The sequence below is a fragment of the Pipra filicauda genome, unplaced genomic scaffold (genome assembly GCF_003945595.2).
Source record: "Pipra filicauda isolate LSUMZ 115617 unplaced genomic scaffold, ASM394559v2 scaffold220_size1292976_pilon, whole genome shotgun sequence".
NCBI lineage: Eukaryota > Metazoa > Chordata > Aves > Passeriformes > Pipridae > Pipra > Pipra filicauda.
The window spans coordinates 452516-524604 of record NW_024104333.1 but is presented as its reverse complement, the minus strand read 5'-3'; the positions used below and the strand labels follow the sequence as shown (position 1 = coordinate 524604).

At 42.7% G+C, this 72089-nt stretch overlaps 2 long non-coding RNA genes across 2 annotated transcripts; one reads left to right on the top strand and one right to left on the bottom strand.

The window, feature by feature from the left end:
• Positions 1-7462: 7462 nt before the first annotated feature.
• LOC120323262 lies at positions 7463-12335 on the bottom strand. The gene is made up of 3 exons (XR_005563569.1): positions 12253-12335; positions 10692-10861; positions 7463-7533 (listed from the first exon to the last, which is right to left on the bottom strand). It is a non-coding gene; the product is annotated as an uncharacterized LOC120323262 (long non-coding RNA).
• A 21960-nt stretch (positions 12336-34295) lies between these two features.
• On the top strand, positions 34296-60018 carry LOC120323263. Its single transcript, XR_005563570.1, has 3 exons — positions 34296-34363; positions 59758-59842; positions 59928-60018. It is a non-coding gene; the product is annotated as an uncharacterized LOC120323263 (long non-coding RNA).
• The last annotated feature ends 12071 nt before the right edge of the window (positions 60019-72089 follow it).

The window sequence follows — 72089 nt, the reverse complement described above, 5'->3', positions numbered from 1 at the left end:
CATTGCCTTTCTCTTCTCTAAATGTGCAGGCTCTCTTGGTTTTAATATATGTGCTGCAGCTCTGAAATTCTTTTTTTTTGTCTTTGCATTTATATATTTATATATTTGACAAAAATTCTGGGGTCTGTCTTAGCTTGTGTGCCCATGCTAGAGTGGCTAGGGGTTTGTGATTATCAGAGGAACTTTTATTTCTCTTCTGGATTCCTTTTCATATTTCCTTCATCTCCGACTTTCTGAAACGATGCAATATGGACACTCATTCATCACTGAGTCATACAGAGCCCAACTGTGCATTTTGCTGCCTTTTAAAATGTCTCTCTTCCTTCATTAAGATTATATACCCTCTTCTTCAGAGGTTTGCATCCATCTGGGGTCTGATCCAAAGCCCCCAAAAGCCTGTGGAATCATCCTAGTTGCTTTCAATAGGTTTTAGATAAGGCTTCAGTCATTTTGTCCCAAGGCAACAAATTTCTCTTTCATTTAAGGCTGGTGGAGCTCTTCAAATTCATGTGACTGAGCTTAAATTTCTATCCAGTCCCCAGTGCATCAGCTAGATCAATTACCCATGGTTGCAATGTTTTTAAATGATCACATTTTGTATAGTAGCAGCTTCTCTCTCTGATTTTCAGAGCCTGAGCCAAATCCTCCCCAGTTGCTTCTCCTCCCATGCAAAAGCAGTGCACGCCAACAAACACCAACGAGCCCACTGTGTGTATGGTACTGCAGCTTTTTGAGTGCCTCCTCTGCAGCTTATTGGGACTGGGCAACTGTTCAAACACTTCCTGATGCTCAATTTTCTGTTCAGATTTTGTGACAATTCAAAGAATTTGGGGGAAATAAACGCTCCTCTTTCAGCTGTAACTTGTGTCAGGGTTCAGTGGGCACTAAGGAAGAGCAACATGGTGCTGTCATGAAAAGGAAGACTGCTCTTATGCATATGGTTATACTCAGGATCCTGGAAACATCTGAGTGATACTAGGCATGCTTGGAATTTTAATACACATACCATTAGCACAGTCCATCCCATGGTAATATAATGCCCTGTCAGCTCTAAAACCTAGGCCTGAAACTAAACACCTCCAGGGTTAAATGAAGCATCCAGCCTGGGATTGATCCAAGTCTGGCTACAGGCCATAAAGATACAACATCTTTGGATAAGAAACAGGGCAAAAAGCTGAAAGTTGCAAGCTAGCCTTTCTAGCTGCTGTGAACAAGAGAAGATGAAACACAGGAAAAAAGAATTAACTATGAGGCATCCATCAAAGTCCTTCTTGAGGTGAATAATTACACTCTCTGTTAATTACACATAGTACTATAGCTTGGCTTTCATGATATATGTCAGGTTTTATTGCTCTTGTTGTCAGTTTCTGGATGTCATAACTCTACTCCCCAGCAGCCTGTCATCAGAAAGTGCTATGGTAAATGAATTCCATAAAAAAGCATTTGCTAATGTTTGTTTCCCCAGGAACAGCAGTGCAACAGGGTAGCTGCAGACGCTACACCAAGCTCTCCCAGCAGGATGGTGCTCAGAGCTGGTTTATTTCAGCGCCTTCTATAGAAGGCCTGAGATTAAACCTGAGTAATTCTTGCTGCAGCAGGCAGGGAGGTGTTTCTTTGTACAGGTGTTACTGTCTTTATCGTGCTGCCTCTAATCTCAGTCTCAAACCTGACAGTCTGCCATTGCTACCCAGTAGGTTATCCCTGGCTCTCCTAATCCCACTGAGTACCCTGTGATGAAAAGATTTTAGAGGTTTTCTCATTCTGGTGTGGGATCTCATGACCTTCCCTTTCCCTGTGTGTCGGCAAGGCTAATTCTCAGTACTCTGCTTATTCTTCTTTCAGAAACATTTCTTGGGTGAATCTTGTTTACGATTATAGAATCACAGAAATAAGCAATGAAAAAAATGTATGTGCTTGTAAAAGTCCTGTCAGCCTGAACTCATCCAATCAGGGAGAATTACCAGTATTATTTGACTTTGCTTTGTCATAGCAAGTGATTTACTAGCCAGCTTTTGAAGAGCATATGAATTCTTGGAAAAGTTATGGTTGGACATTGTGTTTCAACTTATTCAAATAGAAATGTGTGAGGATGCTGTCATTTTGTCCCTTTGTTTGCCAAAATAAATACATTTCATTTCACATTTCAAATTTTGAATTTGCTCCAGTCATGGGGAAAACTTTATGTTTAGTCCATGGGCTGAAATATGTTCTCATCAATTTTGTTTCCATAAAGAACAAATTAATCAAAAATGTCTATGTGCCAAAATTTCATGGAGAAACATTGCCAAATTTTTGCTGCAAATAATTTGTCCAGCTCTGGTGATGAGGATGAATAAGAAAGAGAAAAAGTTCTCGCAGTAATTTCTCTCTCTGGTTCTTCCATGTTCTTAGTCATGGTTAATATCTGCAGGCCTGAAAATATTTACTGTATTGATACGTTTAATACCCCTGTGAAATAACAGGGCTATTCCTTTCCCATGGGAGGCTCAGAAAGGAAGAGGCTAAAGATGGGCCAAACCACCCAAACGAAATACCCAGTTTAAGATGGGATGCAGTGTTGTCTGGAGCTGTGATCTTTCTCCGTAGGCTATAAAGAGAGCTTATGATAGAACTCCATCTTGAAAGTAGAATGTTAGACTAGATGAATCCTGTTCTGTGCAGTGGATATCCATTGGGGGGTGTCTGTGGCTCTGCAGGAAACTTCTGACAGAGGAAAGAAATGAAACTGCTTCAGGGATCCCAAGCAAATCATGGGACCTTCTCTTTTCTATGACATTTCAGCCATCCTCCCCTCTCACAGATTTCAAAATAGTTAAGTGCTGAGGCAAGCCAGCTCGCAGTCCAGGTAGAACAGCACTCACATGGCAAGCAAAGAAAAAAATAAGCACTGAGCACAGAAGAAATACACTGGTACAGAGGATTAAAGCCAAAAAACATCTTGATTTTCTGAGTCAAGTCTGGGACAATACTGGTCTAGTTGGCCACGCCTTGAGCAGGGAGTTGGACTACAGATGTCAAGAGATCCCTTCCCACCTGCACAATTCTGACTCCCTGTTTGTTCTCTGGTCTGGTCTCCAGGTGCTGAAGCACAGTTGTTGCTGCACCATGTGCTGTAGCTCTTTCCCACCAACCACACACTGTAGGTACTGAAGAACACTATGGCCTGTTCTTGGTGGCTATGAAACCTTGAAGCTATGTGTGTCCATCCTGATCAAATGCCCCTAACACACTGGTATATAGACACCCTGGAAACACTGGAGCACCAATGAGAAATGGCAGGGAATAGTGGCATCTTGGGTACTCAGGAAGGCTTGCAAGTATGTGTGAGCAGCCCTCAGAGGTGCTGCTGATAGGAAGGAGCTGGGCTTACCATCTCAGATGCTCCCCTTTCTACAGGCCACAAGCCAGAAGCCTCAGCCAAGGCCCTCAGAGTTCATGGTGCAGGAGAACATAGGGAGAGTGCCTTTCTCTCCTACCTAGCTTTCCTTGCCTCTCAGTGGTGCTGAGGGTAGGAACAGGGTGTAGCCATGCATCCAGGTTGGATATCACTCATAGCTCTTGTCATATTTTCAGACCACTTGACAGTGGTTTGGTTTCCTTTGGAAACCAGAATCTCTTCAAATTTGGCAATGATAGTTGCCTAAAATTCCTTTTAACCAAGCTAAAATCGCATGTCATTCCTAAAGCAGTGAATGGGATGCTCTCTCATTTGTTCTGTGGTCCAGTGTCCCATCTGGCTAGGAGAGGCTCTGCTGTCCAGTAAATCATAGTCTTTCCTTTTATGGAAACCATAGCTGGACCTCTGTCCTTCTTTTTGCTACATTTCTGAAGTTTGTAGGGGTGAAGTAGCTGAGAAATCACTGTTTCCGTGTCAGGACTAATTGAAACTCTCTCTTCTTGAATGTCTCAGATGACAGTGGGTCCAGCTATGCTCTGCCTTCTCATTTAACTGCAACAAAGTTATATAAAGCCAGATCCACAAAGGCAGGTATGCCCTGAAGATCCCATGAATGCTTTGGGAATCCTGGCCCTTTGTTTCAGTTACCCATCCCTAAAAATGTAGTCCATGTCCCTGTCTTGGAACTTAGAGCTGTTCTCTTGGTAGCTTCCAGGATGAACTGTAGTCACAGGGACAGTCCCTGCTACCCACAAGGTAGTTTTTCTGCCAGTACGTAATATTGTAAGGTATTTTTACCATTCAGCCTTTCAAGTAAACTGCCTTAGCAGAATCTGCTGTCCTAGCTGTCAGGAAGTTGGAAAGGCTTGCTATAGAAAATCAGTGGCATTTGGAGATGACTGAAAAAAAAAAAAACTCCAAATGTGAGTGATATTAATGAAGCCCTTACATAGATATTTGTGTATTTATTGTTAGCTCTCTCTGTGAAAACTTGGTGTGTGGAGGAGTGATTTAATTCAATTACTTCAAGATTGTGCTTAAAAGTATTCCCTTAAGATCTCAGCATGTCTCTTAACCCACCAACATATTCGAAGACAGTCTGCACAATGGAAATCTGAGATATCACATTCAATATAAGTCCCACACAGTCTCTCTTGTTTTACTTAAATCAGCTTATGCCTTCTCTCTAGGAATATGTTGCCCAGATGCTTGGGACTTTATAAGAGCAAGTGTTAACAGGCTTTATATATACAGTCACAATAAAAGTTTTATTTTTCTCTGATAAATACTATTTGAATACTAATTATGCCAGTATAACCCTTGCTATGACACAATCTCTCAGTGAAGTTCGGAAGGCAAAGTTTTGGTGATTTCATCTTGCAGAGTAGTGACAGTGAACACACATTTCAAGAAACACACCTGAAAGGTTTGTTCCTTTTTTGATTACATCTTTTAAACATTATTTTTTAGGGGGAAGCAAGGTTGATGCCAGCATTCAAAGTGCTTTTACCCGAATGTTTTCAAAGAGTCTTAAAATTAGAACTGAAAGGGTTCTAAAAACATCACAAGCCAATCTCTCTACCTTGATGCATAGTCACCTGTACATCTGTTATTTCTGCCATAGATTTGTTTGAAAACTGTCCAGTACTGAAAAGCCTATGCTCCTCCCAAGCAGATTTTCTAGTACTTTACCATGCTTACCAACAGGGCTTTCATTCTGCTTGCTAGTTAGCATGGATCTTTCTTTCTGAAATTTAAGACAGTTTCTCCTTGCTCTGTCTGCAGTAGACATGAACAACAAATGATTCTTCCCTTTTGTAAGAAATCTTTTATATACATAAAAATTCTTATCATGCTTCACCCAGTCTTCCCTTCTGCTAACTTTTGATTTACCCCAAAAGAGATGTTTTCTAGGGTTGTAACTGTTCTTGTTTGTTCTCCTCTAGACTTTCTTTTATTGGGTCCACATCTTTCTTAAAGTGTCATGCCCAACAGTGTCGTGCCCAACACAGTATTCCATCTGAAGCCACTTGGTAGAGTGGAAAGATGATATCATGAGTCCAGATATTTTCTTATGTGTCCATATTTGTCATTTTTTCAATGTTATAATACTGCTCATATAAGTCCAGCTGGCAAATCACTACATTCTGCCCACTGCAATTAGTTTCTATTTGAAGAATTTCTGACTATTTAGTCGTTCCCTTATCTTCTTCCCATGTGGTTGTTTCTTCTTGTTAAAGGCTTTAATTGATCTTTGTTGAATTAATTTAATTTTTAAGAGAGTTTCTCCACATTGTAAAGATCTGTTCAAATGCTTGTGTTAGCTTTCAATTTTTAGAATTCAGGTATCATCTACATGATTTATAAGCCAGATCTCTACTCCACACCATTGTTCACTTAGAGGATAATGTTCAGCATATTTGTCCTTGGAGACACCCCTGCAGCATCCTACTCAGTGCAGCTTCCCTGGTTGACAGAAACCACTGAGAGCTGCCCTCTGAGTAAGGCTGTGCCACTGGTTTTATACCTACCCTTGATGTACTAGTCTATGTTTTCTGAGATTGCTGAAGAGAATATCACAGGCACCAGTGTCACAAATCCTACTAAAAGTCAAGATATATGGTATCTATTGCTTGTCACCTTTGCCCAAGGCCCATTACCTGTCACACAAAGAAATTAAATTGGCTTGACACAATTTCCTTCTGATAATTCAAGAGGGTCTGTTACTCATCTCTTCGTACTTATCCTTTTAGCTTCTTACATATAGTTCGATTATTTGTTTCAATATTTTTTTTTGGAATGGAAGTTAAACTGAGTGGTCTGTAATTCCCTAGCATAATCTTTTAAAGCTAGGCACCATATTTCCCCTTTCCAGACTTCTTAAGTCTTTTCTGTTCTCTATGATTCATGTTCTCCATGAACTGGACTTGCTTCAGCCGGTTCTCTTAAGTATTCAAAGAAAGAAGTTTGTCAGGACCAGCCAGCTTGAATACACATTCCTCTGGGATTTTTTCTTGACTTTCATAGCCTGGGCTCTCATGCCATTAGCATTAATAACATAGTGTTAAATGCTTGCACTTGATCTACCTAATGAACTGGCCTCCAGAAATTATTCAGTGTTTAGACTATCATCTGTCCCTTTGCGATTAACCCTTTCTTTTTGTTCTTCTCACTGATGGTGAATGAAGAGAATGCTTACAACTTTTCAGTTGAATCCCTGCAACCTTTTACACTTCCTCCCTGCAGCAACTGGGCCTAGGGTCCATGCTCCCTTCATATGAGCTCGAGAAAGTGCTCATGATTTAGTCAGGTCCTGCTCCCTTCCATCCTGCCTTCCTGCAAATGGACACTTTGCCTTGGGTCTCCGAGTGTTGTTTCTTTCAGAAATTGCCAGCTTTCCTTGTGTCCTTTAGAATCACTTCCATCAGAGCCTCCCTACTTGTTTCCTGTGTGTATTCCTGTCTGCCTCATTAAAGCTTCTTACTTTTATGTTCTTGTTTTACTTCTTACTCTTTGTATGGGTTTTGAGCTGTATTGTTGCTTGTTCACTGTCACCAAAGTTGCCCTCTGCTTTCATAGTCCCAGTTCACCCTGGTTCCAGTTATTAAGCAAACTTGTATCACCAAAGAGATTCTTTCTTTGGATCTGCAGCTCCAGAGCTTTTGCTGCTGTAATGGCGTTTCTCATTTTTTCCTTCTCCTCCTCATCTGTCCCTGAGTTTATGTATGTACAACAGCAAAGCTGGTAAGCACTAGTTGAGCTGCAGAGGCAGAGGATCAGAGTTGCTGCATAACCACCCTTCTCCCACTGGGTCACTGGTTAGCAGTTTTGTTTACTTGGGCTTTTGAATTCCTTTGGGCTTGCCTCACATTGGATGAACTTCATGGATGCTTTGCTTTTTTTTTTTCCTCATTTAATGCTGGTTGAAGTTGAACAACCCACTTCTTGCATCTCTGCTTTGATTTACCTGTCAGAACCAGTAACAACCTGACTGTCTGTGTCAGACCTCGTCACTCCTGGAGTTGATGCAAGTTCGTATTAAGATCTGTTCCATAACAGAATTGGCTTCTAGAGTGTCTTCAATTTTGCATTTTTCTTTTAATTTCTTTTTTGAATATCCAGTTCCATTGCCACAACTGTACAAAAAGAGTAAATTATAAATGCACGAAATATAACAAGTGCCTATTTTTGCTTCCATGTTGTTTTATATGGAAACTTTTTTTACATTTCAGTCTTAAAGTTACTTGTGTTACAATGCAAATTTTAACATTTGCTTACTTCTGTAAAACGAATTTGTCATTTTTAGTTTTCTACTTGTAGTTTTCTGCCTGTGGTGAATAATTTGTGCAAGGGCTCTGCTGAATGGATTCTTTGAACTGAAGTTATTCTGAATTGAATGTAGCTCTTCTGTAGTTAAAGTTTCAACTGGAGTTTACCTTATTTTGAACAGATGTTTGCCTTATGAGATAGATAAACAAAGGAATAAAACCCTCCCCAAAAGACAGACCATGTGAAGCCTTGACTAAGAGGTTTTTACCTAGCATGAAATGAACAAGATTCACTGGGTTGCTGTCTATAGGTACCTGAAGGTGAAGTTTTTCAGATGGCAAAGTGTCCTTTCATTCACTTTGCCACTTTATTGCACAAGAACAACAACAAAAAAAAACAACCAAAAACAAAACAGAGATTAAAACTACTTTAGTAGACTCATCTTGTTGAAATCTAATGCACAAGAGCACTGAAAATTAGTTGATTGAACTCTAATTTTAAAAGTCACTGACATTATAAAAAATGTCAGAGGGCATGTCATCAGAAACAGGCTTAAAATAGGATGTCAGATGACTGCTGAAGACCTAATTCTTTTTCTGATTCTGTTCTTAATTTGTTTAGCAGTTTGCAAATGCTGAAACTACAAAGCAATTGTCAAAAAAGGATTTTTAGTAGAAATCTTACCCCCCCCCCCCCCCGCACACTCAGATGACCTGCATATAAATGGTAATGAAACAAGCAAACAAAAACCCTCTCCAGGAGGAGCTGAACTGAGCCCCAAGTGACGTAATGAACTCCCCCACCAGTTCTCTCTTTTCTCTCTTCCCTTTAAATTGCATCATTCCTTGTTCAGGGCAGTGCTTTTAGTAGGAACAATGTACTGGAGTTGAATTTCTTGTCTGATGCTGATAAGAATTAAGTCTGTTAAAAAGTTGATATAGGCAAACCAAGGAGACCCATTGTTTCATTTTCTGTTTCAGAAACATGCCCTTAGTTTGTAGGTGATGGTGTACTTTAATTAAAACAAGGCAAATGGAAATGCTCTGTGCTGATTTGGAGAAGCAGTCATAAATTTGGCAGGTGTTCAGAAGCTGTTACGAATGCATTGATGTAATAAGGAAAGCTCATTAAATCTTGGTGTGTCTACTTCAAATGGGGATAACCTGAGATTGGGAGAGGGGGAGGGCAGATGGACAGCCACACACACAGCTGATGAATATATTCTTCAGAGGAGGAAGAATAAATATATCACGAAGTAATACAAAGTCATGCTGCACATCCTAAAAGGCTCCAACTGCAGATCATGCAGATCATCCTAAAAGGCTCTAACTGCCCGTCCCACCCATGGAGAATTGAGCTTCCCAAGGAGTAGATCATCAGCAATTATGGTTTGTGTTCTGGTGTTTTAAGGAACATGGAGATTTGTGACTATTCATCTTAAAATCCAAGCTGCAAAGTGCAGAGCTATAGGAGCTTGTTAGGAGCACCTCAAGTCTCTGTGCACTTGGACAGAGGTGGGGCATTTTAAGTCCACGCAATAGCCCTCTTCCTTACTCCTGAGCCAGAGACTTTAGAGAGAATGAAGAACCAGAACAAGCCTGGTCATAGGGAGGAGCACAAATGCATATTTTAATAATGGAGGTATCAGTTTCTGTTGTGAAACCAGGTAGGGGGACAAAATTTAGCTCCTCAAAAGAAAAAAACAGTTGTGTTTTGCCTTTATGAGCTATGTGGCTACCTAGCAGACTCATCCCAAGAATATCTCCAAGTGATGAGGAAAAAGAATCAGAGTACAATTGAAAGTGCTTTTTAGTATTCTTATAGATTTTTCAGTTTCTTATGTCAGCCAAAGTAAAGAATGATTGATAGGGGAAACCTCTGTAGGGCCTATGAATTTTCCTTAGGATGCATTTCTGGAAGGGTGAGTATCAATTTCCAGCCTTTGCTTGCAGTTCTGGAGGTCTGGGGCAAGGATGGGCTTGAGCTTTGTCAGAGTTCAGGGCTGGAGCCAGTGCTGGAGTCTGAGCTGCTCTTGGGCACTTGGATCAGCTGTGCTCCGCTGTGGCACAGGGGTGACACAGAGTGGGAGGCAGAGAAAAGCTGAAGTGTGCCGCAGGGACTTGGAAAGACAGAGTACAGCAAGCCTGTTCAGATCAAGAGAAGCTGAATTGCACATGTGCCCAGCACGTGAGACACAAATAAATATAGCAGCCTGGTGAGTGCCCAGCTGGGGCGAGCTTTATTTTGCTTTTTAAAGGAATGCTGTCAATTCCTGTTTGGCTGATGAATTTTTGCTTTGTTTAAAAAGGAAAAAAAAAAAAAACAAAAAAAGGAAAGGTGGTGGTTGGTTTGTTGTTTTGTTTTTTTTTCCCCCATACAAACCAAGAGCAAGTAATTCGCAGTAAGTAGTTCGTTTTTTGGTAAAAGTTCCAGGGCAAAGGGTTTTCTTAAAACAAAAACTGCTTCCCTGTCACCTGATACTTAAATTCACTGGAGAGGAAAAGGAAAATGGCTGCACTGATTTTCATTGTCCAGCCTGAGAGGAGCACAAAAGGCTATTAGGGATAGGGTAGAAGACAGACATATTTGAGAATACTTCTCTTGACAATAATCTGAGGAGTTGTTTGCATTATGAATAAGGGAATATGTTCCTTTAAAAAACATTGTTGCTTTTTAAGTGGCTAGTTCTGCTGTAAACAAATCTTGGAAAGCGCCTGTGGAATTAGATGTATTTCAATTAAAGAACTCAAAGGAAATAGGTTTTTACCTACAGCGGAGTATGGAAATGAGGATGGGAGCATAAAGCATTTTACAAAGCAAAATGTAAGTTCCTTTGAGCAAACAGGGAAGTAACAGCTGTGAAATGTTGCTAGCAGAAATTAAATGTTGTGGCCAAAAGGTTTGTTTTCCTTTTTGCCTGTTTGCTTAGGAATAATTGTTCCGGTACAAACAATCAATCAATCTGCAAGTGTAAAGAAAGGGTCAGAGTGTCCATTTCATCAAAACAGACCAGTACATTACTTACATGCTAGATTAAATTGTCTGGATGAAGGAATGATGTAAAAATGTCATGTCTTCCGTGGATTCCTTTTCCTGTAGACAGTGACTTTTTGAATGTCTGATTGTGGTTGTTAGCAGTGCATCTTTCAGAAATGGGCAGTCACTGCCCACCAAGCAGGCCGAATTAAGGGTGTTCTGGAAGAGGCACCAGGGTGTTTAGTAAGTCAGCTCTTATTTTGTCGGAGCTCATACAACAAGATATATTGGCTTCCCTTTTCCCTTATGTATTTATTGGCTGTTAGATGCCTAGAAGGGAGGTTTAAGTGCAGTGTCCAGAGGTTTCTGTACACATATGTAAGTTGTATGAAGTTTGTGAATCCTTACTGGCATCAGAAGAACTACGTGTGACTCAAACTACACGTGTGCATAACTATTTACAGATGCAAGTCATGGTAATCTTTAAATTCAAGTTAATGAAGCTTGTGCAAGGTTTAATTTCTTTATGTGGGGCCCATAATTCTGCTGGTACTCTACAAGCTAATGCATGAGCAGCTTAAGAGCCCTGTTTGGCCCTGTCACCTTTCCACTCTGGGTACCTTTGACTGCGCTGCTCCCTTGCCCTGCTCTGCACTCTTGCAGCTTGGGCACCTGGACTAGTTCCCTATTTCTTATAAGAATTTTCCCTGCCAATGGTAATGAATTGCCAAGAACCAAAGTGTCTTCAAGGCTTACAGAACGCCTGTCAGGGACAGACGGGAGATATGCAGCTCTTTGCTACATGATGTTCTTTGCTACAGCAAATGCACTTGATTTCTGTCTTTTTAATGATTTTTAAAAAAGATTTGTTAATTGGCCACCTGCAGAAATTTGAAAACAGAAATTGGTATGAAAAAATGGGAGATTTAAAACTTGCAGAAATGGATACTTTTTAAACTTTTGTGGAGACACTTTCATAGGAACAAACTAAATGGCTGAATTGTATTTTATATTGAATCCAGTGCAAACAGGAGGTTTATGTAAATAGCAAAAATACTAGGTTCCACATATAATTGGGGCCAAAACGTTAACCTCTAGAAATAAAAAACAGAGCCAAAGTAATGGAAAGCCTAATCTGCTTTAGTACAGCATAGGAAGAATTTTGTGTTTTCTGTATGCAACAATTTGCTACTTCCAGAGCAAGTGGAAAGTGTGAAAATGTTTTGATGATTTTCCATGTCTTCAATGGAAAACAGTCTTCTGTGTTTTAGGAGTTTTTTGTTTTGTCTAAAATCAGAAAAACTCCTTGATGGTGTGATTTCAGCTTTTGGAATGTTTTCCAGATAGCCTTGGCTAGCAGAATACCAAATACATAAATGCCGAGTTTATTACAGTTAACTACATTGGTTGTTTATGACTTTGTGACTTGCACCTTATTTTCTGCAACTGTTGCCTATGCATATATTTTCAAAGAGATTTGAATGTTGAGTAATTTAGGGAGATGAAAAAAACCCTGTTTTTTGGTGGGGGCTTGTTTAGCTTTGTTTTCTCAAGTGAAAGAAGCTAAGGAAACATTTAGTCTGGCAAAGGTTCAGTCTCGCATTGCCTACCTCTTTGAATTACAGGTCCAAATTCTTCAAATTGCAGTGAGGAGGAGGGAAGGGGGGAAAACATTCTTTTTAGCTTCAGTACGAAACCCTGCAATTATGAGCTGAAGTTAGAGGAATGCATATGAAGAGTTATTTAAGTTAGAACTGAGAGTGGAAACTGATTACAACCTTGGCTATGAAGAGACTCACAGCCTTTCCATAATAAAACTCCAAATCTTGAAATTTTTGCCCCTCCACATCTGCCACTTTAATCACCTTCGACCAATGCATGAAGATTGATGTGAGAAATGGTGATCAGAGATTTCCATCCTCAATTGCTTCAGAGATGTCAACTTCTGAATATTTCACCTTTGCATTCTTGCCTCAATACTCTTGCTTGAGGGCAAAGACAAAGGGGGAAGACAGCTTTTTTGCTTGTAACAGTAGGGAGTATTTAAAGGCAAAAACCTGGAGCCCTTCTGGACCTTCACCCTGTTAATGCTGTGGACGTGGCTTCTTGGTTCAGCTCGAAGGGAAGGGTTCTCTCCTGAGTGCTCCCAGTCACACCTGTGAGTCACCTCTACACTAGGACCCCTGTCCTTTGCATCTCAGGCTGGTGTTTCAGCACCGTTGCTGCTCTGTCTATGAGATCATCTGGCCACATTGTTTACAGAAGGTTTTGCCAGCCTGCAAATACAGTGACATGGGAGGGTCAAAGTAGTCCCCCAGCCCTGGTCTCTGAACAGCTGGGAGGTGGTGATGGAAGGAGGTGCTCAGAGCAGACACAAGCAGGAACAGTCTTTACTGTCACATTGCAGGGCAAAGGAAGCAGGTTTGGTCAGATTTGATTCTTGGCAGTTTTCAGGCAGTGACTGTCCTGGTGCAGCTGAGGAGCTGTACATAGTGAATGTAATGGGTATACAGTGTCTCTTACTGCAGGTTCTTTGTGTCCAGCAGCAGAAGTGCAGGAGGGATGGGAGGGGTGGGCCAGTTGGCCCTCATTTGCTCAGCAGGGGACCCATCTCACAAGGACTTCAGCCAAATGCTGCCCTGCAAACAAAGTGTTAGGTGACTCCATGTAATGTTTTGCTTTCTTTGACATCCACATGTGGATGTTGATTTTCTCCCTTTGCTTTCTCTCTTGATGTCTATAATAGAAGAAACTACTTTATGGACTAAGCCCAGGCTGGACAATGGTTCCCCACTTAGTCTTATCAGGTGTAAACCCAAGGGAAAGAGCTTTCCTGATGAAACCCTCCTTTCTGCTGTGTGAGCATCAGTGCTGGAGGAGTGGGATCCTGTCAGTCAGTTTGGGGAAATGATGCTATTTTGTTACAGGACTTTTAAACTAATTGTACTTATCTTAGTTTCTGTGGCCTCACAATCACATGTATTGGCACAACTGAACAGATGCAAATAGCATTGAGACAGGAGGACAAGGTGATGGGAGGCTCTTACACTGACTTCATTGCACAAGAAAATGCATCTGGCAACCCAATCTTGGTCCTCTCAGTTTTTCTGACTTTGGGAGCCTGGTAACTCAGAGTTGGCCACTACTTCCTCATTTTATCAGTCATGAGCAACAGAGAAGAGATTAAGGCAATAACAACAGCTGTCAGAATATAGCCCTTTTAGTGGTATATTGGAAAGGAAGTTTGGCTTGTGTTAGTCTCAACTGAGAATTCATCAGCGAATGCTGGGAAAGATGAAGAAATGAGTGTGCAGCAGTGTCTGTTCCCTAGTTTGCTGTAAACCATATGTCTATTGGTAGCATACACAAATACTGAGTAGGTGAATAGGTGACTCATATTCAGTTGGCCAGATATTATGATTACCAGCACTACTCAGTAATGCAAGCTCTGCCAAATAACTTTCAGGCACTTAGCACCTGTGGATGCTGTCCCTGTCATCATGCCAGAGCTGACTGCCATCTGAATAACAGCAGCTCCTGCCCATTGGTGTTGTCTGTGTGTCTTGCTGAGCCAAGCTTAATGCACACAGGAACTGTTTTACCTACAAATGAAGTAGAGCCACTCTGCTTGGTATTGCTGTGTGTTCCTGTACCACACAACAGTGCAGGCAATAAGAAAGAGACTATTTCTCATTGAACTGCAGGTAACACAAATGCAATTAGCTGTACTGGTATTTGGCCAGCGAAAATACAGGAACATTCTTGGAAGCTGGAGAGTTAATGATGTTAAATCTTCATGAGCGGCCAAAGTGTGTCCTCTCCTACCACTTTCTTTTTGCCTGCCTTAATGTATAACTTTCTACATTTGAATTGTAGGTAATTAAGCTGGACTCCTCCATGCGGAAATGTCACACTTACCACCTATAGGCTTCCTATCTCCAGCTTTAAAAGGAATTATTCTTCCTGCAGCTCCTGCTGCTCCTGTGTTCCACTCTTATTAACCTTGTGGCCACAAAGAACAGTGTCTCCTGTGTTTTCATTAGATCTGCCTTCTAAAGAAATGCAACCAGAAACCAAAGGAAAATATTCCAAGTAAAGATTTTAATTCTTTCACTTGTGGAGTGAGGTGACAATTGAGAAAGGATCCCTCTACCTCTTGTGGTCTCCTCTGACCTGGTCCTTCTCTTGAATCTGTCACAGCCATGTTTTCCTGATTTGTCTCTCAGCAAGGAAGCAATTGTAGATATACACTCCTGCCATCATTCAGTCTCACATTTCATAGCAACCCTGATTTGATACAGTCATAGAACTAAAGAGTATTTTCACCTAGCTAGGGACTTGGAAGGCTTTGCATAATAGCAGTGCACTTCTTAGTGGCTAAATCTTAACTACAGCTTCAGGGAACCCTGTGTGGTGGCACTGGACAGCACGGACAATGCTCGTCCATGAATTCAGGTCCCAGAGCTGAGCCAGAGAAACTATTGCATCCATTTGAACAAGAGAATCCATCAAAACACAGTGTAATACATTATACATTCAGATCCCTTCACGCATTGCAGCACTTTGCTGGCGCTTCTGCATTGCTCAGTGCCCATTCTGCAAGATGTGCAGATGTGCTGTGGTGAAACTACGGAACCATTGGATCCACAGTGGATGCCAGGAGGACACTGATTAAGCATTGTGAAATGGTCAGATATTCCACCTTTCTGGATACAGCACGGAAACTCCTGGCCTGACTCTTTTGATTTTGACAAAAAATTAAATACCATTAGAGAGAGTTAAAAAAGGGCATATGTAAACTGAAGTTGTTTTTGGAGCCACTAGAAGTTGTTCTCCTTGAAGAGTTTACACAAGCAAGATTGTCAGATCACTTAAATAAGCTGTAGCCATTTATGCTTGAATTGAGTATTTAAATCATTACCAAATCAGAAAGAGATGGTTTGGTAGCTGCTTTTCTCAGATTTAGAAATTATATTTCAGGATGCCAGGTGATAAGAAACAGTGCCCAAAGTATTCAGTAAGGGCCTGTTTGCTCTCATCTCGAGGAGTTACGTGTCTGGAGGCACAGGAACATCCTTTCCCTTGGCAGGGCACAGGGCACAAATCAACAGATTCTTGGGGGCTGTACATTCTCACCTGCTGGCCCAGACTATGCAACCATGCACTGCTGAGAACTTCAAAGGACACCGCCTCGCTCACAAGGGAGATTAAATTATAACTGGGTAGCTAAAATTTTGGTATGGAGCTTGTTTCCACAATTTTTTCCCCCACAGTTTGGGTGGAGGGTGATCTATGGGCTAGGATGGCTGCAAGAACTTGTCCTCTCCTCTCCCTGGTGCTGCTGCCTGCTCTGTGGCAGTGAGCAGCTGCCCAGCATTCCCTACCCACTTGGGGCCTGCTCTTTCCACCATGCTTGCACAGGGCAAATGCTGCACCGGGTATGCAAAGCAGAGGCACAAGGAGCGCTGTTTGGTTTCCTGCCTTCTGATGTTAAAAGCTTCTTCCCTAGAAAATGTTTTCTCTTCCCTCGGGGGCCTTCTCTCATCAACCGAGAACAGGACTTACAAAGGCACACGACTGATTTTTAGATCTTAATAATAAACAGTTAGCAAGGCTTTGGTATGTACTGTGCTCAGCAGCCCTGGGATGTGTAGAGATACTGTGTTTCATCACCAATTCCACAAGATAATGAAGTCCCAATTCCCCCTTGTAGCTGTGAGGATGTACAATCTTTCTGGTTTACTTAGATTGTCCAAGAGGATGAAGGGAGCCAGCAGTAGTGCACAGCTGCAGTCAGCATCTCAACCCAGAAAGCCTCTCCCCCATGCTGAGAGAAGCACTGCCTCTCATCTGCTTCTACATTTTTCTGTGCAGTAGAGGTGTTTCAGGCATTGTGGGTGTGGATATGGGATATGGTGGAGCCTAAAAGTATGAGATGAGGACAGGAAGATGACATCCACGCTGCTGCAGTGCTGCATCACTTATTGTGGTTTCTCTGTTGGTATAGGCAAACACCCAGCCCCAGATTGCCTACATCTTGCACTGAGATCCCTGAATATGGGGAGCTGTTATAGTTGCTTCCTCTCCTTATGAATTGCAGGATGAACCTGCTCCAGAGAGAATAAGTTATTCTGAAGTGGGATTTTCCCTTGTAGGCATGCTCTAGTCATGAGTAGGGAATACCACATCTTGCACACCCAGCTTACATGTTCTCATCCAGTTCCACAGCCAGCTGTGACCATTCCATGTCAGTGACAGGCTGTGGTTAAGCTGTTCATTCCAGGAAGCCCAGTATGTGTGTGGGGTAAGCAGTGCTTGTCCTCTGACCTTCAGAGACCTGAGGAGGAAGGAACTCAGTGGAAGGTTTGAGGTGGGCTGGTGGCTTGACAAGAAAGAATTTTAGCAGTAATAATTTATGTACAAAAGAGGACACTGAGGGAGTGGTTGTGATGATCTGAGAAGGGAATTTGGTGATCAAGGTTCAGGTAGAGAGAGTGCCTGTTATTTTAGAGAGAGAGAAAACAAGGATGAAGCTATTTTTAAGAACAACATGTCCAGGCAAGTGGATGACAGTCGTACCTCACAGCAGAAATTCTCATGCTGAAGTGCAAATGCTGCTGAGCTTGTGCTGCCAGCCTAATGAGCAGAGGAACATGATGAGCCAACTACAGTAAAATAGGGATTTAAATAGCATGGTTCCCAAGGGATTTAAATAGGAGAGAGGAACCGTACAGGAGTGGATGACAGAGAGAGTGCCTTTTGTGGGGTTAAGTCCCTCATTCACCTTTCCACATAGAGGGCGTTAGAGCCAATAACAAGCGGAAAAGGAGGTAGACAGTGGTGTCTGTTTGGTGTTTTCTGGTGGGAAAGCTGAACCAAAGCCCCGTATTAGCCCTGTTTGAGAGCTGCCTAATCAAACTTGGTGAGGAAAGTGTTGGTCCTGTTTCTTTTGTCTGAGAAGCACGTCTGGAGTTGCCATTGCTTCTGTTTATGTCATTCTGCCAGGGGCAGGCTGTCTGGGGTGGACATTCAATTTCTACTCACACTAGAAGGAAAAGCAGATCTTCGAAGCCTTACACTTTGTTTCCTTGCAGACTTTTCCCCTCATTCTCTGTCCTTTGCTTTGGATCACAAAAGATAGTGAGACAGAAAGAAAAAAAAGGAAAAAAACAAAAAGCCCATCACATCTGTTTAAACTTAATGTCCCCACTTCCCTAGTTTGAACTTTGTGAAGACTCTCCAGAAAACATAGCTGTGTCAGCCAGGGCAAGCCCTCCAAAGTGAGCTCAGCTCCAGAAGCTCTGAGGTAGGGGAATTATGTTATGGTCCTGCCTCCCAGAGGGATGTGCTGGTAAGTGCCATGGTAATTGTGTTTGTTATTTACAGCGTCTGGATTCATTACATTAGATACAGGTAACAGGCAACTGCAACTTGTCATTTAAGATGCTCCATGAGTCTTCCTCCCTTTCCCTGGCCCTGCTATCGGCACACATGGCTTCAGGAGCCCTCTGCAGTAGCATTGTGTGAGACTCTGGCTCTTGGGTTTCAGAGGGCCCGTTCTGAAATGCAACATAGGCAGTCAAGATCTCCAGAACTTGGAGAGTTCACAGGCAGACAATGGGAAAGAGCTGTTTGTGAGTCCACGTTTATCAAAAACCTGACCCAAAGGGAGAGAGTTAGGTTGAATGAGTAGCTTAGCCATGAGAGGTTGTTTCTCCACCGACTGTAGACTGGCAGGCCAAACTTTGGCTCCTTTGAGATTACAGTGAATAGCCAAGCACTTTCATGTTTAAGGACTTTGATGACTCTGCTGAGTCCCCTGCTGCTGTCAGATGGGACCCCAAGGCTTGTCAACATGACTGATCGCCATGTTACATCTCTCTGCATATGAGTCAGATGCCTTGTGATCATTTGGGTGAGCTTCACTGCACAGCCCTGCCTGAGGTGATGGTGTGGCCGAGAAGGCAGAACAAGAAGCTGTGTCACTAGCTTGGGAGCTGTGAAGCTGTCAAATGACTCAACACTCACCCGTCTTGGTGGCAAGAGCAGCACGACAGTGCCTGTGGGACATCAGGGTTCAGGCAGTTGTCACCACAGAAAAGTAGGGCTGGTCTTGGACCTTTTCCCTTGATGACAGCTAACCCAGGGGGACCAGGTGGTCTGGCAATGACACAGGTCCAAGTATGGCTCCTGCAACCATGTGGTATCATGCTGTGGTTCCTTTGAGATAGTACTGTGATCACTGATGATGGCTTTTGTGGTCAATAAAGGAGTAAGTCTTCCCTCACCAGTGAAAAGAATGTCCTCCATCTTGTCCTGGTGAGGCTTTCTGCTCTCCTGCTCTGTCTGCCAGATCTCTTGGTTTGGCCCTGCACATGGGATTTGCACTGATTTTAACTGGGTTGACTTAGGAACAGAGTTAGTTCAACTGCTGGAACAGGTTGGTGGAGTCTCTTGGTTTCGGTTGGGGAAACCCATGTCAGTGTTACCCGTGCACATCAAACTAGTACTAGAACCTCTTTAATCCAAAGCATAAGCAGATGAGCAAGGAGTCAAATCAAATTTAGCAGACCGTTTCAGAAAATTATTTTCTTAAACTGGTACAGTTCCTGTGTGTGCATTGAACCAGAGATGAAGTGATTGTTAAAACCACTATAGTTAAACTCATATAAATTTGAGTGCGGCAGGTTTTTACGAATGCATTTGTGTGGATCAATTAGAGTGTTAACTCAACAAAAGCATTTTGCAGAGCACAAAAAAATAAGTTAATATGCTAGATGTTGGTTATGGGCCAGTATTTAACAGGTTCACCTGTTTGTAAAGGCATAGCCAGGCATTTGGTGTGGGACACTGCCATTTGTTCCATCTCAGGGACACTCAGGTCTGCATCTAACCAGCCTTTCAACATCGGCAGGTCGTCTTGCTGAGGCATTAGCCCTCTCCCATCTGTAGTTGAAAGTGATTCAAATGGGATTTTTTTCCCAAGTTGACTCTGTTTGAGTGACTGATGGGGCACTGGGATGGTTCTTCTTTCTAGAGGAGTCCAAGACTTTCAAAGGCCAGTCTCACACCTGACAGCTTTCTCAAACTCAAAATAATAAGGACGGTTTCCGTACCAACTTGAAAATACCAACCTTTTCCTAAAGGAGACTCCAGCGGGAGTGCAAACGAGACTGTAGCTCATCTTTAATAATGCTACTTTTAAAAATAAATCATGTTTTATGGATCTAAACTTAGCCTCTCTAGATAAGCGAGTCCTGGGGCCGCTGGTGATTAATATGCAGCACTGGAGCGTGGCCCAGCGGGGCCCTGATTAATAGCGATGACATCATGACTTTTAAACATTCTGTTAATGCCGGCCCTGGTGACAAATGGGGACGCGCGGCATCGCTTCCCGTGGCATTTGCATCTCCGGAGCAAGGGCTGGGAGCAGCGCCCTCTCACCTCCCCTGGGCCAGTCGGGGGGGCCTGGTGCTGCCTGCCCTACTGACCTGCACCTGCCCCCGGGGCTGGGAACTATGGGCCTGGGAGTTGTGTCCCGGGATGTGGCACTGTCACAGTCACCCCATCCTTGTTCAGAGGCTTATGTGAGTCCCTGGAGGGAGAGGCAGGTATGCTGGGGCTTTTTACACACACTATCAACCCGCAGCTTTTTCTGCCACCCTACCCTTCAGGGAGCTTGCTCATATGCTCCTGCTCCCTGCTACAGTCCTCCCTGAGTTTTAGGAGGCTGGTGTCCTGCAACCCTGACATAGCATGGGCCCTTAGCAGGTGTGAAACATGTTTCTCAACTGTTTAAGATTTTGCTAAGAATTTTTGCCTCGTTTCCAAATAAATTCTCTTCCACCATCCCATCAGCACCAGTGAGAAAGATATTGTTTGAAACACTCTCTTTTTGCATTCAAATGATAACCCCATGAATCCAGATCTCATTTGGTATCCAAAAGTAATCCCAGAAGGGTTTTAGACAGTTTGAGTTTCTACAATACAATTTCACCTTTGCAGTGATCTCTATGCCACACTAACGTGTAGCGTGGGGACCAAATATGTGAGAAGTTCTGAACCAGGAAAAATCTGATGAGACTCACTGGTTGTGCTGGGATGGGGGCTTTGTGAGGCACTGCCCTGTAGTCTCAAAGTTGTTAAAAGATTCACAAAAAGCTGATGGTTGGAGACTGTTTTATTAAAGTTATATTTGGTCTACTGCCATCTCTTTGAACCTTCCTATATCAAATGACCGTGCTGCATTTTTAAGAGCTTTTCTTGTTGAGTATATAGGTTGCTTTGGACTTGATCAGTGTGTAGAGAGGGTTTTTTTATTCCTAAGCGCCTCCCTCTGAAACGCAAGATATCTAACTGTAATGCAGTGCCATACAGAGCGCATGTTTTATGATCTTAAAGGTCTGAGAATATAAAAAGTGTTGTAAATATATAACCTCTGAGCTAGTCAGCATCAGCCAGGAAAGTATCCCCCCTCCCCTTCAGCCTGATTAGGGGAATGCAGACACGCTCCCTGTCAGAGAAATCTTTGCTTGGTGGCATCATCTGTTCTGCAGTGTTTTCACCCTTGCAGCAAATCCTCTCACCCGTTCTCCAGTCAGTCTTGTTCTTTGCACTTTCAAAGCCTTTGTCACCCCACCTTTAATGCGTGCTCCTTGTGCAGTGATGAAGCACATCTTGGAGTGAAGGATGGGATCAGGGGCATCTATTTTTGTGTCTCAGCCACGGACTTGTGTGTACTTGGTTTCTCTGTGCTTGCTCCTCAGCGTCAGGAACAAATTGGTATTTGTCATAAGCTCTTTTGATCCTTGAAGAAAATGAAGGGCCATTTAACATTTTTAGAGTAATAATAATAATAGAGGAAAAGGGATATCTTCTGGCATCTGAGAACAGCAGGTTATTTGTTTAAGAGCATGCTTTAGAACAACAGCAAAGAGGACCTTTAATCTCAGAATTTCAAGGCACCTTGTAAACTATGAACATTGATTCTCCTTCTTGTTATTCCTTGTGGGCATTTTACCTTTATAAAATAGAGCAACATTCCTATCCTGATGATCTTGCAGCAAGAACAAACGAATATTAGAGAGAACTAAGGCCAAATGCAAGCAGGATTCGGGTGGCAAACACAACCAGGGAGTGTGCTGGGAATGGGTGGTTTATGTTCAGGATATCTCACCCATGGGGACATCATTCTGGGTAAGTCAGCCTCATGGACACCTGTGAAAAGAAATTTATCCTGCCCTGGGGAAGCTGACTAGTGGGGCATGTAAATGAGGTTGGTCACTCTATAAATTCTCTTTGAGAAATTTCTCTTTTAACCTGACAAGGAGGCAAGTGGGTGAGTGTTGTTGAATCATGGAGGGGTCAAGCAGCAGCCAGGGGAGTTTTACATTGGTACCATTAGCTAAAGATTTCCTGCTGGAAGAGGGTTCCAAGTTTGCCTCCATAAGTGTGTGCCTGTTGTGTCATCTCTACACTGGTAATGTTAAATGTGCTTTTCTTTTTGATTTTTTTTCTTCCAGTTTCTATAAAGTAAGCTCTGAAAACCAATCTGAGCTGTACTGAAATTTTGGGTTCTTTTGTTTCTCTGCATTTTGATTGGATTATGTCCCTGACATTATTGCCAAGAAGTTAAATAATACATCTAGAGATGGAGAAAACTGAATAATGCAGCTCTGCAGCTTATAGCTTTTCTAGTGCTGTGCCAGAGAGCTTTTTGAGTTGAGAATTGTGACTGGCAGGCAAATTTAGACAAAAATGTTTTGGAAATGATCTTTTTTTCTTTTCTCTATTTTTAACTGATAAGGACCAAAATGTACTGCTGAGAGCTGTAACATTCATGGCAAAATAGCCACAGAGATTCAGAAAAAATAAGCACAGATAAGTAGGAAACTTGTATTCTTAACGAGCGCCTGCAGTTGCAGACCATGGGTTATTCAGAAAGCACGGGCTGTGCCACTCCATAGGAAATGAGCTGGACACACCTGACTCAGCTGGAGCCTTGTGCAAGATCAGATGATAAAGGAAACTCAGACTGAGCTTCAGATTGATGGAGGACTCCCTCAGCACCTATGGAAAAGGTGGAAGGACTTCCATTACCATGGATGAATTTTGACAGCCGGACCAAATCAAATTTGGCAACTCCAGTTCCAACCCCTTGCCTTCAGTTTGCAAGTCCTGCAACCTTTTTCCAGTCTGCTTCTCTCTGCAGCACCATGTTTGCAGTGAACACTGGAGTCTGGGCTTAGACTATCTCTGTTTGTACTTGTCCTCTCTCTGTCCCTGAGTGGTGTGTAGAGTCAAGGGCAATTGAGTTTGGTTCTTGGATGCTTCCTGGGTCTGTGTGACAGCAGGGATATCTTCCTAAACCTTTTTATCATCCATGGGTCCCCTCTTTACTGCTTGCTGTGCTATCCCCAAGCTCGTTTAGGAAGCTACCTGCCAAACTTCAGTCAGAGAAACCGGGCGAACTCATCCTTGCTCTTTTGCCTATGGGAAGAGAAAGAGCTAATAAGGCCCCACCAAAGCAGAGTAAACAGAAGCCATTATTTTATGTCCAGGCCTTGCTGGGTAATAATGATCTGCCTTTAACCACCCACTCGTGCTACTGCTTATCCCCTTGTTTGTTCATGACCTTCACTCATTGTATCCTGTTGATTTGAGCTTGTATACTCCTGACACAGAGGAGCCAAATCTTCATTCATTCGTGGTAAATGCCTTTCACACTCAGGGCACTTGAAATTAAATAATCAGCCATGAAACAAAAGGCCCCAAATGGGCACACAGGCACATTGTCTCTTTTATTTGCAGATAAGTTCTATCTAAAAGCCAGCAATGTGTGGTGCTCCTTGCTGCTTTTTTAGTTTAAAACAGATGTTATATACAGTATTAGAAACCATATCCTTGCAGTCAGTGATGCAATGAGGGCAGGAAGTGAGAAGTGAGGAGCTGAGATATCTCCTGCTTTCCATTAGGTGAGGCTTTGGAGAAGGGAGAAGTGTGGAGTGAGGGCTTTGCCTTCAAGAAGGCTTTTGTGCCTTTTGAGGTTGGGTGTGGGTTGTATGTGGAAGGGAGGTATTGAGGGGAAGAGATGAAGGTTTTAGTTCTCTGTGTTGGGTCTACTCAGCATGGGTCAGTGGAGGTGTGAGGTGTGCTAGACTGTGGAGGGCAGCATGTCTGTGCTGGAGGTGAGAGAAGAGTCTATGGATTATGTGATGATGTTTGGTGTTCAAAGAAGTCAACATTGTCCTCTCAGGTGTATGAGAAACTGCAAGAGATCCAGGCATATACTTGCACCCAGGATATTTGTACCCGCTCTTTTCTTCCATCGAGTTTTTGGGAGAAAGCCCTGGAAAAATGCATTTGCTATTCCTGCTGAAGAAAAACCATCTGAGAAAAGTCCCATGGAGCATCCTGACCATGGGTGAGACATCTTTGAGAGGGCAACATGTAGCAGCACAGTGAATTCCTGCCATTTTATTTCTCTTATTGGGAGCAGATAAATGCATTTTATTTAGAATTTTGAAAAGATGGGAAGTACTCTGGGTTTGCGTGCATGCACCTGAATCTCCCCTAGGATCACTGTAAGCGACTGTTAGGCATGTGCAGCTGGAAGATAACATGCTCATCTCCTCTGCTGAGGGCAGGCGGTGGCAGCCGGGCTGGCAAGCCCAGGTTATCTGTTACCAGCACACCGCTTGCTGCGTCTCTCCTCTCTTCCCACCTGGTTCCAGCCAATTCCATGTGAAACGCACTACATAAACACTTGCAGCTGTAATTTAGTCCATCAACCCCTCTGAGCCTGCAGGATCTGGCCATGGAGCAGAGGGAATCCCACGCAATGGCAGATGGCGGAACAAATTATCCAAGTCTGCCAGATAGAGTGAGGTTTGGCAGTGTCCAGCAGTCCCAAAAAAGGTCCAGTTTTCTATGGAGCAACTTTCGGGTTTCTGTTTACTTGACAGAAATGGCAGCCAGGGGTTGTTCTTCCCTTCCTTTATTTGCCACTCCTGAGAGACTTGTAGAAGCCCTTCAGGAGGTCTGTGAGTGGGTCCCAGGATGCTCAGTGTGTCAGTGGTACACTTCAACAGAAAGATCAGCTGTGCTTATTTGGCAGAGGAATCTCAGAAACCCATGTTAGTGAGTAGCAAGGGAGGGGAGGTATTTATCTGCAGGGGGGCAGTTGGTATTACTTCTGGGTTCACTGTAGATTATTATTTAGATATCAAAGGACTTGGTGAACAACATTCACTTCCCCATGTTGCATACTATTCAGGTTGTCACTGTGTGGAGTAACACCTTTCCAAGTGGAGAAGTGGTTGGTCTTATTCAGATATGGTCTTAGCACAGTCATCTCCCACCACAGAAAAGATTATACTTGCAACATACAAGGAAACAGCAATAAATAGAAAGGCAGGTTGGAGTTTCACTCCCCCAAAGAAGACCAGAGGCTTTTTATGTGGATAGGGAGGAGGAAATCCACTCCTAGCTCTGTTGATAGAGTCAAATAATGTTTTTTCTTGAAATTAGCAAGTAAAAAAATGGGAGTTGTCCATGGAATCCCCTCAGGCAGCCTTTTAAATCTGAACTATAGGCTCCAAAAATGTCAATTTATTCTTTTTATCAGCATTTTAGCTGTGTTTTCTTTGGGGTTTTTAGAAGAAAGGAAAAAAAAAGGAAGTGAGTAAGAGAGGGAAAGGAAGAAAAAAAGAAGGAAGGAAAAGAAAGGAGGGAGAAGGAAGGGAGAAAGAAAGACAAAGAAAGAGGAAGAAAGTAATAAGAAAGGAAAGATCAAACTACACTAGAAGAATATTAAGGTTTGATAAGGCACAGATAAGTCATGGAGCTGAGGAAACTTACCTCACTCATTCTGTATGCTGCATAAGTTATGAAGAAAAGTGAGTGCCACAATGTATCTTGTTATTTAAGGAATAAGATGAAGGCTGTGCCATATAGTTCTAGCATTTCCTTGCATTAGCATACTGTGCAGCCATCACATGTTCAGTGTATTTGTTTAGTAGGTTTTTTTTTCTTTTTAAATGAATTTTGCAGGTTGGGTCCTTTCTTAGTAAAGATGTTCTGTATTCCATAACTTTTTGTGAAAACTGCTGCATAATGCCAAATTTCAGCATAGCAGAGCCCTGAGATGATGAATGAATTACAGAATGGTTGGGTTTGGAAAGGACTTCTTGAGACTATTATGTCTGACACTATTGTTCAAGCAGCGTCAGCTGGAGCAGGCTGCTCAGGACCATATCCAGTTGGCTTTTGAGTATCTCCACAGATGGAGACTCTACAACCTGTCTGGACAACCTGTTCCTGTGTTTGACCACTCTCATAGTATAAAAGTGTCTTTCTATGTTCAGGTGGAATTTCTGGCACTTTAGTTAATGTTTTTAAATTAAGGAGGTACCGCTGACGGGCCCCACCTTTCCGATTCTTTCTGAGAGGAGTGGAAGAAATAGCAGTATCTTCGAAATGAAAGGTGGGAAGACAACCCAGAAGGATTCCTTTACACACTTATTTTAGCTTAGAAAAGTGATGGGAGAGACCATCTGGAGAAAGCAGGAACTAATTTGACAGGGTAGAACATGCCTTCATCTGAAAAGTTTGATCCACAGTTAGCTTTTAAGTGCCTTGAGGCTTGTGTTCTAATCAGAGCTTTGCATTTCATTTGTAATGAAGGCAAACAGGTGCCAGCTGTAAAATTTATTCCTGGATCTGGACTCAAGATTTTTATCCTCCTCAACTTTTCAGAAGTTTTGATTCAGATTTTATTTTTGCTTTTCCTCTTTCCCTCTCTGGCTAAGTGGAAATGTCTGAGCCTTAATTTGAGGTCTCTGAGAAGTCTGGAAAGGAGAGGGATCTGCACTGACACGCATCACCAGGGTGGATGCAGCTCAGGAGGAACCAAACAGCTTCGGTGCACCACAGAGAAGGATCTGGGCTTCTTGAGACCTTGTTCAAACTGAACCTTTAAGCAGGATGATTGCCCATCAATAAAGAAGAGACCATAGAGAACCACCACCTGGTTCTTAACAGTGTGATGGGATATTCATGACACTATAATAGGATTTTGGTGAAATGTGATATTTTATTCTTGTTACTGGAATACAGCAGGGGCCCTTTAAATCAGACAAATTGATTTTAGAATAGGGTTTGTTAGAACCTTTCAGTCCCCCAATCGATGTAAATGGGCAAATATCATTCTCTTTAAATCCAGTTCCCTGAGTCACAGCTGTGCCGGACACACACTGGAGAAGCAAGGAGAACACCCCTGTGCACCATTAAAGCAGAGAAAACCAGACAAATTCTTCATGCAAGGGAAGACCTGTAAGGGAAGGCTGAGAGAGACAGGTGTGAATGGGCCAAATTACATTCTCACCTCTGGTATAATGCCACTGAAGTCTGGAGAAGAGAAGGCAGGAGGGAGCTGTGAGGCCTGCTTGCTGATATGTGTTGCAAAGAAGAGGGACCAGTTATTCTCACTAGCCAACAGGGGAAGTGCAGAGAATATTTAGGTCAAGTGTTATGATAAAGTTTCTGGTGGGGGAGTTATTAATCAGCTAAAGCAAGGCATACATTGGAAAACCAGCCCTGCACTTCTAGGCTGGGAAACATATGAGTGTTATGTGTCTGGAAGAACAGGGAACTGAGGATGTTGGAGTGTAAGGCTTAAATCTTGTCCCTGCCTCTCATACTGAGTCATAGCAGTCCTGTGGAGGGTTACAGTTTGCGGTTCCTGCAGGCAAATCTAAGCTATCCATAGTCTAAACTGGTCTGCAACCAAATAAGAGACATATATGTGTAAAGATTTGAGCAATATACATTGGTAGCTACTTGGCCATTGGCTCACAAAACTGCTAGGTCAGTACACCTGCCCAAAATTTGGGATTCTCTCCACTGAAGGATTACTTGTGTTGTCTGCATTGCTGGGGAGAAGGCATTCATTTCTCTGTTCACTGAAAACTAGATGGAAATTTGTAGAAATGCCAAAAAATAATTCCTTGAGAAATTTCTAAGTGATTGAAAACCAGTTTTTCACCTTTGGAAAATCTAAGATTTCAAAATTTTTGTTACCTGACCCAAGAAAAGATGGTGGTGAAAGTTACAATGTTGGAAGCATCCATAAAGAGTCTAAAAATGTTTTGCCTCAAACCAACCAAAGTATTTAGCTTCCTATTTGTGTTATAATCATATAATTGAAAAACAACTTTTTTTCAGCCTTATCCCTATGAGATGCTGTCATGAAACTTTTTCCTTGACGATTTCAACACAACTGATATTTTCCTACAAAATATGCCATTTCTGCTCAACTTGAATTTTCTCCCAGAAAGTGTTCCTTTCAAAAATCTTGGGCCAACACTAATTACCGTGATGCAGCTGCTGCTGCAGTAGATCCTGTCAAATATAGCCAGTGAGTATACTAGTTTGTAGCTTGTACTTTGTGACACCAAAGAACGTAGCAAAAACACCCCTTAGCTGTGACTGAGATGGACTGGGAATGTTGCAGTTGTAACTTGTGTAGCCTTGTCTCTTACTCTCACAGTGGGACCATCTATACCTGTATCTATAACTGGGATGTGAGGAGAGTGAGCACCACGATGCACAGGCACACTTACCAGCCTGTCTCCAGCACTATGTCAGAGAGGGATGCTAAAGTTTCTTTTGAGGGCCCTGTGGGTACCTATTTCAGTGTTTCAAATGTCTTCTCAGAGTTAGCTTTATGACTGTTGAGGTTGGTTGTGGGTTCAGTCATACATACAAAGCATTGGAAGGGTAGGCCACTATGGAAAAAAATACCAGCTCTTACTCCAATCAAGAGCTCAGACCGGGGAGCCCAAGGGCTGATTTCAAGCCAGGCCGATGATACAGCTTAGACACACGAATGTGCACACTCCAAGATCTTCTTTTGTTGGGTGTGTGTGAAGATAAGTAAATAGTGTAAATGTTTTTTTTCCTTCGTCTCAACCCTTAGATTGTTGTGTTCCCGAATTTGTTTTATCAGTGCACAAACAGTGTTTCTTGCTGCTTCATAAAACACATCACAACAAAATGAGCTTTCACCTTGTCTCCCCCTCCATCACACGTACAAGCACATACATGTCACACAGCTGCATTCCCTCTGAGCCAACATGGGTGTCATTTAATAGGTACACTTACATGGGGCCTGATTTTTCTGGAGGAATTGCAGTCACCAGGCTTTAAAATCAAAGGCTGGCCTTAATGCCAGCCATGCAACTGCAGGGTGTATGGGTCACTGCCTGGGAGCCTGATGAAAAAGTTCGGAGAGGGATTTGTTTGGATGCAGTTGGGCAGGAAGATTACATCTTTTGAGGAGATTTGACTCTGGCATTAAGGTTGCTCACAAAGCCACTTACCAGGTGGCATCATGCCCTCACCAGTTAGTGCTGGGGCATGGTGGTGTGCTTTGTGTTGACAGTATTGTGTCCCCAGAGCTACCTGGGACACTCAATGAAGTGGAAAGTGGAAGGAAATGCAAGAGTAAGGGAGTCTCAGCTACATAACGAGGCAGTTTCCACTCCTGCATGTTTCTGCTTTCCCTGGATGCATGGGCAGTGAAAGGAGGATCTAACAGGGATTGCAGATATGGAAAAGGCGTAAGAGATCCATCCAGTCCCTCTCCAGGCAGGTACAGTGCTTTTATTTGAGTATCACACTGTTAGGATTTCCTGAGGTGACATTAAGTGGATTCATGACCATAGCTAAGCCTGACACCCCAGCAAGCCCCAGCGTGTTGTGGTGCCATTATTTGGTCTAATGAGAGGAATAAATACACCTGGAAGCAGGGAATCCTCTCCCATCCTGGAGATTTGGCTGGATGGATGTGAAGCCTTATCAGCCCAGATCCATGCAGGAGATAGAGGGTGATTTTCAGTCCCTTCAGCGGATGGTAAGTGATACTTGAGCCCTGTCGCCTCCCAGTCGCCACCATCCTTCATTACCCTTCCATCTCCTCCCACTGCCCCCTCCTTGTATTGCCACCCACTCTCATAATAGCTCCTGCACCAGCACACCACTGCTGCAATAACAAATACCGCCTCGTTTCAGCATGATGAATGAAGAGTTTTAATGAAACTGGCCTAAGCAATTCCTGGCAAGCTGCCTGGTTTTTGTTTGTTTTAAGCAAGAGCGATCCATCACCCTTCCGACTTCTCTCCATCGCAGCATCCCCAATCAATGTGCTGCACCAGCCTCCCTCCTGTATCCCTCAGTAGCCCACCCCTGGCTTCCTGCAGTTACCTCATCTCACGTGACCCCAGTCCCCTTCCAGGTTTGCTCTCTATGAGGGAAATTTCATTTGGGGTCTCGTTTTGTTGGGTGTCAGCAGCTATGGCTGTGGACTAACAGGGTGCTCAGGGCTATACCAAAGTGGATCTCACCTCTGCCTGTTCATCTCCAGCTGTCAGTGCTCACGCACACACACATGCACATATTGCTCACTAGCAGTACAGTTGAATGCCTGGTAGGTATTAATTACCCTCGCAGCCTTCTCTTTCATTAGGGTCTCCTGTCTCTCCTGAGACAGACTGTAAATCAAAGTGTGACTCACAGCTTTCAGGATACAAAAATATAAACAAGCAAGCCCCGAAGAAGGGAAGAAATAAAACAGGGCTCCACCCAACCTCTTGGGGGAAAAATAAAAAAGGCAATCTCAAAAGCAAGAAGCACTTTAATCAAATGAGTGAGTGCCAGCCCCCAGCTCCATGCTCTGGAGCCATTTGGGAAGGGGGGTTAGAGAGTTCCCTGTATGAATTACTCTGTCTTCTCATGCAGTTTTTCATTATTACCAGGCAGGGAGAAGGAAAAACATTGGTCTTTTTCATCTTTGAAGGAATTAAGCTGGCAGGTGTACGTGCAAGTCGTGGAATGAGGCAGGACAGAGGAAGGGAGCAAGCCAACTCAAATACAGAGCACAGTGTAACATCAGGCATGGGACTCCTGGAAGAAAGAGCAAGAGAGAAATACTAATGTAGCTTGCTTTTCTAACCTTTCTCCAGCTGTCCTTAGTACTTATATTTTTCAGAGCATCCTTATGACCTGTGCTGAATAAATGGCATTTTCAAGCACTTCTCTGAATTTTTGACTAATTTTCCTGCTGAAGTTTATTTCTGTCTGAGAAGTAACTGGGGAATGGAATTTGGTTTCTTTAAGCAAAATATGGGGTGCATAAGAGGCAAACAGGAGAATCCATGAGAGTTAGAAGAATACCTTGGAAAAAAAATTATTTTCAAAGGAAAAGCTTGTAAAACTTCTGCATAAAGCATGTGATGGCATTTTCATCTATAAAAGCCATTTGGCATGGCCAGAATCTTGTGGCTTTCATAAGCACAATGAACAAAAGAATTTGGAGCAAAGTTCTTAGTGTTAAGTCAGGTGTTTTGGGAATGGGGAGGTGATGTGCTGTCCTTGCCGTTTACTACTCCCGATTTTTTTGTTGAAAATGTCTCAGAGCAGAATCAAGACCTTGCTTGCAAATGCCATGAAGGGATTTATATTTCTTCCCAGCCTTTGATGCTGAATTGCTTTACAACCTTTCCCAGTAGAGAGCTTTTAGAATGCAGGTTTCTCTGTGCAAGGTTATATCCATGTTTGCAGTTTGATACAAAATGGAGTAGGAAAGGATACTGTTGGAAAGAAGCTCTGGAGGAGAAGGTCTCTCCTTTAAAATTGTCTTGAAGGCTCTAATGTTTTAGAACAGCAGATCAAACATTTATTTGTGCAAAAAAAATTCCTAGACAGTCTGACTGCAAAGCAGATTGTTGCATAGGGCTATCCATTCCAAATCTGTGCAATTTTTCCCTTCTTGCTGCTTACAGTTTCTCAAGCTTCAGCTTGTTACAAAGGAAGAAAACTTCTCTTCTTGCCTACCTGTTATCTTATCCCATGATGGTAGAGCCTGCTGAGGGGGTTGAGGTAACCTTGCAAGCCCAATAGGGACATATAAATTTTCTTCTTTTTCCCTTTCAGTTAGGAAAATTTGGCTTCACCTCGTTAAACACATTCAAAATCCCACAAGGTTTATACAAGCTTGTTCTTTTAACCCCAGGGGTTTTGCATACAAAGAAATTGTATTCTATACAGCTTGCTAACTGAAGTGTCCCCATTTTCTTGAAGGAGCCTGACAGCAGATGTACCCTTTGTAGGGGACCTGCAAAGTCTCTTTGGCATTTGTGGGTATTTCTTTTCACCTCTGCTCACTTGCTGTGAAAATAACAGCTGACCTTGAAGAACACTGTGTGGTCCTACATCCCACCACTGTTAGGCTTTTGAAATCAGGGTAACCCTCAAGTCTATGCACCTTTTTTACTACCTCTTCTTCCTGAAACTTGGTCAATTTTTATTGAAAACAGAGTTTAAAGTAAATGTACTAAGATATCTCATTACCAGGAGTACAAGCAGGGATTCAGTTAGTCAACTGCTGTATTGCACAGGGAGATAGAAAAAGCATATGGAGCCTGGGCTATCTAATCTAATCTCACTATGTCTATATAATCTGGGTAAATCGCTAATCTGTCACAAAGAGATAATAATAATTAAGGCTGCAACCAGGTTCCATTAGCAAAATTGATGTGCCTTGATCCCTATTGGGTTTACTTTGAAAGCAAGAGTGAATTTTTTTCCATATAGCTCGAAGAAAATTAGTCAAAATGGCTTTTTTTTTTTTTTTTTTTGAGTTACAAGACATTAACAAATTAACCCAGATTTGTAATTCTGGCTCCTATCTATCATTTGTTTTCTCATCTTCTAGCTAAACATAGTTTTATCAATGTCCTGTATTCCAGATTCACGTACGGTGAAAGGCTCTTGAGAATTCACTGCTGGATGTATTAGTGGAAAATAGGTTGTAAATCAGCAGAGTCATTAACTCTTGCTTTATGTAAGAGCAGAGATTGCTCTGTACTCTGGAAAGAGGTTTCTGCCACCTATTAGCCCCTCCTAATCCAAGGAGAATATAAACAGTCGTTTTTCAGGATGCCTAGGAAGGAGGTTTTCAACTGACACTTGGAGTGTGGTGGTTTTATTTTTTTTGCTTGCACAGCTTGTGTTATGGTTTGAGATAGTCCCAAAATCTAATTCCCTAGCTCCATCCCCCCTCCCACATCTCAACCTAATGTGAGAGAGGTTTTTCCAGACAAAACACACCAGACTCAAAGTGGGGAAAAGGGAATATATTACAATGACTGTACAAATAAATACCATATCACATTATACACACGATCACAAACTATCTCTACCATGACATATGTATTTACAATGGATCAGATCTCTTCTCCCCTCCAAATAAAAGTCCAGGAGGGAAAGAAGGACAGATCCCTTCTAGTCTCTGAACAGCAGCATCTTCTAAGGCAGCAGGTTTCTTCTCATCTCATGCAGCAGCTGATAGCTGGCTTTCTGCCAGCACTCCACGAGGGAGGTATCCAAGCCCCTCTCTCGGCCCCATCGCCTCACAACCGAGGGGTCTTCCGTGGGCTTCGTAACCCCAGACAAGGTCGTTTCACCACGTCATATCACGAAGACACAGGGGGGTCTCCGTGACGGTCTGGTATCTCTTGCAGGGCCTCTGTGCCCTGTCTCTCAGGCTGCCACCGTGGCAGCAGTGCGAGGGGGGGGGAAGCCAAGGTCAACTCCCCCTGCATTCCTCTCGGAGCTCTCTAGCTCCTTTCTACAGTGCATGTCGTACTTCAAGGCTCTTTCAAGTAAGAGTCCATCATCTTCCTCCTTCCAGGAGGTCTCAAAGGAGTTTTGGGGATCTGGTATCAGTCTTACCCCCAAGAACTCTGTAGCTCTCAGCTGCTGGCTCTCCTTTCCTCGACTCTCCTTCCAGGAGTCTCCTCTGCAGTGCTGCATGTTGCTTCTGCTGCTCCTCCAGTTCAGGTTCTTATCTCTGGCTCTCTGCCACTGTTTCTCTGGTCAGCGTCAGCTGCTGCTCTGTGCCCATGGAGAAAACATCTCCCGGCATAACTACAGGCACCTAGCCCAGCTTTATGCTGTTCCAGGTCCCTGCAGCCCCCAGCCAGGGGCTGGGAGGGGGCCAGAGGCCCCAAGGGGCTCAGAGCCCCTTCCTCGTGGCTCTACAACATGGCCACCTCTCCTACAACAACCACCACCAAAACTACAACCCTTCTTTTCCGGTCTGGTTGTGATATGTTCACATTTCTGCAGGAGCGCCCATTGGGCAGAACTTCAAAACTTCCAGGGGTTTCCACCCCTTGGGGTCTACCACTTCTCTTAGCCTCTGGGGAAAACAAGGTTCAAACCACTACAGCTTGCTACAAAAGAAAAATCTTCAGGACTTGTTGATTCCCTCCTGTCTTTGCTGTTGGTTTTGGGACATTAACTACGAACTGATCTAGTTGGAGGAAGAAGGTGCTTTAAACCAACCGAGGTTTTTGGTGTAGTGCTTCTAAGGAGTCCTCTGAGCATCCTCTATCAGGAGAACCAGGGATGTTTAAATTATGGCAGCCTGATGACTGGCTTGTTATGAACTATCCTGCAGCACAACATTGGTATGGCATTGAAATATTCTGGCAACTCTCTGTTTTGCACTTACCTGCCCTTTTCCCTATCCAGACAACATCCTTCTGGCAGGACAAGGAAGAGAGAATGTATAGTGCCAGAGTGAGCATCTCTGCCTGTGATCTGCCCTGGGACAAGTTCTCTTTGTGGCTCTCCTGCAGCTAGAGAGCAGATTGCCAGGTCAGAGCTGAATCTCACTGATTGCAATAGATTTGATGGGACCAGCTGCATCAAGGCTGGTCTCTTTAAATCATGTAGTATATTTAATTCAGTAAGATCTACAGAAAAAAAAATTAAGCAACTAACCCAAAGATCCTTATGCACATGCAAAAGATGTTTTAAAAGCCCACAGTGCCCCATAGGAAGGGCAGATTTTGTTTAGGTGTGGGAGTTTTTTCGTTCTCTGCAAAACAGTGGTTAGTAAGCTCTGCTGTATAATGAAGAATTACTTGAAAGATGTTGTACTACCCGCCAGGTTAAATGGCAGAGCACTACCTGCTGTTGGCTCTGGGTGAGTGTAATGGTAAAACCTCAGCAGATGAGGGTTTGGCTTGAACAAGCACACGCTTTTAGGTACAGAGCTCTGGTCTGCTGAGTAAGACATGCAGAAATTCCCTGTTGTCTGGAGGAATAGATGATACAGTATTTTGTGGATGTCCATTTACTCAAGAGAGTTTATAACCTGGAGGGAGTTTGAATATTTGCATTGGGACCACAGGTAGAAATGCTTGGCAGACTGAATCTCTCCCCGCCACAGTATTTGGCCAGTGTTTCAGGGGTGTTAAGAAAAAGGTTTTGTTCAGCTGTCAGCTAGGTTCAGAGGTCTGCACCCAAGGGTCTGGTGTCTCCTGCTTGGCCTAGTCTGCAGTGTTGGTAAGACAGGATGCAAAGGCTGTATGCAAGACAGACAACGGTTTGTGAAGAGAGAGATGGTGAATTCATGTTTGTGAAGCATTAGGCAGGTGCTTAAGCTGGTGATGTGCAGTACAGGCAAAATTCAGGCAGTGAGCTGGTGCTCTTCTTCTGTGCCTCTTGGCTTCTGCCATCTTCATTGACTTATTCAAATAAGCAGCTTGCCTAAGCTGCTCTTCTGAACTCAGAAAATATTCAGTACCCAAAGGGGATGGGGGCTGCACTGTAAGAATTTCTCTTGTTTTTCTAACTCGAGTGTCACGATGTTTATGGAAGCAAGAAGTTGGATGATGTGTGGTTAGGAGCCATATGAATCCCCTTCAAACCAGTGGATCTCTGTTTTGATTGGTATATGGACCAGGTCTCCCCACACCAGGTCTGCCAATATCCCCTCCTGCTCCCCAGCTCAGGCTCCCTTCACCATCTCTTCCCAGTGTTGTTGGATCCCAAAATATAATATCTGCAGAGAGGGATTTGAGTGGTCTTTGCAAAAAGCCATGGGCTGTGAAAGTTGGGGAAAAAAACCTCAGTTTAAGAAGTAAACGAGATATCATTGGTGTGGAGTGCCCTGCCCAAGCCAGAGAGTCCACACCCTGATTTCATCAAACCTGTACAGAAGACCGATTGTGCTTTATCTCTCCCTTTGTGTTCCCTGGATCCTGTGCATTCTGTAAACCTGAATACCTTTCCCCCCCCAGTAATTTCCCCAAGATAAAATGGGTTTTCCCCTGTGATGTATGTGTTAAGACCCCAAATTTGTTAACCTGAGTTTTGCCCTTTTACCTCATCTCTGTGAAGCCTCTGTGAAGTTGTAATAGAATGAATATACGGACCCCCCCATGAATATGTAGTACCCCAGACCTATAAAATACCAGGTTTTGTATGAATAAAGGATTCCAGTTCCTTGCCCCCAAGCTGAGATTGTCTTAGCCTTATTGACCTCTGCAAATGATGCCGAAACACGTGGCACAGACCCTCGCTTCTAATGTTTAGAAGCAGCCGGCTAACTCCTTTGGCAAACACCACTCAAATCCTTCTCTACAGATATTATATTTTGGGATCCAACAAGTGTGATACCTTTGAATGCATTCCTGGACTCAACTCAGAGTTCTGCCCATGACTTTCATGTCTGTCCCACAGCTTCCCTAACTTCTCAAGGGCCGGGCTTTCCTTTTTGTGGACACCTGGACCCTTTACCATGGAGGGTAAAGGGACATGTCATGTTCCCTGCTGCTCTAAGCTTCAGGGCCTTGGAAATAAATATTGAAGAGTATAGCAGAGCAGAAATTGCTCCAATTACGTAGAACGCTTCAGTAGTTTGGACATGCATCCTAGGAACTATGGAGGGATTTCTAAGTCACCTCCTTGCTTCTATTCTCCTTTCCTTCATTCCCTCCTGTTTCCACCCTATCCCATATGGTATCTGTCAGATACTGTATTCCTTTCCCCAGAACTCTTAATAAGACAGAGATGAAAGTGTTCCTTTATTAATAATCACAAAAAATGTTGTGTGTGGAGTTCAGAACGGAGAGAGTAAAAGAAAGACAGTAATTAGCTTGTTTCTGTATCTCTGCTCACTGAGGCATTTTGGATGCAGTGAGAAAATTCTTGACAGATTTTCTTTTCTTTTTGTTCTCCCCTTCCACCTCCCCTTTCCTTCTTTTCTTTTGAAGTATCATGCAAAGTTCTTGGGTTTGGTTTTTCTATTTTTTAATGATAAATTTTATAATCTGTGTACAATTTTTTTTCCTATGACTTGTCAGAGATATCAGCTTGCAACATATCCCTTTATTTGCCTGTTTTTCTAGGCAGTTCTGCATTTGGTCTCCTAGAAGGAAGTAAACATGCCAATTTTCCATTGACTAGCAATGTTTAAGATGAAGGCGTGATTTCATTAGTGGGGTCCACAAAACCATTGTTCACCAACTTTGTTTCTCCCTTTGTGAGGAACAAAGGAAGGGAATTTAATATTCCTCATTTGTTGTTTGTTGTGTCTTATACTAACACATGCTGGAAGGACGAGGCAAATAGTTTTCCTTGGGTTTTAATCCCTCACCCAAATGCATGCCATCTTCCTTCACAGAAAGGAATTCTCAATTAGGATATACACAGCCAGATTGCCAGCAACCATCTCCAACCCCTCACTTCCCAGCAACGAGTTTTTGCCTCTTCAAAAGTGTGTGCTGAGATTCCTTCCCAGTTGCTTGAGCTGCATGTGAGATCTTAACACCTTTGGATGAGGGTGGCTGAGCTGAGCCCTGGGAGGACTGAGGCAAATGGTGTTTGTTCCCAAACAAGTGGTGCATTGAGGAGACCACAATGTGCTACACACGGAGCAGCAAAGCCTCCTCTGCCAATCTTTAGTACAGGAGCAGCCCTCCACTTCAAGAGCCCTTAAGCTCAGCTGAGCTGCTGTAGCACCCAGAGACCCTGGTGGTGACCAGGGACCCATCCCACTTGGCACTGCAGAGGACAGGAGTGTGGTACAGTCCTTGTCGGTGGCACTAGTGACACAAAACAAAGACAGAATGGGGCCAGTGAAAGGACTTCCCCAGAAGCATCTGTTGGATGCAGGACTAAAAAATGCATCTTTTGATTCAAAGCCCAGGGGCCTTACAACTACCATAGCCTGCCTCTGAGTCACTGTACGTGTCTGCCACAGAAAGAGCAAGTGTTTATTTCCTTTTCTTAAGTCTTATGGGCGGGAAGAAACTAAGAGGGTGGGAAATAGAAAAAGGGCACTAAATCTGTGTGACTTGGCACTGCATTTTCCTTTTTCTCATTGAATGGATCTAAGTGACAAGGCAGGGTTCAACTTTGTGGGCAAAGGAGGGGGGAATAGGACATCCCTTTTGTTGCCTTCGGTAACTAAGAAATCATTTTCGCCTTAGTTTGGAGCCTTTCAGCAGTTTCTTTTGCTGCAGGGTACATTTGTTGATTTGCATTATGAAGCAAATCAAAGTCCAAAACCAGCATTGGATAAGTGTGATAGATCCTTTCCATTTTGAAAAACCTTTTTGGTAGACAGTAGTAGAATAAAACCAAATGAGTACTTGGAGCCAGTAAAAAGTTATTTTTACTGTACTTTCACCTGCAAAAAACAGACAGCTCTAAAGCATCCAGCCTACATCATGTGCCAAATCTCTCCATTCTAGAATAGGGTCACCTGAGTAAATTTGGGTTATTTCTGTCCAGTAACCAAAAGTGCTAGACCTAAAAAAAATGCTTGCTCTTTATATCAGTTCTTAGTGCATTAATTAAAAGCTCCTATGAGACAACAAGGATGAGTGGGATGCAATAAAGATGCTAAGAAAGAATAAGAACATTATTATAATGAAAGCAGATTAATGGGGCTTCACATAGTGGTGCTAATGGATGTTTTTGAACTTAGAAAGGAAGTGATGAGACAATTGAGTAATGAATTTTGTCATCAGAAAATCACAGCTGAGCCAACATCACCATATAAAAAGGGAACTGATTTATTGATTATAATGGAAAAGACTAATAGATGGATTTAGTGAAGACACAACACTATTTTTTTTCTACAGGAATGCCCTGAAAAGGCCATTCACTTATATATCACTCCTCAAACTGGAGGAGTAGTAATTACATCCTTTGTTTATACAGTTCCTGAATGCGCACCACATCAGCACCAAGCATGGGGCATATGAAGGGAAGGCTTAAATAAAAACTGCAAAGTTTGAGGAGGCAACAGGAAAGACATAGACTGCCAGAGCACTGCTGAGTTACTGGAAGATCCTACCTGCAAAGCAGAGAAGACCAGGGACTGTGGGGGCAGCTTTGCAGCCTATTAATATGATGGTGTATGGAGCAATCCCAAACTCTCTTCTTGCACCTCAGTTGCAAAACATGTATGCAGGACTAACCATGCTGTCTCAGAAGAGAGATGACTGAGAGCTGGATGATGGGAATAATGATGTGCCTGGGAGGGTTTTCATGCAAGGAAAAAGTTCTTTGGAAGTTTGGGACCCACAGAGCTTCTATGTTCCTTAGAAGAAGGGATATGTAAAAGTATATGTTCGTAAGAGTGAGCCTCAGTTTTCAGAGGAAAGAACAAAGAGATGTTTGATGACACTATAGGACGAAAAAAGAGGAGTATTTTTTTCCTTGTAACAGACAGGTTGGCTGGAGAAATCATTGTCATGTAACATCATCAATAGCCAGCTTTCAGCAGGACTCGAAAATAAAAAAGATCCCGTATCCATTGAGGGTATTCAGAGTTGTCCTAATCAAAGAGAATACATTCTGGGAAGGAGAGCCTGCCACACGCAGTCAGTAAGGTTTAAGGTTTCTCTAAGTCTCAAAACCCAGGACAAGGCCTAATACAGGGGGACAAGCTGTTCCACATCTGTCTGTGTGGTGTACTTGTACTTTCCCTGAAGCATCTGGTACTGACTGCTGTCCAGATTAAGGGACTGGATGAACGCCGTGACCAATACAGTCAGGCACTTAGCGTGCTGCTCAGTGGAGCTTCTTCTTGAGCTTCCTCAGCAGCAAGTCAAGGAGTCAGTGTGCACAAATGCATTGAGAAATCAGCCTGCATTAGGACCATGGCTTAACATCTTACTTGCGACGAGCCCCAGCTCTCAGTTGCACCAGAGTGCAATGTACTGCACCCTCCTGCATTCCGCACACAGCCTTTCAGGGACTAATTATCATCTCATCCTGAAATCACTTTAACCACTGGAGGGGGGGAGATGACATCTGCTTAACATCTGCACAGCGGCAGGCTGCCTGTGAGCTCGAGACATGCAACACGAATGAAAACATCCCTTTGAAAGTGCAAAGAGTGATAATTGTAGCTGGCCACTACTGCAGAACGGGCGTGCCTCTTGGGCACTGACTTGTGTACCAGCATGGTTTCCTCTGGTATATTTTCTAGCAGCAAGGACTCAGTTACATGCTTTAGGAGGCACTCCACAACCTGCTGCCGTGCCTTGCTGTCAGGAAGTTTTTCTCAGATTTGGTCCGCATTTGCTTTTTTCCCTTTGTCGTATTCATATTGATATCCTGTCTCCTATTCACAGCCACAACAGGCATATTTGACCCTTTCATTCTTTGACTGCTCTAATTATCTGACTGTTTTGTTCCTCTGCTCTGCTCTTCTTCATTTTTGTCAATATATTTTGCATAATAAGGTGCTCAAGAGTGAAGATAGCATCCTGCATGTGCTCACATGAGAGCTCCACATAGAGAAAACCGATTCCCTCCCTACTCCAGGCAGCTCTATGCCCACCAAAAAAGGGCTGAGGGAAGGTTGCAGGGTGATTAGTCTCTCTCTTTGGACACTTAAAGGCACAAGATGGGAGAGCAAAGAGTTGTGATGGTCATCTGCTCTTGGTAGAAATTTTCAAGTCCTGCTCTTGACTGTGGTGAGCTTTTAGGCCACCAGGGCCAACAGACATCTGCTCTCCACACCACAGGTGGCTAAACACACCAGTCTTCTATCCTAAATGATCACAGAATCATGGAACATACCGAGTTGAAAGGGATCCACAAGGATTACAAAGTCCAACTCCTGTCCCTGCACAGGACCATCCCTGAGAGTCACACCATGTGCCCCAGAGTATCGTCCATACTCTTCTTGAACTTCTTCAGGTTTGTTGTGTGACCACTTCCCTGGGGAACCTCTTCCAGTACCCAACCACCCTCTGGGTGAAGAACCTTTTTCGAATATTCAACCTAAACCTCTCCTGACTTCAGGTCATCCCCTCAGGTCTTGTCACTGGTCACCACAGAAAAGAGATCAGTGTCCTCCTCTTCCCCTCACAAGGAAGTTGTTACTGCAATGGGGTCTCCCCTCAGTCTCCTCCAGGCTGAACAGATCAAGTGACCTCAGCCGTTCCTCATATGGCTTCCCCTCAAGGCCCTTCTCCATCCTTTTGTCTCTCCTTTGGATGCTCTCTAACAGCTTAATATATTTCTTATATTGCGGTGACCAAAACTGCTCACAATATTCAAGGTGAGGCTGACAATGGTGCATCTCTAAAGATCTGGAGGTTTTTATGGACTGCAGCCCCTCCAAACATATACTGCTTTTACACTGAGTCTTATCCAACACTTATCAACACTACTGAGCCCAAACACTCTCTTTTTAAGGCTTTTTATGGAATAATGAGAGAGCTTCGTGATGATGTCTACATCATAAGTCATCATATGTACAGTGTAGAAAGTCCACAGTAATGGAGGCATGGAGAAACAGAGAGAATTTTTCAGTGAACTAGTTCTCTCCTTCATTTCAAACCAGATTCCCAATGTCAGATATGCTCTCTGTAGAGGAATCTGATCTGGTCAAATATCAGCATTTCCAATGAAAAGGAAAATTGGGAAATGAGGGCAATATGCTACCTTGGGCTTCTGGACTCTTGGCTGTGACACAGAGAAGTCTGGGGAAAACTTGGTCTATCTTGGAGCTCTTCAGGTATCCCAATGCCTTAAGCAGAGACAAGTCAAAACCTAACAACAACTGCAGTCTAGAAACTTCACAGCATAGGTTCAGGCAACCTTGGAGTGGGATGGGAGAGGTAGGAAATGCCATTGTCCTTTCTGGTGTAGCACATAGCAGGCTCATATTGTTGACAACTACATAGGGTCACTCATGGGCAAATCCAGGTACTACAGTTCTTTCTGCTGTTCTTAGTGTTTTCATTCAGTGTTTGATTTTGCTGCAATTATCCCTCCATTGAAATCCATTGTTTTGAATGGATGTGATTAGGCATAAATCTTCTCACTCTAAAAAATCTCATCCTTGGTGCTAATTGTGACTTTTTTTTATGCAAGCTATGAAGCAGGGCTGGTCTTTCCAGCAGGGATTGAGGTAAAATGTGAGGCATGTTGGTGGAGTGGGGGGCATATTATGGCCTCCACTTTCATAAACCAAATATTGTTGCTGCCAGTGCTGTAAATGTTATGCGATCAAAACTGAGTCTTGCTGAACTTGTTGGGAGTACTACTGTGGGGTTAAACTAGGTCCTCTTCTTGCTGTGGATGAGAACAGGGTTGCAGTGCCAAAATCCACCCTGACTGCAATTCTGGAGTAGCTCTACTGGTGGTAGTTGGAATTACTCTGGGTTCACAGTGCTGAGACTGAGAAAAGAATTTTGCAGAGTAATCTCCAGAGCTATTGAACTGGCACCTCTCACCAGAGCTATGTTTAGTTAACATTTACAATAGGAAAGCAAACGAGGCATGATTCTCCAAACCTTGAACCCTGTTGAAGGCCAATGGATCTTGAATGCCAACAATACTGTTTCCCCCAAACACAAATATGGATGTGAGCAGAATTTTTCTTCGTCTTAAAGAACGCAACACAAGTTTAATAACAGAGGAATGATGTAAGGTCTCCCTCCAGCTGTTTCTATATAGACTCTGCCTTTCTTTTGGGAGGGGATTTGACTATGTAGTGAAATATCTATTTAATGTGTCTTACATCTGGACTGAATGGTGTTAAGCGCTGAGACTTTCACTGGTGTTTGTCACAAGCTGGTGGCTGACTGGGATGAGAGTCAGGCCCTGCAGCCCTGGGCTGTAGAGCGAATGGTTATTCCTCAAGGAAGCAGAAGGTGCAAAGCCATGATAAGGGAGGCAAGAGAGAGCCTCTCTGTGCTTGGAGAGACCTTCCTGGTGAGTGGGAATGGTCTGTGACAGGGTAGGAATAACAGGGAATGCTGCAGAGAGGTGGCCAGATCTGCATGTGAAGAGTCCCGGACTGGTACAATGTGGAGGCCAGCTGGTCAGGAACAGAATGTAGATGGGTGTGGGAGCTCTTTTTGTTGTGTTTCAGCAATTCTCTGGTCTTAAGAATGAAATGTCAGTTGTAAAAAGAATAGGAAAGCAATTATCTGGATTGTGAGAGTTCCAAGGGCAGCAGTCTCGAGCCTCACCCTGCAATAAAACCTGCCAGGAGCAACTGGAACAAGCTGCAGTCATCCCCAGCTCTTCCTCCAGCACAGCCCTGGCTATATCATCTGAGAGACTCCATGAATTCTCCAAGGGATTTTATTATTGCTATTGATTTTACATGGGAGATTCTTAGATACTGGGGTTTTGGGTCAGTAGCACAAAGCCTCAAGATAGAGGGATCTTCAGAGTGCTGCTCACCTGTGCTGCCATAGCTGCAGGCAACTCCAGTGCTGTTCCACCAGCCTCTCAGCACCTCTTGCTGGGAGAAGTTGAGAAGAGAATAGCCACATTGCACTGATAAAGGGATAGGGAGAAAGTAGAATTCAGTTTCTTACTTATTAAAACATGCTACGCACAGCACAAAACACTCTAATGTATGTATTTAGAATATACCGCAGAGCTGTTTTTCCCTTTTTTTTTTTAAACCCACACTTTTATAATAATAATAAAAATGCGATTTATATACAGTATCTTCATATCCCAAATATTTATAAACATAGTTATCTTTGGTCGAATGATTCCAGGAAGTTTGCCAGCACATCAAAGCAGTGACATTTTACAACTCATATTCTTTTCACTGTAAGGAATGAGATGCTTCTCCATTTCTTAACTGATTTTTCAGATTTTCTTTTAAGACTGGTGCAATTTGGTAAAAACCTACAGTTTCCAGAACAGACAGGGAAATTCCATGAAACTTAATAAACACCATGCCTGACTTGATGTTGTCGTAGGGTATTGAAAAGAAATATTATTGACCATTAGTCTGCCACACAGACACATCTATAAATTGCTGTCATTGGCAATAAGGCTGGTTACAGATTACTTTCTTGGAGCCTGGCCCGAGAGCAGAAACAGCCTCTAGAGCTTAAAACCCATCTGTTCATCCCACCCTCTACTTCTAAGTAAGATGGTGCAAACAAGTGGCCATTGGTAGAGTATGTCACAGTGTCAGCCTTCAGATCAGGCTGTTAAGTAGAGAAATGGCATGCTTTTGTGCAGTAGCTGATTGTAGATGTAAATCAGGGACCCTTTGAAATGATTGTCCCTTTATTTTCCTCATGTCTTTTCACCAAGACCTGGTATGTTGTGTTTGTTATGCATTTTACTTGGGACTTGCTCGCTCTGTGAAATCCATAAAGGAAATGCTATGGCATTCTTGGGTGCTCTAGTGGATTCTCTCCAGATGTTTTTAAAGGCCCATCTTCTAATTCAATCCCCAAGAGGCTTTTCAGAAACTGAAGTGAGCAATTGGAGGCAGCTGCATAATATCTCAAATGACCTACTCTGTCCTTCCTTTCTTGATTTTTTCCCCATGTAGGTTATCCATTTGCAACTAAAAAGTGCCAGAGGCATTTCAGCATTGTGTAGAAGCCATTTGTGCACATCACTTTAACAATAGGGGGCAGACCTGTTAGTACTGGGATAACCAGTCGTGTAAGTGGAGGCTTTAAAGGAGGAGGAAAGAATGAAGAATGCAGTGTACAGGGGTGTGGAAGACAAATGAGCACTCTGAAATAGATATGGTCTGCACAGACTTGAATAATATTCAGTGTTCAGTCAACCATCAGGGTACCATCAAATGGGGCTTCTTCCAGTGTCTAATGTGACATCATCATCTTCCTCAATCTCCACTCCTTCAGGTACTCTTCGTCACAGCAGGCCCAGCTGATCTTCTAAGGCAGCTTTTAATGTTGAAACCTCTATTAGGCAAGGAACTTGTATCAATCTATATTTTATATAAAATAAAAAACATATTAAAAATATATAAAATAGGTGGGCAGGTATGTGCTCACATGCATGTGTGTGTTGTCTGTCTCTGCACATAATATCCCTTCAGGAGGATAAAGTATGAGGTATTCAGGCAGCAATTGGTATCAGGAAAGAAAATAAAGCCAGTTTTCAACCTCTCATGACTGGACATGGCACAGGTAAGGGGCAGGAAGCTGAATTAATGCTGTCTCCACTCAATCCCAAAACCACGATGTGTTGGAGGAAGCTCCAGGAAGAGTGACAAAAATGCTGATAGGTTTAAAAAATGTAGAGCAAATGACAAGATTAAGGAGGGTGGTATATATTCATTGAGGAGGAAAGATGTGTGAAGGGATATGTAATCACTGTCTGCAAATCCATAAAGAGATGCTACTGAGAGGATGGGGATCCATTTTTCTCAGTGGTTGGTACAAACAGGCCTAAGACATAATGGTCCTCAGGTGCAGCAGGGAACAGTTAGTAAAAAAATGAGGAAAAACTTTATAACTCTAGGAACAGTTTGGTGACAGAGCAGGCTGCCAAGGCAGGCTATAGAGCCACCAGCACTAGAGATATTCAAGGCAGAGATGAGTCACCCATCTGTCAGGGATGGTTTAGGTGTAATCAGATCTGCCACAATGTGCAGCAATGGCCTGGATGATGCACCAGAGGTCTTTTCTCACCCAAATGAGTCTGTGATTTGTCATTTGTGCCTATTTCAGTGTGTGGTACTTAGTGCGTGAGTGTTTGTGCTCCATTCCTAATGTTCCTATGCATACCTGGAGCCTGGATGTCTCCTGGCCTGTACTGCCAGTTAATCCAAATGCTTTCTCTCTCTCTTTCTTATCCATTTTCTCCCTCTTGATCCATTTCTCTTACATTTCCACATTTACCTGTTGATTGCTGATCCTTTATTTCTGTGTGACCTCTTGTCTCTTTTTGTCTTCGTTTCAGGTACACTTGTATGTGCTTTCATGCTAATGCACTTGTGCCTGAGCCTGTGCACACACACACACCTCTCCATGCTCCCTGCACTTTCCTCCTCCTGTCTGTCCTTCAGCGAGAGCCATGAGCGGAGAAGGGCAGGCAGGAGGAAGATTTTTCTTTCTGTAACCAGAACTGCCGAGAATCACCCAGTTTGGGTTTGAAAGCCTTAGAGGTGTACTCACTTTAGTCCATGTTTTTGGTAATACACTGGTCCGATGCCCGACAAGAGGTGGAGCATTAACTCTGCTATATGGTTGCCAGATCTGCTTCACATCTGATAGTCTAGGGCTGTGCACAGGACAAGCTTGAGTTTGCCTGCACCCTCCTTGTGACTTACCTTGCACCCCACTTCTTTGCAAGCCCCACATAAAAGCCGAACAAGCCATCATGGCCATCTGACAGTGACAACAGAAATAACTCACTGACAGTGACAGAAACCTTGCTCATGGTGATGTGCTGCATCTCCCTAAACTTGCAGCAGTATTAGGAGTGCTTTATGAAACTAATACGGGTTAAGTACTTGTGCTGAGTGCCAGGTGGATTTCAGAAAGCAAAACCAGGAAAAGTTTCCTCCATCAGCGGTGAGTATACTTGGACAGCCACCAAAGCCCAGTGACTTGTACTAGCTGTTATTGTGACAGAGAGGATCATTAAGGTGCTTTTATTTTGAGTGTATGAATGTGTGCATATGTGTGTACAGGAATCTGTGTATTGCCTGAATTCATCCATTGGGGAGAAGTCCTAGGTGATCTAAGCTCTTCTTTTCTAACCTTTAGTATCAGTGAAGCTATCTGTTGTATCAAGAAACTGTTAAACTTCAGTATGCTTAAGCCAGGAAATAGCCAAGCTAAGTTATATGTGAAACCTTTCATGGAAACAAAGGAGTCTGTGGTAAATACGTTAAATGATAATGAATATGCATGTTTACTCAGAAATCATTTGGAGCTACTTTATAATGGCTACACTAAAATGACTTTCCAAAATTACAACTGAACTGTCGGTCTTACCACTAGGCTCCTGCAGGTAAGTGTTACCCCCTTTCAGTATGTGGCTACATAGAAGTTTTCACACAGCATGATGTTGCTCTCATCTTTTTTTCTTCGACCTTAATCACTGTTGTGTATCATCTTTTGTGTGCCTGTGCTTTTCCATATATGGCAGATAAGCAGAAGCTATGAAAGTAATTTGTAACAAAAAAAAAAGGGCAAAGTAAATTGCGTTAGACAGCATGCTACAGATCAAGACTGGCAACAAAAGTAATAGTGAAGATGTGCTGGCATATAGAAGGGTTTATAATTAAATTGCAACATTAGCAATTTCATTGTTGGTGTTTCTTTAATATATCTTATGAGAAATGCTCTATTACTGCTTAAAGTAATTACTTTGTACTTGAAAACATGCATATATTTTAATGTCAACTGGTGGTAAAAATCTCACTTTTCAATTTACTTGTACTTGGCCATTTAGAAATATATTGATAACTTTCAGATCAGTACTTTTGTAGGATAAATTCTTTACTCAAACTCTCACTCATTAAAAAAAGAATTTAACAGTAGTTTATAGAAAACAGATTGATTACTGAAAGTAAGATTTGAACTTTATTAAGACAGTCAAAAATAAATCACAGGCAAACTACAAAATAGTTAGATTGATACATAAGAGACCTAGTCAAACAAATCATCAGTTATCGTCACAAAAACTCTACACTGTTAATACGAGTCTCTATACATATTTCTCAAAGAAACAGCTTTGGAGATAGTAGCATAATGAATTACTGTGAAGAGGTGTATCTGTCTGCAGCAGAGAAAATCTATCTTATTTTAAATGTGCATGGGTGCGGAGAAAATTATTAACATACAAACCTGGCACCAAGGAGAATATGGCATAAAAAGAAGCTTAGAGGTCGTTTGCTGTGATGAAACAAGTCCTAGCGACACCTAGTAAAACAGAATTAAAACAGGAAGAAGGTGTGCTTAGTAGAAATTCAGAAGCTTTAGGACTTTTGCCCTCGATTGCTAAAATTGTATGGGTCAAATAGGACAATTATATCTTTCTCATGGGTAGCGTCTTTTGATAAAGGAGAAGCAGTGGCAAAGAAGAACGGCGAGGGATGACAAGAAGTTTGGGTGCCACTTCTGTGTTATCCCATGCATGGACTAGCTATGTGCCAAGCTGATTCCTGGCACAAAGGAGAGAGGCAGAGCTCCTTCCCATCTTCTAGCGCTCCATTACATGTCCTTGTCTGACCACACTCATCAGAGCATCATTTGTTAGGACTGCTAGCCCATTATTCACCGAGTGACTCAGGGGCATATCGTGGGTTGTGATCAAATGTACATGCTGCTGGACTCTGGCAGTAACCTTTCCAGGCAGGATCTGGGCAAAAATAACTCATGAAGCATTCTGGAGAGATCAGAGTGTTCTCAACTGCAGGCTGAAGGGAGATAACATCCTAATTAAAGTAATGAGAAAGTGAATAAGATGGCCTCAGAATGTGAGTTTGGAAGCCCCTAAGTTCAAAGATACCACCCTGTTAATTTATATGAGTTTATTTTCATTCTGCTTCTGTTATTCTCTTTGCGTATGACTCTTACATGAGGGAAGATATCTTCATGTGTATTACTGATCATGCTTAAAGACTCGAGTCCAGTCCAGTCCAAGATTTTGGGTAGGACATAATAGGAAAAAGGCCTCAGTTTGAGTGTATGGCAAAGCAACAACAACTCACAACCCATTATGTAGGTAAAGAATCAAGGCAAAGAAAGAAGAGCCATACTCAAGACCATGCAGGAGATATGTCATAGCTGATACCTGAACTGATAGGGTCTTCCATTGTCTTAAAAAAAAATCCCAGAAGTAGTTTTTTTTTTTGTAATAGCAAGGGAGTAGAAGATCAACCTAGCCATCTCCCTGTCCAGCTCAAGCACATTGCTTTGTCCAGTCTAGATGCTTTCAGTGAAGGACTCCATTTTGCCATGTTGTGGCATAGCTGAGTTGGTAGGAAGTAGAGAGGCAACGTCTACCCAGAAGCTCTCATTACCAATAGCTGATCCTGTGACACAAGTTGGAAAACAGGTGCTCCGGACACTTGGTGATAAAGCTGGTCACCAGTTTTGCACCCTTGTGCCCGCTGCTGGCTGCTCAACCCCTTGGGTTTGCTGCTGCTCCCCTCAGATGTGCTGCTCCCAGTGGAACGATTTGGAGGATATCAGTCTGAATCTGCATTCAAACTCAGTCATTTCAAGATGAACCAAGAAGCTGAAGTGACCTATTAGCACAGCCAGCAATCTTTGTATTTTTCTGATTATGTTTTATATATTTTTTTACCCTTTGTTCAATTATGGCAGGATCCCTTTCTTCTTGTCCGCTCATGTTCTCTCTCAGTGCTAAGTGCCAGCTGTCACTGCCTGCTGGATAATTACCATTTTACAAACAGTGTTTAGGGAAATGCCATCAGTTTCTGAATATGTGGCTGTCAGGCCTTATTTGAGGGGCTTTCCTATGTTAACTACCTCTTCTCTTTTCAGGCAGGAGGGCAAGGGAGGCGAAGGAAGCCAGGAGATTTATCTTGTCTCCAGGCATTTGAAGAAAAATTGCATTTCATCTTTTTCACATTTTGACTGTCAATGCTTATTCCTTCCCCCACCCTCTCTCCCAGTTTATGCACTCCTCTCACTTTTTCTTTATGACAGGCTGCTCTGTCCTTCTTTGCAGCTCCAGTGGCCTGCAAGTGACTGCTGGCAGCAGAGAAGGTAGAGCTGCTTATCATGGGGGGTTACTAATGGGAAGGAGGGTATATTCTCAGAAATAGTCATGGGCCCTCATTACTGTAATATGCCACTTAAAGCTACTCGGGTCTTTCTGAAGTTAAGCAGGGAATCTGGAAAAAAAAGCTTATACTCTGATTGCGTTATTGCAAGAGGAAGTAGCATGAGTACAGCCAAGGAGGGATGAAGTCTAGATGTTACTGAGAGAGTCTGAAATTCTGGATGTAAAAGTGAGACTCTAGAGAGGGACATCATCTTCTAAGATGTGGTTTTTCCAGGGTGCAAACTATATGGATGGTCCTATCTGGGAGGGTGGTGGGGAAGAAGGCAGGATGGCCACAGCATTTGATTGTGATTTAATTTGCCTTTGCTAAAATAGACAATGAGAGATGCGTAAAGAAAAATAATTTACATTCATCTGGAGAAGGTAGATCAAAATTGAGCTCTCCTCTGGTCCAAAACCTTCTGCTGTCATGTAAAGAACCTCCTTCCCCTTAGCAACAACTGATAGCAATTTCTTAATCATTTCTGTAGAGCCCTGGTCAGGGGAAGTCAGCATGAAAATCAGGGCCATGTATACTACTAGATCAAGCTGTGTGAGCTGGTCCCAATAGTACTCACATCCCTGAAAGAAGGCTCTCCTGAAAGTGTCAATATTTTGTCTTTCTAGCAATTTTTGCCACTTGTCTACTTTGGGGACATGAAGAAGAAGACAATGGAAGTTACTTCTCAGGCACAGCAGCAGCTCTGAATTTCTTGTCGCAGTCTGAACAAAGGGAATAGGGTAGGGGAGAGTCTCAGGGGGATGTATCTCATACTCCATTGCAGCCAGGGACACTTTGTGACAGAGGAAGGTAAATCAAGTTCTAGAAGAGACCGAGGAGTCGAGGAGTCCTTGGTGAGGTTACAAAAGCTCATGTGAAGTGTGCAGGAAAACTGCTGAGCCATGCCTAAAGTGGTTGCGTAAGCTTCCCCCAGTTAGCACCACAGGCCTGGGCAGCTCTCAGGGACTCAGGCAGGAGGCAGCTGGTCTGCTGTTTTTAATGTTACTGGTTGGAGTTAATGCTGTTAGAAGTGCCACGTCAGATAAGAGTTTCTGCAGCAAGGCTTAAATACCAGTGTAAGGAATAAAGACCTCAGTGCAGCTGTGATTTGGGCTCTCGGACCAACGTGGTGTTGCAATTAAATGATAAAGACGCTAACGTCTGGCGGGCTCAAGGGGCTTGAAATACAGGCCTCTCTCTGCCTCAGCAGTGGCACAAATGGACGTCACTCCCAGATGCTTCTCTTGCTTAATGCTGCCTGTCACCAGGCAAGGCAGAAGCAACTATCCCTTATCTGCAGAGCCCTCTCCCATATTTTTTCCCGTTGCCCCTCATTTTCCACGCTGGGCCTGATCTTGTTGCTATGGTGATGTGTCTGACTTCGTGCATGCTACTTCTGGAAGCTGAGGAAAACGGTGCTCCCGTCCATAGCTTGATTCTGACTTGGGGCCATGGGAAGGAGAGAAGGAAAGGTGTCCTATGTGAGGAGAGAGATCTGTAGGAGATGAGTCTGTGCTTCCCACAGCTGGCACGAAAGCAAGGTTGGTGCAATACCTGCTGAACTGTCAATCTGAAGCATCCATCTCCAGGAAATTCTGTAAGGATAGAAAATATCTCTAGGAGATTTAAAGACCCTATTGATATTCACACACTTAGTCGTGCTTCCCTGCATAGTCTACTTAAGTGGAGACACTGAACACACGCAAGTCCCTCTAGCATGGGACAGAAGCAAGGAGCTAACTTCTAATATGTAGGTTTTTCCCTCCTCTGTCCTGTGAAAAGGATGTGTCCCAGCCAACCACCTGCTTGTGCCTTCCCTTCTTCTGTACATCCATTGTTAGTTATGAATCTTAAAGCAGAACAGGAGACTGAACTTGTGACAGGGAAGGGAATATTTGGACTCCTAGAAATCAATATTTACAAGGTATACTACATCCTCTCCTCTCAACAGCCAGGCTGGAGAGTGCACCAGCCCTGTCTTCACTGAAACAGATAACTGGAATGTTCAAAAAAAATGGAAAGTGCTTTCAAAATCATGTCTTATTTTGAAAAGTATTATGTCAGCCTGCTGTTCACAGTCGACATGTAATGAAACACGTTCATTAGCCATTTGGGTCATCACTTCTCATGCTTTTCCGTATTTGAGCTGCTCAGCAGCAGATTGGAAGGCATTTTTCTAACCATCCTTCCCAACCCTCTGATAGTGATAAGCAATATGTTTTGTACTGTTAGCATCATGGTTATAAATGACCGCCGTACCACATGCTACCCAAATTTAACATGCTCAGACAGTTCTGTCACTGGCAGCTACTCCATTCCTTAATATCTGTCCCCAGAGTAAAACTGCTTTTAAGGGATAGAATGGCTGCCGCCTCCTGCTGTCACACTGGGTATGAGGCAAGGCTGTCCTACTGCAGTGAAATTTGCTGCTCACCTCTTTGCATCAACACCACTAGCTAAACTGTTCCGGTGGCATCATCATGCTCAGTTATTGTGATTCTTTTTTAGTTATTGGCATCCTGAAAGGTTCAAATCACTCTGCATTCCACTACCTTCTAACACACTTCTATCCACTCAGCCATGTAAATCCTTGCCTGAGTAGTGTCAAAGCACCCCACAGCCTTGAATGCAGTCATCTCTGACTTCCCAAGACATGGAAGAGTTAACAAGCAGAAGTCTTGCACTAAAAACTGAGCCCTGGTAAGGTCAGGCAGGTTGTTCAAGGTCAGGCAGGTTGCTCAAGGTCAAAGCATGAAGTCTGTGGCAGCTCTAAGAGCTAAGCCGGTGCCTGTCATTTCCCAACCCAGAGCCTTAGCCACAGAGCTGTGCTTCCTTCCTCTGGAAGCAGCTGGTTTTCTTCTATCATTTCTGTCTCTTAATTTCCTTCTCTCTGTGCTGTTTTTTATCACTTAGCCTGCAGAGCAATTGTGATCCTGTTTACTTGAGAGATGCTATACAAAATACAGTTGTATTGTATTTCATTTCATCCACAAGCCGGCATTCTCTGAGGGAGGCCAGTTGCCAGTGAGGACAAATAACCTACAAAGCAAAGGGCAGGAGTGTTCAGCACTTTCTTGAATTTGATCTATTTCTTTCTTTAACACACACACACACACAAACACACACACAGAGCCAGACCAAAATATTTTACTTTATGGAAGGAGCCTACAGTTAAATCTGAGTATAGTGCAGGCAGAGTCATTATCTAATGAAAGGAAGCTTATTGACTCCCTCCTCTCAATTTAAGATCACTTCTTCTCCTCCAATCTTTCAAGAGTAAAGCTGTTAAAGAAAATTTGAAACTAATCTGGGCCACATCCATCAAGGAAATTGCCATGCCAGACAGGTTAAAAAGTCCTACGTTTGCACTGAGGGGGCTAGTGTATCCCCAAAACTGCATATGATGCTGAGATAGTTTGAGTCTGAGAAATCAGACCAACCACCTTGGTACAGTGATAGTGACCCAGATAGTCCAGTCAGTGAAGCCAGGACCAGAGAGTTTGGATCAGAGGAGTCTGGATCAGAGGGAAGGTTGAACCGTGTGAGTTGTCAATGCGGTTTGAGTTGATCACTTATGCAGACAGCTCTTTCCTAAGCTGGCTGTTCTGTCAAAACCTCTTTTCTTGCTGTCTGAGCTGTTCTTTCTCTAAGCTGGTACTTTTTTTTTCTTATGTGAGCACATTTTTGGATCAGATAAAAATACAAATGGAAACACCCTTTCTGATTTCAGCTCTCTCCGTCATGCTCCCTGCTCTCATCTCCTTCCCTATCTGTCTACTTTCTGTGTCCCTCTGGGTTTCTCAGTGGCCCTTTTCCTGCCACTCACTGTCTCTCACTCTCTCTCTCCTCTTTTTCCTTTGCCTGCCACTTTGTCTCCAGCGCACACCTAAACGAACTGCTCTCCATTTTTTCCACCTGGCTTCCTTTCCCACTTTTCTCTTGTTCTCAGTGCGTCTCCTTCCTGTGCAGCCCAAAGGCCTCCTAAAAAAGATTACCAAGCAGCACCTCCTGATGGTGAGCTGTGCAAGAAATATCAAGTCACCAAAGCCAGAATGAGCACTGGAGATGAGGTGCTGGGGGTTGGAGAAAGATCTTGAGGAGACTCTGCTGTTGGAGATTATAATTTCACAGTGCCTTTCCTCAGTACATGTCTGTTTGTCTGTGTAACTGAAAGTCAGCTGAGGCAAAAAATCATACGTGGTGCTTGCTGCCTGCCAGGGCTACTGCTGTTGAAGGGCCCACGTGTGGTCCCCTCCAGAGCCATGGTGATAGGATAAATCAGGTTGGAAGAACCCTCAAGTAGTTATCTAGCCCAATCTCTTACTCATCATAGGCACATTGGAATGATGCCCTTCTCTGTTGGGGTGCTGTAGGGTGTGTAGGCTTGTGCTCACAGAGGGCTGGGTCTATACCAGCACTTAAGAGGATGAGCACTGAAGTGCACAGGTGGGCTCTGTTGTTATATGAAGAAGCTCACTTCTCTCACTGGTTACTTAATCTGAAATGTTTTTTCCTGAAATGTTTTTTCCTGAAATGTTTTTTAGGCTCACATCCTTCTCACGGTCTTCCTTTCCCAAAGTCTTGTCTTCACCTCTGGGTGAACAACGGGTGAACTCTTTATGGGCAATACATGACGTTTTTCTATTTCTGTTGTCTTTCTCCAAACTTCTCTTCCTCCTCCTTCCTTTGCTCTTTCCTTGCTTAGACTTTGACTCATGCATGCCTTCTGTGGAGAGTATGACACACTTCTCTGCTGAGTTTATAGAAAGTCCACAACTCAAATTAATTTCTGTTGTTGCCCAAACTAACTGTGAAGTAGTTACATTTCTTTCTTGACACAGGAAAAGCAAGCAGGTGTCAGGGTGTCATCTGGGGCCTAAATTACAAGGTCCTGAATGGACTATCCAGAATTTTCTGCATGTGAACAGGGCAAAAGAGAAAGAATGTAATATGAAGTTTTAATGCCAGTCATTGAAAGCAGCCTGGCAGCACAGTGGAAATTGATAGCTGGGGCACAGGGTTCAGCCCTGGGTGCCTGAGGGGCACAAGCAGACAGATTGCTTTGTACGGTTGGGCATTCATGTACCTTTCTAGCTAGTAAACGCTATCCAGAGTAAAAAGAAACTACCCTGGACTGTGGCAATGGATCAACATTTGTGATAGCTCCCTGGAAACTAACTCTCCGGTAAACAGCTCATACTCTGGAGTCTTTCTGAAGGGACCACTGTAAGAAACATTGAGATCAGTTACCATGTTGAGGAGATACAATACCCTTTTGCAAAAGGGTACATTTTTTCAAGGGTACCTATTTCTAAGGTCTAGTAGTAAGTCGGAGAGACCTTCCTGCCTCTCCCTGCATCCCTTTCTCCCTCTCTGCCTTCCTCTCCCTCCCTGCCTGCTTCCCTCCATCCCAAGATCCCGAAGCTTGTTGTCATCATCCTTCTGTCATATCTCAGAGGAAGGCAAGTGTAAAGTTGCTTTGTCATCTTATATGCCTCATGGATGAGGGTGGATATCAGTGCTGAAGTGACTTGGTATCTGATAGCTCTGGTTTGTGAGCAAAGGCCAATGGATCCAATAGAACTGTGTCTTCCCTGCCATATTCTTTCAAGCAAAGGGGCAAAATGCTTTATCAAATTGACATGATTGAATGGTTCAACCCAGGAGAAAGACTACTTGTATATACTGAGCTTATAAGACAGCAGTAAATCCAGGTCAGATATAGGCTGTTGATTCAATACCACAGTTATATCAAATAAGTTTCGCTGTATGCCTGGAAATTGTTCGTGGTTGTAGTGGTACTGAACAATGCGGAAGCAAAAGACGTGACCAAGACCTGAAAGAATTCCCCTCAAAGCTTTTATTTCACATTTACTATGCGTAAATCTCCATGGGTGTCCAATACTGCATTTTTTTCTTGTGCTAATCATGCTACTGAAGCTAAGAATGCACGTGGGTCAAAGCTATTGGACTACAATATTGAATTTATTGAAACATGATATATGTTTGTATTGAAATGTATGAATAATATGCATAGTATGTATTGAAAAATGTATATATGTAACATGCAATGTAGCAGGGCTTACTGGTGCAATATATGGGTATATTCCTTTATGATTCATCTAGCTGCAGATGTGTCCACTGTCTGCCTGTGAAAGCTGCCATTTTACTTTGCACTCTTTTCCATTGGGAAGTGTAGCCTGCAAAGAATATGGCAGGTTTTAAATGAAGCTTTCAGAGCTGTTCACAAACATGAATGAATTAAACCTCACAGCTCCTCTGTGCAATACAGGAGACATCCTCACCTCATTCTGTAAGGCAGCCACCTGTGGAAGGCAGCAGCTGTTTAATAGTGCATGGTTACATTTTACAACTGTTGGGTACAACAAGTGATGACAGAAAATATCCAAATTAAACTAGTGGGAATTAGGCCCAGAGAACATAATTGCTCAAATTAAAATGTTTGTAGTTTAAGTTAACGCCTATACAGTGTGCAGATTGCCACCAGTTCCATAATGAACTCTTCTGGTTAGGGTTAAAGCTGTGCAAATATTTTTCTCTTTGGCTTCTGAAACAAAACATTTGGAGATAGAAAAATTGGCTTGTGTTGAACCAAATTGTCTTTGTGTTGGTCGGTTTGCCTCTTGTTCAGTTGCTCTCCTTTTTCATATAGAAGGGGAAAAAGAAAAAGATGGAAAACATCATTTCACTTGACACAAATTATTTCATTTGGCCCAAAGCAAAACCTTTCAGAGCAGCAACTTGTGAGAAAAGGCCAGGGGAGGCCAGCTTTGTAGAGCTGCTCTTATTGCTGCAAATGTAAAAGGCAGTACCACCAGCAATACACCAGCTCCTAAGGGTATTCACCTTACTGTCAGTGGACTGAGCTGCCAATATCCTGCCTACCCAGAGAGCCCAAGTTCAGTGCTGCAAGCTTTGGGAGAGGTATAAGAATTAAAGTGCAAGGAAATATTGTTATGTCTGTAGGGGAGAAAGACAGAGTGACTTCCCTACAGAGCAAGGAAAGGAGTGTGCCATAGTTCAACCCTTTAGCCAGTCCTACCATTTTAAAGGAATATGTACTTGGGAGGAATATATACTTGGCTGAAATAAACTCCTTTCTCAATTGGCAACAAGAGTATTTGTCCAGCGTGGGCTGAAATTTCCACTTTTAATGGAACTTAATGGCTAATTTAGAAGGAAATCAAAGCAAAACAGACTCATTGCATCTCAGCATTGTTTTTGTCTGGTTTAACCTACCGTGTGGAACCATTTCAATAAGCGGTGTTACCAGCTGAGATTTCTTTTTCCCTTCTTTTTGGTTGCTGTCCAAAAGCTAGGCAAATGCATATCTAGTTTTATTTAAATTCACACTCTCATGGTTGGAAATTCACAGTATTGCTTTCTCCTCCAATGCCAGCCTTGCAGAGGCCTCCTTATGATGAAAGATCTTATTAGAGTTAGTGCTCTGTATCAAGGAGAGACAATCAATTCCTTTTGGAGATTTAATTTTAATCACGCGGCCTGGCTTCTGTTGCCCTGTGTTCCATAAAACTTTCACTGTTCCCTAGTCCTTGGTATTAGTTTCTGTGGATGGCAGGCTTCAGAGCTTGTCCTGGTAATCGGAAACAGGAGGTTACATTAGTCCCAGGTTGTGTTGCACACAGCAATTCTATTTGCAGAGCCTGCTTGCTGCACAGCTAACGGCTGCCTCAAACAGCGCACAAGTAATTTCCAAATGACATATCTCCTCTCCGTCTACAGCTATTTTAAACTTGGTTTGCCACGTGGTGTGGCCGTGACTCTGGAGGGAGTAATTTCCCCCAAACCCTCCCCTTCCAGAGCTGATGTGCTGTTGCCCTAAGCTCAATGCTGAATATTGAAGTCTTTCAACAGATGAACTTTAGGTCAATTATTATTCAAAGAATAGTTTTAGGAGCTCATAAAACTAAACTAGCAACCCACCATTTCCAGATAATTTCTACACAGAAAACAGAGACAACATTCATCCCATGAGCCACAGTGAAATTAGGTCTCAAAGTTCTTGTTCTCAGGGAGAAATTCAGAGCAGCCGCAGAGAGCATTATCACGCTGACTTCTGTGATTTTTTTTCCACTTCTTCTAGTAATCATCTCTATCCTTTAACCTGCAAACTCCAGGACTGCTAGAAGGTATATGAGTGTAACTGAGTATCCTGCATGTTCCCACTGTCACGTAGCCCGAGCCCATATCCCACTGGTACCGCCGTTTTTCAGCAGCCTGGCTGATTTATATCATGGTGGGATGGAGGGAATCAGACTCTTTTGTTTTGGCCATTCTCCAAATATGCCTTTTAGGAGCACTCCTCTTATTTGCATTCCTAACATTGACTTTAGTGTTGGGACTCAGTATATCCACTCTTGGGGCTTCTTTGGCTCTAGAGCCAGATGTGACTTTGGGGTTGACCTTTTCTTCGAACGAGATCCAACTAGTACTTCAGATCTAAATGGTAGCACATGGCATAGCTCTGAATTTCTAATTGTGGGCCCCCACCTACACCTTTATGCAAAGCTCAACATTATCTTCATTCTTTCCACTTGTCTACTTGCAATGTCCTTGCTCCTGCTAGAGGATAGATATACTGGGGCTGGGAGGCTGTCTCAGCTAATGGAAATAATTTGAATCTTTTCCTTTGGATTGTTCTCCTGTAAATCTCTATGTCTAGGGTTTAAATCTAGGACTGCTTTCTGCTTCATCTTTCACTTCTGCCTTTGATTCTCTTCCTCGTTGCTCAGTCCATTCTTGCTCCCTAATGCATAATGGTTCCATCAGGCTGGCAAAGGGTGGTTTCCATGTTGGTATTATTAACCTGACTATTGGACTGACCTAATTCTCAGGCAAAACCTATTGTTTTGTTTTCTGTAGTCTTTATCGATAAAGGCTGTTTTTATCTCATTCAAAAGAAGTAACACTGGGATTACTGGGAGCCTGTGAGGAAGCAGCCGGGCACTGACAAGAGTCTTAAGAATGCTTGAATGAAAATACTCACCTTGATCAGTGCCAAGCCTTGCTGATTGCTGAATTCATAGCTGCCACTCCGCTTCTGTGTGCACAGCACTGTAACAAATGAGTGGTAAAGTAAAAAATAAATAGGATTTAATAGCTGTCAAAAGAATCTCAGCTGAAGTGAGGTTTACCTGGTGAATGGCTATTCATTTATCGCAACCAAAAGAAGTAAAGGTCACAAGCAGGCACAGATCTGTGATAAGGCCGTGGGCAGACACACACAGATCCACCAGCATTTCTTGCTCAGATAGGCTTTTTTAGTTGTTACCAAAATGAAGTTTTGCATAATTTTTATTAGTACCTTGGCAATAACGGAATTTTTAGTTGAAAAAGCTGTCTGGGGGTGTTTGGGTTAGTCGGTGACTCCTAATTAATTTAGTTTAGTTTAGTTGGGATGTGTTACTTTATTGAAGTTGAGAGTGTATTTACGTAAGCATATCACCAGATAGATAATTTTTCATTCTAGGTTTTAGGAATATTGCATATGAAGCAGCTAGTATCTGCATGTGACACTAGCTTGTGGTACTAGCTTGTGCTACTGGAGATTTGGGAAATGCAGTTTAGATCCTGTATTGCCATAGTTGATAGCAGGGATGTAGATTTGGCTTTCCTATAACCAGACAGGCATGAGAACCACCTCTCTGTCCTGGAATTGGCTTGTCTTTTTAGTTTTCTTTGGAGTTACATCAATTTTGTGTGTTTGTCTAGGTGTGAAACAGTTCTGAAATTTTAGGGTTTTCTGCATATGTAAAAGAATATTGGTGTGTTTTGGTTTTTTTCACTGACTTTAACATTTCTTTATGACCAGTTTTTTGCTAAAAAGCTGAATCAATATGTGATAACTAAAGGGAAAGCTCAGGCAAAGTAGCACAGCAGCCCAGGTCAAGGGTATCCCAAGAGGTCTCAGAAAATTGGACAGGTTTAAGCTGTGGGCAACTGAAGCCCAAACCTCAGTGACATAATTATTTCTCCAAGGCTGAAGAAAAGCGAGCTCAGAGGGAACAGTAACACATTATGAAGTCGAGGCAGGGGGCCAGGCTGCGGCTGTGCCCCTGAGAAAGAGGAGGGGCATGCACAGACACATGGGCAGCACACACATACATGCACACACCTGCCTTTGATGTTTTTTTATATCTCTCTTTTGAAGGTCCTGAATCCTGGAGCAATATCCTTAGGTCCTTTTTCCTTTTTACTGAATTGAAAGTTTTCAAGGCTTGAATTCTAGAAACAAGGTATGAAAAAAAAGGATTATCAGATCTTTATTAAATCTCTGTTCTCCTATCTTTTAAAATTGCTTTTAATTTTATTTTTTTTCAGTAATGGTACATGGATCCTGTTGACAGGATACTGATACTGGATACAGTTAAAAAAAAAGAAACTCAATCTTGAAAAATAAAAAATAGAAACCACATTTTTCTTTTCCCTTTCTTTCATCCACTACTTCAGATAAAGTCTTTATAGCCCAACTGCATTTTGCAAAGAGATTGTCTGCTTTGCCACAGAATATCATATCTGTGTACTACTTAGAAAATCTGCACAAATGCTTAGGGCAGCAAATGAAGATGGAAAATGTGCACTGGGAACGGATGTAGCTGTGATGGGCCATTGCACACTCCCCATACCCATCACAGCTGTTATTCCACCAGTCTCTCTGCTTGGCAATGGAGAGGACTTTTAAGGAATAGTTTTAAGGAGTAACAATCCCTTTAGTCCATATGCCCCTCAAAATCTGCCTCTGTATCCATAAAATCCTGCACAGTTACCAGACTGCTCTGCAGTTCACTGATGAGCAGCCACTTGATTCTTTTTACCTTCTGCTTTTATCTCTGGAAGTCTTTGTTTCAAGCCCATTGTGTCAGTCAAAACATTTGATTTTGAATTTGTTGAGCACACTAGGATTTTCCCACCCTGCAGTTAGAGAAGGTGTAGAGTCTAAGACTTTAAAGATGTGTAAAGAACTGAAGATGTTTCTGGACACATTTAAGATAAGCAACTTCTACTGGGAGAATCACCTTCCTGTTGTGCCAGAATAATGATTATGCAGCACCTGCAATGTCTAGGATTTTCCAAAATGTCTCTCATTTCAGCAGTGAGGAAATATCACCTCTTACCTAGGAAATGCCCCCCCCTACTTGAGCTGTAATCTGAGAGACAAGCTGTGTCCTTCTATTCCTGGTGCCTCATTCTCCCGAACTGCAAACACCTGTGGGGCTTCCTCTTCAGGTCTTCTACTCATACTGGCCAAAGCACAAAAATGGTAAGGGTGTTGTACAAGGATGATCTGAAAGAAGGCTCCTTATTGTACATATATTTCCCTCAGTCTGGAGTGGCAAATTGTTCTACTTGTCCATCCTTGCACAAGCATGGTGGGTGCAAACCCACCAAGGTTGTGGGTTGGATCCCTATATGGGCCATTCACTTAAGAGTTGGACTCAGTGATCTGTTTGGGACCCTTCCAACTTAGAATATTCTGTGATTCTGTGATTAAGTCTCATTAACTTTTCCCTGCCAAGTTTGGCATCAGTCATACTTGATCCTTAGACTCATGTTAGAAGAGCTGCTTCACTTGTCACTTGTGGACTCAGTGCTTTACCTAAGGCAACACCAAATGATCTTCCAGCTCCCTCCATTCAGCTCTCATCCCCCTCCTGGCTCGTCTTTTATTGAGCCCAGACAGACTTCAGCCCTGTGCACATTCCTCCTTTGCTAAAGGATCTGCTCTGCCCCAACCAAGCCTAACATGAACTCCAGTAAATATAGTTATAAATATTTTAGGTTAGAGCTTTAGTACAGTTTGTTCAATATGCCAGAAATCTGCAGCAGACCCATAGCTCACTTTGTTCCCCACAGTAAGCCATTTTTAATCCTTAGCATTATAAATGATGTTCCCTCTCATGCCACTTTTTCACTGAAGCCTGGAAAATGTATTCACCCTCCCCCCACCTATTGAAAAGGTTTGTGTTGGAGAAGACCTAGATTTAAAACACTGAGGGCTGAAGAGATATGTCTAGATAAACATGGAGATTACCCTGTCAGAGCGGGGGTCTTGTACTGCACCAAGTTCACCCAGCCTGATGCTGTGCCAGGAACTGACTGCTGCCATCCACTCCATAGATGCTTCAACCGTAGCAGAGGAGAGGTTTTTGTTGGGTATAGTACCACCAGTTCACCTGATGGTACTATAGTTTACCTGGCAAAGCTGGGTTTAACAGAGAATTTCCTGGTTGCATTTGGCAACTTGTATTGTTCATCCAAGACACTCCATGAACTCTCTTCTCCACTGATTTTGAAACAGAAGCCAGAGGGACTTGAGTCAATCTAAACCAACCTAAGGCTTCCTAGAATAGCATTTTCTGTGAAATTATCTTTACTTCTTTGAAAAAAAAAGATAAAAGACTGATGGGGAAATATGACTTATTTAGTTGCAGCTAGGTTTCCAGTTTAGTCCAATTTCTGTGGCTTCAGAGACTATGAGGATGGATTTTCAACTTCGTAACAGAGGAAATCAGTTTATGGAAAGGAGTAAAAGAATAATAAAGGAGAAAATTTCGTTCTTCACAAAAGGGCTGTATTGTGCACAGACAGGAGTTTCTGGCTGGTTGTCTTCTAAATTGCTGTGCAAAATGATAAGGATAATTTTGTCTACATAAATGTGTGCTTTTTTTTATTTTAAATGACATCTTTGAAAAGTTATACTCAGATACGTGGGTTTAGAATAAGTCAGGGAAGCATAGACAGAGCACAGGCAGAGGCAGACAGCACAGAGAACAAGTGAGAGCACATGCAAAGACAGTGCAAAGGTCCTGATCTTTTTCTGTTGAACTTGGTGCCAAAGACAGATGTTGCAGAGAGACAGACAGACAGATAGATGCAGCCATATCAGAGACCTGCCAAGAGCTATGAGCTACAGCCCTAACAGAGAGGTAATGCAACACCAAATAAAAGATACTTTTGTATGCATTGTTGAAAATGAAATATATTTTTTCCTCCTCCTAACCCTTTTAAGCCTTTAATCTTAATCCTATTCATCATCATTAACTTCAGCAATTGGCCAAAATATTTAAATGAGGTGAAATGAAAAGATTTAAGAGTCTAGTGAAGTCTCATCAAACCACAAAAGAATAATCTCCAAAGATTAAGAAAGCTGCTATGACCCAACCTGTAAGGAATGAGAGGAGGAGGAGGGAGGGGGGCTTCTGAGATGAAAAGAAGTTACCAATTAGATCCTTTTACTAACAGTATTGAGTCTTTTTCCCCTTACAATAGCCAAGTAGAGAAAAAATTACAGAAGATGAATTAAGAGTTTAAATCCAGTAACAGGCAAAAAAAAAAGAAGAAAAAAAAGAGCAGGTAATATTTTAATAAGACTTAAATGAGTCTTTCAAAGGCACTGAAGAGCTCTTGGACCCACTTTCTCCCCATTTCTGGGTGTAAAATAGGCTTTTAACTATCACTGCGCTAGGAAGTGCTTTGATGTTTATTCCAGTGATTTTTGTGCCTGACGCCATTTGCTGTTGGTGGGTGTGTCTCCTATGTACATTCCCCTGAGGCACCCATTGTAACTTGGTTTCAGTTACGCTTTAGTTAATGGGCACTTAAAATAAAGTGGTACCCATTTCGCTTTAATTTCGAGAAAGGGGTAAAGGCCGCTCCCTTTCCATTTCCAGGTGAAAGGAGCAGCGCTGCAGCTCCATAACGAACCTCAAATGAATTGGAGAGCTGATAAATTTAACGATCTCATCAGCATACAAATATATGTGTCTGTGTGCCTGTGTGTTTCATACATGCACACGCAGTTTGTATCTAAAACTGGAACTTGAGGGAGATGGAGGACCTACAGATAACAGATTTCAACGGGGAAAGGGAGCAGATGAGTTTTTGCAGAGCTGTGTTTCAGCCCCTGGTTCTGCATTAGTGACTGCCCTGTGGCTGCCCTATGTCCCTGCTGAAGGTGGGAGGACAGCAGGGCATGAAGGGCACTATTCAGCCCATTTAGTGTAATCATAATACTCTGTACCCCCAAATCCTCCTGCTATTGCCACAGCACTCATTTCTCCATCCTCTGACTGGCCTATTTTATCCTAGTCCTGGTCATCAACTCCATTCGAGCAAACTGGAGCCTCCGGCTTCTCCTACCCATCTGTACAGCAGGCCACCGCAGGGTAAAATATCACCTCCGTCAGCACTGACATCCATCACTTTAATGAACAGCAAAAATCAATCCCTAATTGACAAAAACATTTTTAATCAAAGTATGAGGCATTTAGAGCACAGAAGCAGCCTTTCATCTTCTGTCAGTGTTTTCCTTTACAAGTGGGAGCACCATGGGTTTGTGGCTGGCCAAAGAGGCCAAGTGGTATCTCTGAAGGAAAACAGGGACAATGCTTTCAGGTGATGGTATTAGAAAAAATCTGCTTCTCTACTCTTAACTTGCCAAAGCTCAGTTTTGCTTTGTGGGTCAATAAAAAATATACAGCAATGGCAGGAAGAGAGTGGGAAGAGTGGGAAGTTTTAAATTAGCATAAGTTCTCTGAGACATCACTTAGGGCAAGATTTCTTTTCCCTTCTTTATATGTGTACCAAACTCCTAGGTATTTGGCGTTAATGGCCTGCTAATGGGTGCACTGGGCTACTGGAACACACTGTGCCTCCAAAACCTATCACAGTAAATAGGCAGGTGAAGAGAGTCAATTTACCAGCACTGGTTTGTGTCATAGTATTTAGAGATATCACCTGTGTATATCTGAGCTTTTCGTCAGGGCAGATCTGCTGGTGGTGAAGATGGAGGAGATAGTAGTAATATTGTAAGAGCAGTTGCTTATAAACTTGTAGATAGCTGTGAATTACACATGAGTAAGAGAAACTACCTGCCAGGAGCACTGAGGTACTCTTTTTCTTCTGATTAGGGAGTCCCTCAAAGATTTGTAAGGTTACTCTGGGCAGCTTGGTATCCTTGCCAAGGAGCCATAAAGGGCACAGGAAGGTTATTAGAGCACCATCTGGATACTTGGGCCTTTTTGCCATTTCTTGGAAGAAGGTATTATATTATTGCAAAGCCTCTTTATTGATGTCTGGCACAATTTGAGTACCTTGGCATCACTGTTGGCACTTGCAATGGAAAGGGTAAGAAGGAGCATATCGCTAGTGACGCTGTCGTAGCACCTTTGCCAGTGCTTGAGAGGGAAGCAGTCTGGAAGATGCAGCAATATTTGGCACTGTGAGGGCCCACTGGCAGCTTGCTTGTTAGAGGAGTAGTAGGGAGCTGCAGAAGCGCCTGATGCTGCTGGGGAAAGTTGGCACACCTTGCTGGATTTATGAAGGGAACGATGGGGAGGGAGGGTGCATCCTTGCCCATCACAGTTGCCAGTGTTTGCAAGGGAATCAGTCCAGGGGGCTGCAGTGGTACCCGAGCACCATCTGGCCACTCTGGCACTCTTGCTGGTGTTCATAAGGTTGGCTTGGGATAATGTCTTTTTCTGATCAAAGGCCAGCATTTTGGACGCAAGCCTGGAGTGTGTGTTACATAAATAGTTTGCTCTCCTGTCCAAATGGCTCCCACATCCTCAGAATCTTAAGAGCTTCAGAGGAACCTCAAATTTTGGCCCCTTGCAGAGAAACCACCTCCGCATTTACTGACCAGTGGGATATTAATTCATCCTGTCTTCCCCAGGTCTTGGTCAGAGAGGATTTGTTTGGAGAATAGACCCTAATTTTGTTCTGGTTTTGACTATAAGAACGAGACAGTAGAATTCCCTTGACTGAATTCACCGCAGCTGCTCTCTGCTGTTGTGTGTTGATGTTCAGCTGGAAGTAGGCTGGCATGGGTTGCCCTGACTTGACATTCTTTATGCTCAGTCAGACTTCTAAATGTTTCAAAGACATAGCAATATTTGTCTGTGTGTCTTATTTGCTCAACAGGAAAATACAACGATGATAGTATTTTCAGCTTTCCTGGTCTTTAAGCATTCCTTGTCCTCCCAGAGCTGCTGTACGTAACCAAGGAGGAAGAGATGGCTTTGGAACAGCAGCCTGCAATAGTTTGTAACAACAGCGAGAGTGATGAGGTCTGAAGTGGGTCAGAAGAGCAAGGACTTGGCTTTGCAGGTAGATGTGGGACATGGATTGCAAAGGGAGATGCAGAATAAGATAGAGATGCAACAAGAGCTGCAGCAGACATGGGTTTAAGGCATTCTTCACTGAACCCTGTGAGTCCAGCATGTGCAGAATGGCTACAGGAACACAGCACAGGGAACACACTGGCTGGTGGCTTGCCTTGTCCAGTGTATGAACATTTGCCTCCTTCCATAAATGAAGGCAGAACTGTGAATCACTGCAGTTGTGGAGGTACCAGGAAGCATGGGGGAAAGCAGAAGAATCAAACAGTGATAATCTCCTCTTGCAGAAATACTTGTCTCTGCTGCCCAAGTCAGTGCCATCCAGGCCACTTTGATGGGCTTTGTTTTTCCACTGGCTGAGGTAGTTTAGATGATGACATTCATAAAATATGCAGAGTGCCTGGCCAAGTTGCTGGATTCTCCTGCTGCAAGTCTTTCCTAGGCTATGTTGATATATATGGATGTCCTTCACTTTTAAGATGGATGAGTTCTCTAGATTGCAGGTTCCCCATGTGTCATGCCAGATGTCACACTCAGTCCTGAAATATGGTGGAGAAGGGGGAGGGGGTTAGAAGTGAGCTCTGATTTAAGCAGAACCACTTTAGATAATTTTTCCTTCAAAGGTGAAATGGAAAGCCATTGTGTAGCAGTATTGCTTGCCAGTTTGAATCCTGCCCAGCTCAGCAATCTTGGCAGCTGCTACCACGCAGCAACCTATGGGATACAAAATGAGCTGGTCATTTCCATCTGATTCTGGTGGGCAGGCATTCACATCAGGAAACCCAGCATTTCAAACCGACCCCCTTTTGTTGTCAGACTCTGCATTAGGGGCCATGGGCTTAGTGGAACAGAGTAATTTAACCTGTGGCCTCTAGGCCACAGTACCTCCAGGATGGGATCCAGGAGAGTCAGATAAACTGATCATGAGGTTAAACATTCATAAGGATTGTAAAAACCTTGGGAACATCTTCCTCCAGCACTATCTGTGGGATAAGCATGCCTTTCAGAATATATGAAAGCTGTGAAGAATTTAATGAGTCCATTGGCTCCAATACTAAGGTTCAGAAAAATTGAGATTTGTTCCTCTTTTTTTTTAGTTGTTTTATTTTTTCTCTTCTAAATAACTTCACAGACACAGATGAAGAACCCTTCTATAAGCGGAAATCTAAAATTTCTTATTCTCTACTCCTCCTTACTTAATAGGCTGGATTTAAATTTATGTGTGTGTGATTGCACACATATGCGTATGTATGTTTCTGGTCTCAGCCGTGGTAGCCATATCAATCCTCTCTCTGTACTAATTCAGCTCCCTCTTGGCCAGTTTGACTAACAAAAATTTACCAACCACGCAATAGAGCGGAGCGAACATATTAAGAAAAACAGCATCTAACGCAGCCTTGTGAAGAGCCTTTGGCATCAGTCATCCCACAATAATCTGTACCACATGCCTCTTCTCTGTAAGGCCAGAAACAGCCTTTCCCAGCCTGCAACCCATCCACAACACTAAATGTAATAGCTTTCTCCCTTCTCCTTCACAGTAGATAGGAATTCTGTTCAAGACTTCTCTTTAGAAAACTTTCCTTCTTTAAAAATTTGGGTTTACCTTTGTAAGAATTTATTCTAAGCTTGAAAAATAGCTCTTATATCCAGACTGTTAGCTGTTCCTTCCAGAACAGGATAGCCCCAGGTATTGCTGGCAGATGAGTGAATTATCCTGTCCAGTTTAAGGTGGAATTATCAACACATCCACTGGGAGCATACATAACTACCCAACAGACTAAGATCTTTTCTGTTCTTTGAGCTGAATATAATTTCAGCCTGTCACTCCTTATCATATCCCCTTTAATCATGCAAAATATTTCCTCCCCTTCTCTTTCTCATCCTGCTCACAGGCTTATCATTTTCCCCTCTAGCCTTCATTTAGTTGCGATATTCACATTGTATTATACATTCTCTATACAATTAAGTAGGGAAATTGTCACCACGGGTTGTCTGGGAGGCCAGAAGTAAGAACGGGTTCAAAAAAGGATTAGGGAGTGCATGGAATAGTCCATCAAGGGCTATTAAACTCAAATATGTAGGTAAACATTGGCTCAGGAAGTCCCTAAGCTTTACACTGCTGTATGCTGGGAGAATATACTAGGGAGAAACATTGATGTATTATTGTCAGGTTTTTTTATAGCTCTTTCTTAGGGCATTTGCTTGTGGCCAGTGTCAGAGGTGGACTGGGAGCTGGCAGGACCTTTTCACCTAACACCACTGGATTTGTGCTATTAGAAGTTTAGGGTGGGATGCTTTATCAAATTATACATAAAACACCTTGCTCTTTTGTTACCATTATTACACAATATAACTTTAAGATCTGAATCCTGAGATTTATAGCATTGCAGAATTTCCCTGTACTTCTCCACAGATCCTCTTGATTTTTCAGATTGCAATTATTTTTGCTTCTTGCTGGTTTGGCATAAGTGCTTAAAACAATTAATCTTCAAGTGAATTAATCTTTTTGTGCTAGGGGCTGTACAAATCCAGATCTGAAACAATCTGGATTCATTAGATGTATGTTTTCCTGGTTCCATCTTAGTTTGTTATCCAAGTTAGAAGTCTCAGGGGAATGGGGAGAAGGAACAATTGTGAGGGGGATTTCTATGATTTTAAAATGCACTGCATAGCAATCCTCTTCCTTCTCATGCTATTGACTTGTTTTATAAAGAATCTTTATAAAAAGATATAGGATGCTGTGCGATAGCATCCTGAAAATGCACATTTCTGCTTCCCTGTTTTTTACTAGAAAAATTCAGATTTTAAAGTGTTCCATTTCTGAATTTGAGTCAAATTTTAGTGTGGGAAAATCAGACTCAATCTTCCCCCTCTATCATGCCCTCTTTCCCCTTCCCCTTCCCCACAGTAAAACAAATAATCGAGGAGTGTTTAACAAAGTGTGAGGAACCAGACTTTCTCCACTTGGGCACCTCTCAATTTGATATTGAAACTTCTCTTGACTTAACCAGACTTTGACCCTGGACTTCTCAAGTGTGAAGAAGCTGTTGCTCCAGTTTCAGTCTAATGGCCTTCTCCCTGCACCTTCTCTTTCCCACTTGCCTCCCTGTGAATACAAGCTTTGTGATTTGATGCTCTCTTCTACCTTGGGCATCATACGGTTGCCAACTAGTGGAGAAGGGATTTAAAATCTGGGGAGTCAATCAGTGAGGAATTACCCTGGTGTGATGGGGAGTTGGTAGGAAGTTGTGATACTGGGGTTCTTTTCTGACATCTTGTTCACACTAAAAGAAAGGAAGATGTAACTTAGACACTTCTATAGCCTACTGTTTTGACCTGAAATAAAGCATCCAGGGCATAGGCAATCACATATGAATCAGGTGTGTGTGTAGTAACAGCAGTAATAATATACTGAGGCCACTGAAGAATAAAATGACCGACCGAGTTGGTCCATAGCTGTATTTTGCCCTTCTGTCTTCTGTTTCTTTCTCTCTGCTGGTTTGAAACAGTGAGCACAGGCTGTCAGTATTTACCCATACAATGAACTGAGAGAAAAACTCCATACCTGATTAAAATTTTGAGCCTGCCTTTATGTATCATTAAAAAAAATGATAGAAGAGCACAAACAGAGCTTTCTTTGTTTTGGAAGGTTTTTTGCTTTTCAGTTCACGTTTAATGAAGTAATTACAGTAAAATACTCTCAAAATTCAAGACCTAATTAAAGCAAAGAATAAAACCTCAATTGATCCATTATTTAGATTGGTGAGAAGTGAGCATAAAGAAGCAATGAAGAAGTTAGTGCATTATGAGAGGAAAGAAGTACGCTTCCTCTTGGAGAATACTAATGGGAGGAAGACCTTGGGACAGTAACAGCCAGTCAGGGATGCACTTAAATTATTTACAGAGTTCATCTTCAAGTAGAGAAGAATGGGGCAAAAGCAAAAGTATCAGTCAAAAGGATACTTTTCCCTGACAAACACAGGTGTTGCAGAATGTGTCTGAATCAGAAGCTGTCTAGCCTAATATCCTCCTTTTGGCAGATTATTCCCCAACTTACACAGTAAGAAATGAGCTCTTAACTCCCCAGTTAAATTTTTCTGCCTCTGGATGGGCATAATTTGGCTTACAGTCTGCTTCACTACCTGCGTCTGCTTCTTATGAGTCCAGAGTATGATGGCACTCTTGGGTCCTCCTTTGCAGATCAGATGGAGGTGTTAGCAACAGGGATTTATGGTGGCAGGAGTTTGGCTGTGTTCAAGAGCACTCAGTCCTTTGGATGGAGCACACTGTCATAGTTGTAGTCATCATCATTGTTCACCCTCTCTTCATCAGGAGCTGGCCAGAAGTAGCTGAGCCACAGAACAGATCAAGTCCACCCAGACCCTCCTACTTTGGTGGCTTTGAACAGGATCTTTCATTTCCAGTAGTCTCCGTAAATCTGCTGGTGAAGCTTTAACCAACTTGCTTTCCCTGCCCTTCTTCAGCAGTTCCTGTAAAAACTAGAATGACAAAAAATTTCTCTTTACTTGAAGGTGGTTTTAAGCTATGAAAATGTTCTGGTTAGGTTGTTTGGTTTTATGAAGACCAACTAAATTATAATAAAGAATTTTTTTATTCTGAATTTCCTAGGTGTCAACACAGACTGATTCAAAACTCACTGTATATTATCCTACTTACTAAGGCATCTCTATTTTTCCTGCAAGTGCTGATGGTAAAGTCTTGGCTATTGCCCTCCCGGATCCAACATCCCTCCACCTGCCATATTATTCCTATTGCATTTACACCCCAATGATACTTTAAGGAGCAGTAGCTGTGAGAACTCAGCACTTCTGAAATTCATCTCTCTGCACTATCTGCTTAATTTCAGGTGAATCCTTTTCAAACCACTGCCCTTTTTGTTTAGTCTTAGGTTGGAGAGAAGTGATTACAAGGCATCTCAAGGAACAGCCTCATCCGAGCAAATAGAATTCAGGTCATTTCTACCTGAATTTCTCTTTTGGGGGAGCAAAATACAACTGCAAGAAAGTTACAGTCAGATGTGTATACGTCATGTTGGAGTTCAGTCAGTGAGTAAATCTCTCTGCCTTTCCTTTGCTGAGGGACAAAGCAATTGCAGCTCTGTGTGTAGATGGAGTCCCAAACTGCTTGAGATGGTTTCTGCCATACATCAATACAGGAAAGAGATTGCCAGTTCCCTCTATGAAAGGCACAGTACTCAAGTTGTGTTTCCCTAATGCCACTTGGGGAGGCAGAGCGATCCTGAGTTGCTCCCTGTAGCAGGTTATAGCAGAAATGCTACAATATGATCCTTGTAATGCCATACCACTAGTAATTGCTTGGAGCAAGAGTAGAAGTTTTGCTTCCTCCAGCCAGCTGTAGATGCTTCAGGTCAAGAAGTAGTTTCTCACACTTCTGCTTAGTAAATACGCCTTTAGAAATGTGCATGAAAGGCAAAATAAACACCGGCCCTAAATCTGCTTTGTGAAAATGGACTGTTACGGCCTCAGCTGGGTTTGTATCTGAATGCATACAGAATAAAGCAGCATAATAAATGCTGACTACATAGCAGCTTTTGTGTCTATTTTGACAGCTCTCAAAGTAGTATCCCCAAATTCCTCCAAAATCAAAATGTTCCATTTTCCCATTTTCAAAAAAAAAAAGTAATTCTTGGGTTTGTGTCAATTGGAAGCAATTTCTCTTTAAAATAAAACCTCTAATCATTTTTAATTAAATGCCTGAAATAGAAAAAAAAAATTATTTGGTTTAGTTTGAAACAAAACTTTTGCTGACATTCCAAAATCACCAGCAAACCGAAACATCAGCCTTGAGTGTGCACTGTTTAACTATATCAGTGTAGCTAAGGACAAATGACATTCAACACCATGCCAGCAGCAGTGGTTAAACTCCATAATTGTTTCTTTTATTATCCCCCTTTGCACAGATTTTAAATCCCTTGTTCCGCAATTAACTTTTCTTTTCTACTAAAGTCTCTTGTCTCTCATGACAGGCTCTCTGATTACAAAATGTCTGCTGCAAGCTCAAGAGTGGCAGCAGATCTGAGGACAGGAAATCTCTTTCGTCCAGCCATTACCTGAGCAGATTGGAGTGTCTGAGAGCTGTAATGGGTAGAGGAAGCAGGTGGGTGGACAGAGGTCCTGCAAATGTTGAGATTCCCAGTGGCAGTCCTCTACCTCTGATTTCTTCACCGCTTCAAATTCCTTCCCTCCTTCCTCTGAAATGCATTTGCTGGAGGAGGATGGGGCAGGTGCTGCTGACAGAGGGAGCAGTGTTTTCGCTGGGGAAGTCTGATCAGCCCATTACTGTAGCTGGTGGCAGTTTTCCTTCTGCTCACTTCTATCTTGGA